The sequence below is a fragment of the Macaca nemestrina genome, chromosome 5, assembly GCF_043159975.1.
Source record: "Macaca nemestrina isolate mMacNem1 chromosome 5, mMacNem.hap1, whole genome shotgun sequence".
In the NCBI taxonomy this organism is placed as follows: domain Eukaryota; kingdom Metazoa; phylum Chordata; class Mammalia; order Primates; family Cercopithecidae; genus Macaca; species Macaca nemestrina.
Window position 1 is genome coordinate 168167913 of NC_092129.1, and position 72089 is coordinate 168240001.

The 72089-nt window shown below is 43.8% G+C and overlaps 1 long non-coding RNA gene and 1 pseudogene across 1 annotated transcript; both read right to left on the minus strand.

The window, feature by feature from the left end:
* Nucleotides 1–757: 757 nt before the first annotated feature.
* Nucleotides 758–29737, minus strand: LOC139363209 (uncharacterized). Its single transcript, XR_011623158.1, has 4 exons — nucleotides 29685–29737; nucleotides 28898–29041; nucleotides 1427–1510; nucleotides 758–992 (listed from the first exon to the last, which is right to left on the minus strand). It is a non-coding gene; the product is annotated as an uncharacterized lncRNA (long non-coding RNA).
* On the minus strand, nucleotides 15455–16109 carry LOC105482478 (actin-related protein 2/3 complex subunit 3 pseudogene; annotated as a pseudogene).
* Nucleotides 29738–72089: the final 42352 nt, after the last annotated feature.

Below are 72089 nucleotides of genomic sequence, written 5' to 3' on the forward strand. Positions count from 1 at the left end.
TTGACTTCGTTTACAGCTCTGCAGGCTGTGCAAGAAACAGGTGCCAGCATCTGCTCCTGGTGAAGGCCCCAGGCCTCTTTCATTCATGGTGGAAGATGAACAGGAGCCAGAGCTGGCTTGTGCAAAGATCGTATGGCGATAGAGGAAGCAAGGGAGAGCCAGGAGCTGGGGCAGGCTTTTTTCTTCTTCTTCTTCTTCTTCTCCTCCTTCTCCTTCTCCTTCTTCTTTTTAATAACCAGCTGCCGAGGGAACTAATAGAGCAAGAACTCACTACCTTGAGAACAGCACCAAGTCATTCATAAGGGATCCAACCTGTGACCCAAACACCTCCTATTAGGCCCCACCTCCAACAATGGGGATCAAATTTCAACATGAGGTTTGGAGGGGAAAAACATTCCAAGGATAGCATCCTCCCAGCAAGCACATAAAATTCAATATGTGCAAAGCAAATGCATGATTTTTTATTCTTTTGGTGTCTGTTTCCACGGATCATCCTACTTGTAATGTACTTAAAACAGTGCCTGGAACATAGAAAGCTGTCAGTAAGTCAGCTGCTATGGTTGGGGTGGTGGTTGCTTTTAATATTAATATTAATAACTAGGATAATCCCTAGTCTGGCTAAGAAATAACACCCAACAATAAAGAGCAAATTAGATGATATGGGTGAAAGTGCTCTGCAAATAGGAAGCATTTTACAAAAATAAGGTATTATTATCTCCCTGCCTCAGTGAAAGTGATTAGACAAATGTTTGTAAAGTACAAACCACATGCTCTATTTTGTGCAGAAGAAATTGACGTGATCAGTGTTACCTTATCTGAACTTTGATTCTAACAGACTCTTGCAGTCTAGAGAAGAATGACTGGCAGCAGCTTTCCTCAAGACGGAGAGATTTTAACCTGCATGGAATTTGTGACGTCTGTTGTGATCCCGACAATTACCCATTGTAATGTTCACTGAATGAGGCAGTTGACCTGGCCCTCTTCTTAACAGCCTGTTTAAATATTTAGAAAAGAGAATAATGAAACTTGAGAAGTGTGAGGACCTGCTTGGTTTAGGACCAGCCAATGCAAACTTGAGTCCGGTGCAGGAGAGCCCGAGGAGGCGGGTCTTCAAGGGCCCCCAGCCTATGGGATGACTCCGGGCTCAGCTTTGCACCAAGCAGACACTTGACACTATGCCAGACGGTATCTAGGCAGCTCCTTAAGCTGAGTAATGAGACTTGGTTTTTTGGGAACCTTTAATTACCAGTCTAATGTACAAACACATTTCTCTCTAGAGATGTTCATTCAGGCACAGGCTTTGTTCAAAAGGAAAAGCAAGCTGCTTCCTTTCCCTGGCTGAGAAGACATGGATCCAGGGTGATATTTATCTAGGATTGGGGAAACCCACCCTCCTCCAGCTCTGACACGCTCACAGAGTACTCACTTTCTTACTCTCTCCCCCAAGGACCCATGAAGTCTCTGATGATGTCTGCGGGGTGACTCTCCCATTGTTTCATCTTTATTCTACCTACGTAATGTAAATAACAACTGTGTTTAGAACATTGTTCGGGGCACTATGAAGATTTACAAAGCAAGAAAACATGGAATCAGCACTTTACAGGGGCACTGAGTCTAATATAGAAAGTGAAAAAAAGTCTAATATAGGAAGAAGTAACATAGTCCAACTGCCTGAACACATTCCTATTTGGTGTTAAAAGGTTTTCTTGCAAAAGATAATGGAAAGGGGCAGAAATAATCATACTACTAGTGGTTATCATTTATTGCATACCATTTTCCAGACACCGTGCTGGGCCTTCTTCCTAAAGTGTCTCTTTAAATCCTCACAAAGACCCATAGGGTAGGAGCTATTTATCACCATTCCCCTTCAGTGATAGTTTTCCTAAGACGAGTTGGTAAGTGGTGGAGCTGAACTGGAACCCTGACAGGAAGACTTTATCTCTATACTCTACTCTCTCAGTTTCTTGACATACATTCGTTAGTTCATTTGACAAACTTTTGAATGAAAGTTTGAATGTGTCAAGGCATTAGGGCTAAAACATTAGAAAAAGCAAAATTTTAAAAATAACACGGGGCGTGGTGGCACACACCTGTAATCCCAGCACTTTGGGAGGCCAAGGTGGGTGGATCATTTGAGGTCAGGAGTTCAACACCAGCCTGGCCAACATGATGAAACCCTGTCTCTACCAAAAATACAAGAATTAGCTGAGTGATAGTGGCGTGCACCTGTAATCCCAGCTACTGGGAAGGCTGAGGCAGGAGAATCGCTTGAACCTGGGTGGTGGAGGTTGCAGTGAGCCAAGATCACGCCACTGCACTTCAGTCTGGGTGACAGAGTAAGACTCTGTCTAAAAAAAAAAAAAAAAAAACAAAAAAAACTAGTCCTGCTGTTTTGGAACTTCCATTACCCACACACTACATCTGCTACCCCCATGTGGTGGCCCAGGTGGTGCAGCATTGCTCAGTCTCACTTCAGAACAATCTGCTTGGTGGAGGGGGCTGGTGGACAGCCTCCATCAGCTGCATCTTCAGATTGGCTGCAGTTTTGTGCAAGGCCATGATGAACACTGCAGGGTACCAGAGGCCAACCATTCCTGACCTCCTTGGGACCCCCCGATGGGCCATCTTTGCTCTGGAGCTCCCCCATCAGTCTGGGGCTGCTCTCTGAAGTTTCTCCCACCCGACCCTCTTTCCTGCATCTCCTCTGTCACAGGTGTCAGCCCTGTATCCTGGTCTGCAGACTTTCCCCACCTACTCCTGCTACTCTCCCCTTTACCCTCTACAATGTTACCCCAATAAATCTCTTGCACGTCAAACTCCATCTTGACATTTGCTTTTCAGAAGACTCAAACTGGAGTCCCTCTTTCACGCTGCATCACCGGGAACTGCCTGCTTCTGAAATCAGGGATTCAGACACCCACTGTCTGACCACAGACGCTCATCCTGCCAGCTTGCATGCTCAACCTCTCCTGATTCTTCACCTGCCCAGGTCTTCCTACTCTTAACTGCCTCCACCTGTCTTTACCTCCCTATCTGTTTGGCTTAGTTAGCTAAGCCCACAGTCCCTCTGTTTCATCATTTATCATTGGGTATGATTGACAATTTGTGGGGGATGATTATTTGTTGTTAGATACCCTCTTGCACATTGAGGGCATTTGGCATCCCTGGGTCTTGCCTACTAAATTCCAGTTTGCTCCTCTTCATTCTGAGAACCCAAAACAGCCTTGCCTACTTCCAGACACCACAGCAGGGTGCTACCACCCCTTCTGTCACTGAGAACCCCTGATTTATTCTCTTGTCCATTTCCCTTGCCTATTGTCCTTCCATCATAGCGACCTGAAAACACCCCAAGACTGACCAACTGCGTCCTGGCTGTGAGCAAGTGCCCGAGTACTGCCAAGCACAATCTTACAGTTGTACAGATTGATCCCACTGTCAGTTCCCGGTCACTAATCCCAAACAGGGCCCCAGTGCTGATGGCAATCTAGTGAGCTTGACCTTTCATTCTCCAGATGACCATTAAGACCTTCTCCATTCTCCCCAAATCTCCAACCCTCACCCCCTACAAACCTAGAAATTTTGTCTGTTACTGCACAGACTAAATACCACAGCCCATCTGTCCTCCCATTCCTGCCCACAACAGCTAATCCCTAATGCATCGACTGTCTCTGCCTCATCCTTCCCTCCCATGGCAGTGGAAGAGGTGTTCTCTCTTCTCTCTAGAACCATCTCCCCATCTGGAGCCCACTCCCTGCTACATTTGCACAGCCATTGAAGTGTGTAAGCATTCCCTCTCCTCTATCTTCCCTCTCCCCTAAGTCTTCTCATTTCACCTCCTGACCATTCAAACATGTGCTTCTTTCTCCCATATAAAACAAATTCACCAAGTGTGGTACCCCACCCCTGTCATCCCAGCACTTTGGGAGGCTGAGGCAGGCGGATCACTTGAGTCCAGGAGTTTGAAACAAGCCTGGGCAGCATAGTGAAATCCCATCTCTACAAAAAACACAAAAGTTAGCTGGGCATGGTGGCATGCACCTGTGGTCCCAACTACCTGGGGGGCTAAAGTGGGAGGATCACTTGAGCCCAGAGGCAGAGGTGCCAGTGAACCATGATAGCACCAATGCACTGCAGCCTGGATGACCTGGATGACAGAGCGAGACTCTGTCAAAAAAAAAAAAGAAAAGAAAAAAAAAAAAAAGAAAAAAAGAAAAAGGAAAAAAAAAACACGCAAAAATTCATCATTTAGATAAAATATGCAATACTACCTCACATAACACCTCACTAATATTTCATGATGAGGAGTGACTTAGCTTGACTAAAGATTTTTTATAAACTCCCCTCCTTTAATCCTTCATCACTTCCAGAGATGGTTAAGCCTCTTTTAAGACTGCCTCTTCTCATGGTGTCTATTTTCTTATCTCTCCCTCATCCCTGGACCTCCCTAATCTGACCCTATTGTCATCACTGCAACCAAACCTGCTCTTTCCAAGGTTACCAAGACCAGACTCCACAGGCACATTCAGTCCTCAGTTTGCCTGACCTCCTGGCAGTACTTGCCCGTTCATCCATTCTTAAAGAACCACTTTCTACCTCTGGCTTCTATAACACCAACACCTCCTGGTTTCCTCCTACCTTCTTTCCATCTTCCCGTGATGGCCAGCTTGCATTTCTAATCACCTCTCAAAAACTGGTGTTTCTAAAGCTTTTGCCCCAGGGCCTCCTTTCCTCTCATCCTTCAAATTCTCTCTTGGCGATATCTCCCAGGATGATCTCATTCTATATCCGCATGCTAACATTACTCATAAATTGCCAGCCCAGTCCTTTCTCCTTGACCCCAGACCTGTATCATCTGAGTGCCATGCATGTATTTGCACCTGCATTTATTGTAGGGTCTACAAACTCACTACTTCCATACTGGTTAATTTTCAGTTGCTGAGAGCGTAATGCATTGTAGACATTGTAAGCAGAAAGGGGCTTCTACAGGAAATTGCCTGTTTAGAAGTTGTAGGAAGGGCTGAAGAAGACTCCAGGCTTCCAGGAATAGCACCCAGAATACCACTGCAGAATTAACCCTCTAGGGGAAGTTCTATCTTTGCCACAGGCAGGAAGCTAAGGAATTAGAAACCTGCTGTTCCAAATGTAGGCCTAGCTCTGATGCAGACGTCAGGCAGCTATGGCCTGAAGCGTTGGACCCAGAGTCATTTAACTCGCTAGATTTGCATCAGCAGAATGGACGCCCCAGGCTCTGCTGCCTCTTTCTGAACCTGACTCACTTCTGGATTCAAGACGCATGGGTGTGTAGCTGATTGAGGACCTGAACCACATTTGAGTCCTGAATTGTAAGAGGGTGTGGGGAATGTTGTTTTGGCTTTCTAGACTCCATAGTGTGAGGTGGATCATGAGAAGGAGCATAGAATAGAGGTCAAGTGATCTAGTCTGCAGTGTCCCTCCCAACATCTAAGAGCTCATGGTTTCCCCAACAGATACCTTCACTCCTAACATCCTCTCTTTCTGTAGAGTGTGCCCCTCCACCAGTTGGTCAAGTCTGAAACTGGAAGTGATGCCCCTGCTCTATTCTCCTCAGATGCATACCCAGGTTGCACCAGTTCCACACCTACATATGTTTTGATTCCTTATCATTTATCTGTTCCACACCTCTATCATCTCTCACCTGAACGACAATAACAGCATCTTAGCCAGTCTTTCTGCATCCATCTTTGCCCTTTTCTAATGCATTCTCCACAACATAGCCAGAGAAATCTTAGGAAAAATAAATATGAACATAACACTTCTCTGAGGTTTTGAACCTCAAGGGCTCATTTAACATGTGTCCTCTGTGCAGGCGGGGACTAAGTCTCACTGATAGCCACATGCAACTCCAGAGCCTAACGCGGTATCTGGCACAGAGTAAATATTATTGTTTTTGTGGCAAAAGGTTTTGCCCTTTCTAGCCAAACAACTCCATCTACATCTGGTAATCTGCAAGGTTTCTTTCTGTGTGATTGTAAGCAGTCTCTTAGCAAGAGAAGTGCAGCGTTTAACACTGTGGGTCAGACTGCATCCTTGTTGTGTGGAGTTAATTTCCCAAGATAAAGTTGCCTCTTAGAAATGAACGTATTTTCTTCCTTCCTTCCTTCCTTCCTTCCTTCCTTCCTTCCTTCCTTCCTTCCTTCCTTCCTTCCTTCCTCCCTCCCTTCCTTCCTTCCTTCCTTCCTTCCTTCCTTCCTTCCTTCCTTCTTTCCTTCCTCCTTCTTTTCCTTCCTTTCCTTCTTTTCCTTCTTTTCCTTCCTTTCCTTCCTTCCTTCCTTCCTTTGGTCTCACTCTGTCACCGAGTCTGGAGTACAGTGGCATGATCACAGCTCACTGCAGCCTCAACCTCCCGGGCTCAAGCAATCCTCCCATCTCAGCTTCCCGAGTAGCTGGGACCACAGGCATGTGCCACCATGCTTGGCTAATTTTTGTAGAGAAGGGGTTTCACTGTGTTGCCCAGGCTGGTCTTGAACTCCTGCACTCAAGCAATCCACCCACCTTGGCCTCCCAAAGTGCTGGGATTACAGGCGGGAGCCACCACACCCGGCCCTTATCCTCTTTCCTTTTCCACTCTACTTGGCCTCTTTTCTCTCCCCTCTCCTACCCCTTCTTATTTAATATCCGTTTTCTTGCAATCTAGTGGAAACCTACAGGGCCCTCCTATTGGCCCTGCTCCCCTGGAAACCAGGGATTTTTATGTCAAAACTTGCACTATATGAGTGAGGATTAATTTAATGCTTCTGTTATAAAATGCTCTCTTTCCTCCCACAAGCTGTTTTCATCTGAAACTTGTGCTCCATATCTCAAGATTTCTCTTAGAGCCAGGATTCCTCCAGCCCCAGACAGCTATGCACTATGGTGGCAGTTTCTCTCTGACAGTGTTTTTTGGAAAGTCTTTTAATAATCCCAAAGCACATTGTTGGAATCAGACTCAGAATGTCCCCGGAGGAATAAACAGGCTGTGAACAGGCTTCAGAAGAAAATGGCAACTTTGTTCTAAGAATTCTTACTTTTACATCATGATCAAAACGGTACCTCATCAGCACCAGGCACACACAGACATGTGGGCCACGGGATGCCTGGAGGGAGGAATCCTGAGATGTCCTCATGGTGTTCATCAGCCTCCTGTGTGGAACCACTGCCTGTTGCTTCTTAATCTCTTCTTAATCTAATCTCTTGGTTGGATGTTGCTCCAGAAGGTGAAAGCGAGCACAGGAGCTAAAGGATGCCAAAAGATTCCAAAGGAGCAATGCTCCTCTCCTGCTTTTATACTTATTAGTATGATCTACAGTGGACGCTTGCTCCTCGTGGCTAAGAGGGCTGCTTCCTGCAGCTGGGAAGGGACTTCTTGATCCTTAATGACTTCCTTGCTCCACTTCTTATAGCAGGGAACCTTGTGCCACAAGCAGAACTCTCAAGCATTTCTTCTAAACACCTTGAGTTAAAAGGTGTGTGTGTCCTTTTAAAGTTAGGTGCTATTTGATGACCTTTTAGTTTTCTGGGACTCACCTATTAATTTGCTAAGGTAAGGTCATTTACTCATGCATTTACTGTTAATTTCATCAATTCATTTACAAACAGTTACTGAGTACTTACTCTAAACTCAACTGTAAGAATCCATCGATAAATAGAACATGATCTAGGCTTGAAGGTGAGATACAGACCCCAAATCCAGGAATTATAATACAGTATGAAAAGGGGTCCCCTTGGAATGAGTATGGGATGTGATCAGTATAAGTGCACATGGGCAGGACACCTAACCTAGTGTTGGGAAGGGAAGGGAAGGGAAGTCTTCAGAGAGGATGTAACCTTGAAACCAGGAACTAAAGCACTTGATCAGAGAGATCCTACTCAGAAGTCCAGGGCAGGTTTGGAGTCAGATGGGCTGTGTGTTTGAAACGCAGTTATATGGTTTGGATGCTTGTCCCCTCCAAAGCTCACGCTGAAATGTGATTTCCAGTGTTGCAAGAGGGCCCTGGTGGGAAGTGATTGGATCATGGGAGCGGATTTGTCCCTCGCTGTTCTCGTGATATTGAGAGAGTTCTCACGAGACCTGGCTGTTTAAAAGTGTATGGCACCTCCTCCCTCACACTCTTGCTCCTGCCCCTGCCATGTGTCGTGCCTGCTCCTGCTTCACCCTGTGCCATGATTGTGAGCTCCCTGAGGCGCTCACCAGAAGCAGATGCTGCAGCCGTGTTTGGCACAGCCTGCAGAACTGTAAACCTGTTAAACCTGTTTTCTTTTCTTTTTTTTTTTTCTTTCTTTCTAAACGTTATCCTTTCTTTTAAAATTTTACTTTAAGTTCTGGGATACATGTGCTGAACGTGCATGTTTGTTACATAGGTATACATGTGCCATGGTGGTTTGCTGCACCTATCAACCCATCATATTGGTTTTAAGCCTCACATGCATTAGGTATTTGCCCTAATGCTCTCCCTCTCGTCGCCCCCAACCCCACGACAGGCCCTGGTATGTGATGTTCCCCTCCCCGTGTCCATGTGTTCTCCATTGTTCAACTTCCACTTATGAGTGAGAACACGGGGTGTTTGGTTTCTGGTCCTGTGTTAGTTTGCAGAGAACGACGGCTTCCAGCTTTATGCATGTCCCTGCAAAGAACATGAACTCATCTTTTTTTATAGCTGCATAGTATTCCATGGTATGTATGTGCCACATTTTCTTTATCCAGTCTATCATTGATGGACATTTGGGTTGGTTCCATGTCTTTGCTATTGTAAATAGTGCTGCAATAAACATTTGTGTGCATGAGTCTTTATAGTAGAATGATTTATAATCCTTTGGGTATCTACCAAATAATGGGATTGCTGGGTCAAATGGTATTTCTGGATCTAGATCCTTGAGGAATCACCACATTGCCTTCCACAATGTAAACCTCTTTTCTTTACAAATTACCCAGTCTCAGGTATTTCTTTCTTTTTTTTTTGGAAACAAAGTCTTGCTCTGTCACCCAGGCTGGAGTGCAGTGGCATGACCTTGGCTCACAGAAACCTCTGCCTCCCGGGTTCAAGCAATTATCCTGCTTCAGCCTCCTGAGTAGCTGGGATTACAGGTTCACGCCACCACACCCAGCTAATTTTTTGTATTTTAGTAGAGATGGGTTTTCACCGTGTTGCCCAGGCTGGTCTTGAACCCTGAGCTCAGGCAATCTGCCCGCCTCGGCCTTGCAAAGTGCTGGGATTACAGGCGTGAGCCACCGTGCCTGGCCTCAGGTATTTCTTTATAGTGACACAAGAATGGCCAAAAACATCCAGCTCTATCCTTTCATGCCTGGGTAGGTGAGGCAAGGCCTCAAGTCTTACTCAGCAAGCATAAACTGAGGATGTCACACCACTGTGAAAACCAAATGAGACCATAGTCTGTTTCAGTCTTTCACAAACATGGTGGGGTTGGCAAAGAAGATCTCAAAGTGACCTATAAGGCCTGGTGGAATTTGGTCCCCCTTTACCTCTGACCTCAGCACCTGCTACTCTCCCCTCCCGCCTCCTCTGCAGCTCATCAGGCCCTTTCTATTCCTCAGACACTCCAGACCTGCCTCTCATCTCTCCGGCCTGGTGTGCTCTTCCCTAGCTAACTGCATGGCCTACCTCCTTGCTTCTCTCAATGTCACCTTCTCACTGGGGTCTTCTCTGACCATGATGCTAGGTGGAATAATGGCCTTCCAATGATATCCATGTCCTAATTCCCAGAACCTGCTACCTTACGTGGCAGAGGCACTTTGCAGTCATAGTTAAGCTAAGGATATTGAGATGAGAGATGATCCTGGATAATTTAGGTGCGCCCATTGTACTCATGTCTTTACAAGAGGGAGGCAGGAGATAGAGTCAGAGAAGGAGATATGATGGTGGAAACAGCATCAGAGAGAAATATGAATCTGCCACACTGCTGGCTTGGAAGATACAGGAAGGGGCTATGAGCCAAGGGATGGGGGCAGCCTCACAAGCTTAAAAAGTCAAGGAAGTGGATTCTCCCCTAAACCTTCCAAAAGGAACACAGTCCTGCCGACTCCTTGATTTTAGGACTTCTGACCTCTAGAACAGAAAGATAAAAATAAATTTTTGTTGTTTAAGGACTGTGTTTATGGTCATTTGTTTCAGCAGCCCTGGGGAACTTACCACTCTATTTAAAACCATCTCATTCTTACCCTCTCCTCATTCCTCATTTCCCTATTTCATTTTTCTCCATAGCCCATGTTATTATCTGACTGTAATTTTTTTTTTTTTTTTTTTTTTTTTTTTTTGAGACAGAATCTCACTCTGTCACCAGGCTGGAGTGCAATGGGGTGATTTCGGCTCACTATAACCTCTGCCTCCCGGGTTCAAGTGATTCTCCTGGCTCAGCCTCCAGAGTAGCTGGGACTACAGGAGCACGCCACCATGCCTGGCTAATTTTTGTATTTTTAGTAGAGACGGGGTTTCACCGTGTTAGCCAGGATGGTCTCGATCTCTTGACCTTGTGATCTGCCCACCTCGGCCTCCCAAAGTGCTGGGATTACAGGCGTGAGCCACTGTGCCCGGCCCTGACTATTATTTTTATGTTTCACATGTTTATTTGTTTATTGTCTCTCTCCTATCACTGTAATAGAAGCCATGAATCCAGGACTTTTCTTCATTTACTCTCATATCTCCAGGGGCTGGAATAGTGCCTGGCACACAGCAGGAACTCAATGAACGTGTGTTGAATTAATGAATCAATGACCCTCCCCTCCTTCCCTGCATTTCCACGATATTAGAAATGAAGGGATCAGACTCTTTCCTGATGCTGTATTAAAAAGTTTAATTAGCATAACAGTAATTCACTCACTCGTACCGTATATGAAGCTGCCAAAGCACCTTTGCTGTGCTGCCAGATGCCCATGCTGCACCAAGTCCATTATTGACTGAAATGATGGCTTCCTCCTGCAAACATCTGCAACTCCCTTTTCCCCCACCCTCTTGAGGCCTTGAGTTTTTACTGGTTATCTCAACAGTGGGTCAGATCAGACATTTAAATGCTGCTGAATTTTACCCACGGTCATCTAGCGAAAGAGAGTTTATATCTGCATCTACAGGCAACTTCTTTTTATCGCTTTCTCTCAACTATTTTTTCTAGAGAGTAACAGCTCACATCTATTGGGGGCTTACTATGTGCCCCTCCGTAAGCTGTCCTAAGTGCTTTATATGCATGTCTTTTTAATCCTCACATCTGTGACGGAGGGGCTCCTATTTGGCCCTGTTTTGCAGATGGGAAAACTGAGTAAGGGAGAAAAAACTGATTTGCTCACAGTCATGCAGCTGGGAAGGTCTGAGCTCAGATCTGAATCCAGGCAGTCTTGTGTCAGAACTTGCCTTACTAATTTCTTTTCTTTTCTTTTTAAACAAAGGAAGGAGGTTTATTGGACTTACAGTTCCATGTGGCTGGGGAGGCCTCACAATCATGGCGGAAGGGGAAAGGCACATCTCACATGGCAGCAGACAATAGAAGAAAGCCTGTGCAGGAAAACTCACCCTTATAATCACCATCAGATCTCATGATACTTACTATCATGAGAACAGCACGGGAAAGACCTGCCCCCATGATTCAATTACCTCCTACCACGCCCCTTCCACAACATGTGGGAATTCAAGGTGAGATCTAGGTGGAGACATAGCCAAACCATATCATTCCACCCCGACCCCTCCCAAATCTCATGTCCTCACATTTTCAAAACCATGTCTTGCCTTCCCAAAAGTCCCCCAAAGTCTTAACTCATTTCAGCATTAACTCGAAAGTCCACAGTCCAAAGTCTCATCTGAGACAAGGCAAGTCCCTTCCACCTATGAGCCTATAAAATCAAAAGCAAGTTAGTTACTTCCTAGATACAATGGGGGTAAAGGCATTGGGTAAATACAGCCATTCCGTATGGGAGGAATTGCCCAAAACAAAGGGCCTATAGACCTCATGCAAGTCCAAAATCCAGCAGGGTGGTCAAATCTTAAAGCTCCAAAATGATCTTCTTTGATTCCATGTTTTGCATCCAGGTCACGCTGATGCAAGAGGTAGGTTCCCATGGTCTTGGGAAGCTCTGCCCCTGGTTTGCCTTACTAATTTCCACCCCTGACTTTTCTTTCAGGAGGATCCTGACAGATCACATCCTGTTTACAAAGTTTTTTTTTTTTCTCCAACCAGTCCACAGATACATTTCCCATGCATTCTCTTGAGGTTTTAAGGGGATTAATAAATAACACCCTTCTCTTCAGAATCACAATTCAGAACTGTCTTAATCTGTTTGTGCTGCTATAACAAAATACCATACACCAAGTAGCTGGCAAACAACAGAAATTGATTTCTCACAGTTTTGGAGGCTGGGAAGTCCAAGAGCAAGGCAGATTCGTTACATGGTGAGGGCCACTTCTCGGTTCATTGATGGCCATTTTCTCACTGTGAACTAACATGGTAGAAAGGGCAAGGGATGTCTCTGGCACCTTTTTTGTAAGGGCACAAGTCCCATTCATGAGTAATCTTCCTCCCTGACCGAATCACTTCCCAAGAGCCCCACCTCCTAAAGTATGACACTGGGGATTAGGATTTGACCTATGAACTTGGAGGGGAGGGACACAAACGTTCAGACCATAGCAAGAACTGAGAGAGAGATAGAGAGGATCCGATAGGTGGAGATCAAAATTTGAGCTTCATCCTGATGAATTCCAGGTTAGAGGATGTGGCTGTGGTATAAGTGACGAAGCAGGCCTGTGAATACTTCAGCCATACTGCTCCCTGACTCTGCTCCCCAGTCTAGACTTTGGGACACTCCACATGAAAGAAAACTCTGGTCTGCAGAGCTGACACTTTTATCCAGCATTACTGCTTCATGCTGGACAGAGACAGAGAGAGACAGGAAAAAGTCAAATCTCCTGGTGTTAGATTTCAGTCTTTGAACAGCACCATTCAATTGTGTTCATTTTGGGGGGCTGCTGTAACAAAACTGGGCGCCTGATAGGAACAGGAACTTATTCCCTCATAGCTCTGATAGCCAGAAGTCCAAAATCAAGATGTTAGCAGGACCACACTTCCTTGTTCAGCATCTAGTGGCTGTCAGCATTCTTTGGCTTATGGTTACATCGCCCCAGTATCTGCCTGTGTGGCCATACTGCCTTCTGTGTGTCTTCTCTCTGCATGTGTCTCAAATCTCCCTCTGCCTCTCTTTTATAAGCGTGCTTGCAATAGTGTTTAGGGCCCACCTGGATGATCCAAAGTAATCTGTTACAGAGTGAATTCCGTCCCTCAAAATTCAAGTTAAAGCCCTGATGATCCCCGACCCACAGTGTGACTGTATTTGAAGATAAGGCATTTTAAAAGGTAACTAAGGTTAAATGAGGTTATATGAGTGGGGCCCTACTTCTACAGGACTGGTATCCTTATAAGAAGAAGAGACAGTAGGAGTGCCCATGTACAGAGGAATGGTCATGTGAGGACACAGCAAGAATGCAGCTATCTTCAAGTCAGAGAGAGGTCTTCAGAGAAACCAGCCTTGTCAGCCCCTTGATCGTGGACATCCAGCCTCTAGAACTGTGAGAAAATAAATTTCTGTTGTTTAAGTCCCACAGTCTGTGGTATTTTGTTACAGAAGTCCTAAGAGACAAATAATACCTCTTTATCTTGGAATCCTTAATCACATGGCAAAGACCCCTTTCCCACGTAAGGTAACATTTACAAGAGCCAAGGATTAAGACTTAATATGTTTGAATTGCTATTATTCAACGTACACTGAAAATCATGAACACAAGCCGTTAACTCATATCTCCTCCTGGGGAGGAGTGGATAAGGAGAGAGACAAGAGGTGAGGGCTGTGGTTACTTGCTGATCTAGTCATAGTCCTGGGAATATGAGGAGCAGGCAGTGAACGCTCCCCCAAGTGCCCCCCATAAACCACTGGTGCACCAAAAGTTTTCTGTTTATTTATATCCATTTGGAGAACTCCTAACCTGATGTGTGACATAGTAAGTACTTAGTAAATAATAGGTGCCCTCCCTGATTAAGCCCATTCCTGAAAATCTGCTGAGCCAGATCGTCTTTCTCCAGCACACTCACAACCACTTCCCCTTTTCAGCACACAGGCTCTGCCCAGCAAATCACCAAAATGGAGGTGAGAAGACCTAGTAGAGCCTGATACACGAATCTTGCCACAGAGTCAGAAATCAAGGCGGTAAATGACCAAGGCTGGAATCTACCTCCAACAGGATCACAACTGCTGAATCAGCAAATAAACGTTTTTGGAACCTGGTACTTGCCACTTGGCATTGTGCCACTGATAGTAAGTCAAACAGACATGCTCCCCAGCCTGTAGCAATCAGAAGTCCAAGACAGACAGGATTGATCTGCCTAGGCATGGTAAGAACAGGGCAATAGCTGTCATGTATTAATAAGGGGAGACCTGTTACAAGCTTGTGTTTGTAACACCCAAAGCACAGATTAAGTAGAAATTGCCTTTAAGTGAGTTTCTGCGAGGCTTATACATTGCACAAGGAGAGGAGAGGAGAGAGTTTTTAGTTTTTCCTGGCATAGGGACTGACTGAAATCAGGAGTGGGATCAATTATTAGTTCTGCCTCAGCACCTCAGTACCCTTTCTCCCACACTGCCTTCCAAAGTAGCCTATATAAGAACGGTGGGAATTCTATAGATTTTGGGGAAACAAATGAACCAAATTTTTTAGCATCTGCTATGAGCAAAGCACTAGGCAAGCTAGAAAACACCAAGCAATATAGACTCGGCAACCAACAAGAGCATGTTGAACCCCTAAGTCGGTGTCATGGGTGCAAATAAATAGCCGATCTGCTTGCCATGTGGCCAGAACCAAAAAAAATACAAACCCAGGAATCCAGTCCTATATGTAACGTTCAGTGCTTTATCTGTGTTATCTCTACCCACGAATTAGGTAGTATCATCTCCACCTTAAAAATGAGGCTGGGGGACTCAGAATGACCGTCATGAGCAACTGCCATTTATTGAGCTCTTACTGCATGCTAAGCAATTTCAGTCCATCATGTCAGGTCCCTGTGTGGTAATGCAGTGGTTAAGGAAGCAGACTCAGGGAGCCAGACTGCCTGCTTCAAATCCCAGCTGTACCCCCTTGACAGTGGGGTAACTGTGGGAGAGTTACCCCCATGTGCTTCAGTTGAGTTATTGGAAATGGGATAATAATACTACCTAGTTTACAGGATTGTTAAAAGGACCAAAGGAGTAAGTACATATAAAGCAACAGTACCTATCCCACGGAGGGCACTTGGCAGACACTAGTAATCTCTGGAATAGGTATTTTTTTAATGTTAGAAATTTCTTCATTATTACTTATTAAGCACCAGCTTAATACTGCAGAAAATTTCAGATCTCCCTTGATAACTCACTTTCTTTTCCCCACCCAAATTCTTGATCAAGAGTTTCTCAAGTAAAGACATGCTCTTCTCTCTTCTGTATAAAACTTTATGAAATAAAGGCAAAAGGTTGTGTACATCTTAATGGAAAATGCTGCCCAGGGCTCTGGAGACGGTGGCTGCCCAGGCTCCCTTCACTGTCCAGGTCCTGAAAGACTCTTGTTCATGAACTGTCTCTTCACAAAGCAAGCCCGCCACTTGCTGCGTTTATTATTCTGAGGGTCAAAAACTTTCTCACAAAGTCTCAGTCCAGTCTCTTGCCTTAGCTATCGTAAATAGGCTCTTATCACTTCATTTTCCTGTTTGTTTGCAGGTTTGGCATAAATTGCATTAAGTGGAAAATGAGGCTCTCCAGGAATGGGAAAATTAGTGATTCCCAATGTATACATTTCTTTCTTACCTTGGATTTTGGAATTGTACTTTTGGAGTTTCTTTGAACACTCAGAAATGTAGAGAGTCATATATATCAAGGTCCTATCAGCTTCATTCTTAATTTCATAGGTTTTGAAGAAGACATTGGCCTTGAAGTAACAGATGGCTTCATCCACAATATCTGTATCTTTTGTCTCTCTGGGAGCAGGTCCTTTGAATTGGCTTCTGATGGGTAACAGTGCCATGTTTCCAATGAGTTTGGTGTCAGGGCCCGTGAGAGAAGAGTGGTAAGCCAGCATATTGGCAGCACCTGAGTTTCAACCCAGAGGAGTAGGATCACGAGAATAGGTATTTTAGGAGAGAGGTAGCTGAGGCTTTGGAGGCTTATTAATGTCCAAGGTCACACAGAAAATAAGAGGAGGGAGCTAGGACACAAAGCTGCTGCCTCTCTCACAGCTAATACATGGGAGAGCCAAGCTTCACACTCCAACTCTACTATGCCATACAGACATGCCTTGACCGGTGTCCTGTCCCACAGATTATTGGTGGCAAAGCTGGGATTAGAACCCAGGCTAGCTCTAAGTTTCTCTCTTCAAATTCCCCCTCTCAAATCCCCTTCTTATCTTGGCCCACTCTGGCTTTCCTCAGATAAGACTCTCCTAGCACAGTGAGCTCTTGAGGCCCTGCTTCTAACCACGTGAATAACCAGCACCCTCGTGACCAAAGCTGCCATCACAGCCCCTGGAGACCTGCTCTAACTTTCTGCAACTCAGCTTTGCTGTTTTAAAATTACCAACCGTTTTGAGAAATATGCAAAAAACATGGTGCTAAATATGTATAATATACAGAGAAATGACAGGTCGTTGCTCTCAAAATTTTATTAGTTATTAGAGGAGATAAGCAGGTACTCAAATAACACAGAAGCATGAATAAGGTTGGAAGGGGAATTGGAAGGGGCTGACTATAGGGGGACAAGCCTACCCTTCCATGGGCTCCTAGTTCTGCTGTGGGATGGTTGGGCTCACAGAGCCTATCCTCACAGAGCCTCCAGGTCTGGGGAGAGTGGGAAACAGGCTGCTTTTCAGTTCCAGTCCTCTCCCCTGAGGAGCTGGAGCACGCTGGGACCACTAGGGACCTCCCTTTAAGACTTCTGAATGGCTTCAAGGACACTGGGGTCACAGAACAACGCCATTTGGCAGATGGCAGAGGCTGCCTCGGGGAAGGAGAAAGGCTGTCTCTGATGCCAAGCCAGAGATAGAAAACATTTTCTCTGAGTTAGAGAATGGGAAGCGTGCCCTGATCTGTTCGGAAGCAGTGAATTGGCCCAATATCCCTGTACTTCCTCATCATTTGTAGGTCATAGCCCCATTTGAACTGTGGACCAATGCTGCAGAAAAAAGAACCTGGGCTCATACGACACATTGCATAACTCCTATAGTTTCTCAGATGCTTTAAAAGCCATCTATGGATTCCCAGGGGGTCCACAAACCCAAGGTTAAACAGCCCTACATGAGGTGGTTTTTAAAAATGTCTGCAAACAGAGGAATTTTTAAGGCAGTGAAACTATAACGGTGGATACATATTATTATGCATTCCCATGAAATGTACAACATCAACAGTGAATGCTGATGTCAGCTGTAGACTTTGGGTGATGATGCATCAGCGGGGGTTCATCAATTGTAACAATTGTAACAAATTGTAACAAATGTATCAATTGTAACAAATGCACAATTCTGGTAGGGGGATGTTAATAATAGGGGAGGCTTTGCTTGTGTGGGAGCAGGAATTATATGAAAAACCTCTGTACCTTCTCAGTTTTACTGTGCACCTAACACGGCTCTAAAAAATGAAGTCAGCCAGGAGTGTTGGTTCACACCTGTAATCGCAGCACTTTGGGAGGCCAAGGTGGGAGGATCACTTGAGCTTAGGAGTTTGAGACCAGCCTGGGCAACAAAGTGAGAAGGTGAGACTTTATCTCTCACAAAACAAATTTTAAAGACTTAGCCAGGTGTGCTGGTGCACACCTATACTACAGACCCAGCTACTTGGGAGGCTGTGGCAAGAGGATCAGGATCATTTAAGTGCAGGAGTTTAAAGCTGCAGTCAGCTGTGATGGCGCCACTGTACTCTAGCCTGGGTGACAGAGTGAGACCCTGTCTCAAAAATAAATAAATATATATATATATATATATATATATATATATATATATATATATACACACACACACACACACAAACACACACACACATATGTATATGTATAATAAAGTCTGGTTTTTGTTTTGCTTTGTTTTGTTTTGTTTTGTTTTAGGAGACAGTGCCTCACTATTTTGACCAGGCTGGTTTCAAACTCCTGGGCTCAAGTGATCCTCCCACCTCAGCCTCCCAATGTGCTGGGATTACAGGGTGAGCCACTGCACCTGGCCGAAGTCTGTTTTTAAAAACAGTGGTGGCAAATTATTTGATACTCCTCCCATTCAAAGATAAAGTCTATGCCCCTTATCTTGAATCTGAGCAAGCTTGTGACTGCTTTTACCAATAGACCTTGGCTTCCAAAGCTAGTTCATAAAAATCTACACAGCTTCTACACTTAGTCTCGCTTCAGGGATACTCCTCTCAGAATTCAGCTCCATGCCAGATGGAGAGGCCACATGGAGGCACTGTGTAGGCAGTCCCAGCTGAGCCCAGCTTCTACGGGTTGAACTGCATCTCCCCAGAAATGTTAAAGACCTAATCCCCAGTATCTGTGAATGTGACCTTATTCAGAAACAGGGTCTTTGCAGATGATCAAGTGAGGATAAGGTCATTAAGGCGGGCCCTAATCCAAAATGACTGGAGTCCTTATGAAAAAAGAGGATGTAGGCACGGAGACAACACACACACACAGAAAGAACATCATGTGGAAATGAAGGCAGAGATCAAGGTGTCTCCTCTATAAGCCAAGGGATGCCAAAGGTTGCCAGCCAATGACCAGGAGATAGAAAAGAGGCAAGAAACAGACTGTTCCTCCCTGACCTCAGAAGAAATCAACTTGGCCAACACTTTCACCTTAGACTTCCAGCATCCAGAACTGTGGACAATAAATTTCTGTTGTTTTAAGCCACCCAGTTTGTGGTACTTCATTATGAAAGGCTTAGGAAGCTAACTCACCATCCTAGGAGGGATTCCTGCCCCGATTCCAGTGCAAATGAAGATCTTATCTCAGAAGAGCATGCTGCAGAATCCAGACATTTGAGTCCCCTGCAGCCATTCAGGTCTTTCCAGCTGAAGTCACAGACATCTTACGGTGGAGGCAAGCCATGGCTACTGTGCCCAGATTGAATTTCCGACCCACAGAATCCACGAACTTAATAAAATGGTGGCAGTTTGAGGCCACTAAGTGTAGGGTTGTTTGTTACTCAGCAATGGTTAACTGGAACACTACTTAAAACTCTGGCCTCTGACCAAACGAAATTATGTCCTCTTCCTTCCTTATCTGCCAAGGGGGATGGCCTAATTATTTAAATTAAATGTCCAGGGTAATGACATCATAGAACGTGAGAATTAGAAGGAAACTCGATACTCCCATTTAAGCAAAAACAAATTACCCACAGTCCCAGCTTCATTCAAATCAAACAGCTTTCATTTTTCCCTTTCAATCCTTGTGCATACATAATTTGCACATAGTTTATTCAAGATTCATTCAACATAGTTAAAATCAGAGTAGACGTAATTTTGGAGTCTGCTTTTTCCACTTGCAATTTATCATAGCATTTCAATGTTGCTATATAGTCTTTATATTACTTTAATTGCAAAAATTTTCAGAAGTGTTTGTACTTTAATTTACTCAATCGTTGTCTTTTTGAACAACATAGAAGTTTTGATGTGAATCTTCTTTAACTGCAATATTTTAATTATTGTTCTAAATTAGGGGTCAGTAAACTATGACCTGTGAGCCAAACTACCCACCCTATTTTTCTACTGCCTGTGAACTAGTAAGTTTCTTACGTTTTAAATGATCAAAAAGATATAAAATAATAATATTTTAACACACTAAAAAATTATGTGAAATCCCTAATCCAGTGTTTATAAAGTTTTGTTGGAACACAGCCATGGCCATTTATTTACATGTCGTCTGTGATTGCTTTCACAATACAATGGCAGAGTTGAGTGCTTGCAACAGAAACAGTGACCCACAGAGACTAATATAATTACTATCTGGCCCTTTACAGAAAACATTTGTCAACTCCTATCCTTAATTTACATCAAACCACATGCCTCAGAGGTTCCAACCTGTCCTTGGGTTCCTTCATGATTTTGGACTTGCCAGCCCCCACAATCGCATAAGCCAATTCCTTGAAATCAGTCTCTTTGTATATATGATCTCCTGGTTCTGTTTCTCTGGAGAACCCTGACCAACACAGCATCTAACATGCTTTTGTAGAATTGATAAAGCTGTAGTGAAGGAGAAAGATCCTGAATGTTCAGGAGTGCTGCTGGGCTGTGAGGGTTTGCCTTAGATGAGCCGAGCACACTATACACATGGAAAGATCATGAGCTTGGAGTCTGATTCAGTTTGAGCACAAGGAATGGAAATCCACTCAGACTAGGCAGAGGTGAAGACTTGTTGGAAGGATACAGAGATGTTCCCAGAATCCAAGTGCAGGAAGCAAAGCAGGGTCTCACAGGACTCAGACGTCACCAGGTGGCTTCTCTTTCATCTCTCTGGTTCTGAGACTACAGAGTCCCTCTGTCTTTCCACATATCCCTTGCTCTCTCCAATGGAAAGCCAAGTTTTTCTGCTCACCCACAGACCAACATGGCCTTAGGGCTCTGTGGCATCACCGCTACCTCAACCTTCATTGTCTAACTGACTCCATTTCTCAGTCCTCCAATTATAAACTCCCAGGACAGAGATCTGATTGCCAGGAGCCTGTCATATACCCCTGTCCACAGCTATAGGCAGCCAAGGGTCATGTGGCATAAACATGACCACCTTCCCCACCACCCCTAATTAAGTAGAGGATGAGGAAGAGTGTCCATTTCACAAAAAGAGTGCTCCAAAATATGTCTACTGCAGACCTGATACCACCCTATCTTAGTCTGCTAAGGCTGCTATAGCAAATACCACAGATGGGGTGGCTTAAACATAAATTTCTTTCTCACCGTTCTGGAGGCTGGAAGTCCAAGATCTAGGTGCCGGAAGGGTCACATTCTCCTGAGGCCTCTCTTTTTGGCTTGCAGACAGCCACTTTCTTGCTGTGTCCTCACACAGCCTTTCTTCTATGCATGCGCATCCCTGGGGTCTCTTTCTCTCCTTATAAGGACACCGGACATACTGGATTAGGGCCCCACCCTAATGGCTTCATTTAATCTTCATTACCTCTTTAAAAGCCTTCTCTCCAAATACAGCCACACATCAAGTACTGGGGGTCAGGGCTTCAATACATGAATTCTGGGGGGCACATATGATGGTGAGTTTGATATGCCACTTGGGCTAGGCTGCAGTAGTCCGTTATTCAGGCACCTTTGATGGCATGCCCCTTCAGCCAGGGGAACCTCAGTAATTTACTTTTTTAAAAAGTGGGGACAATATTGCCTCATATAATTCATGTGCAGACTGGAAAAGGGGATGAGTATACAACATAAATGATAGCCATTATGATCATTATTTTTTCTCCCAAACAGGCAGGCAGGGCACCCACTTCCTGTGCTTCTGAACCACTCTTGCTTTGTGTCGGATGGCTTTGCTCTTGCCCTCTTCTGCCTTGGGTTAATCATGGTGTATTCACACCTTATATGGGATAAGTAGGATATTTTAAACATCAATTTTATTATCCAGTTATGTTAATGGTCTGTGAAATAACATGTGAAGAGTCCATTAAACATTGTGAAAGAGTTTCCATTTCATAAAAATGAGGGAATAATAAGAGAGGCCAATGTAATTCATTGCTGAGTGGGGGAGAGGCTGACTTTCATCTTCAGATGCCCTTCTAAGAGAAACAACTTTCATAACTTAGAACTCAGCCTTTCAAAAGAATTTGGGGAATGGCTGACCCTTCTAGGCATTCACCAGCAGGATGTTTCTGACCAAGAAATAATTAAAAGTGTATGGAAAGAAACACAGGAATGACATTTAATAGCTTGTAGTTGAGATGAATTTTGATCTAAAATGTTAATTTTTTTTATTTGAACCAACTCTATCCTACTCTCTGAGTCCTACTTCATTGCACAACCACAGTCTGTCAGTCTTGTGTATAACCTGCTTAGAAAAGGCGGAAAGGTAATTGCGTAAACAACTTCCACCTAGATCCTCCTCCTGTTCTGAGCCTAATACCAGCCCTGCCCCCAAGCTCTCAGGAACCTCATGAACAATGGACTCTAATCCATGCTTGAATCTCTGACGACCATCTCTTCATTTCTTCAGACTGTTTTATGTCATAGGTTTACAGATTTCCTGGAATACTTTCCACACTTTGCTTCTGAGACATCACACTCTCCTGGATTTCCTTGTACTTCCTAGGCCAGTACTTCTCAGGAACCTTTGCTGACTTCTCCACACCTCCTTGATCCTTATCATTGGAGACCTCAGGAGTGGGGTTTGGATTTCTTTTCTTCTTTTTCTATAACAATCCCTTGCATCCAGTCTTACGGTTGTAAATGCCATCTATAAGCTGACACCTTCTAGATCTAGCTCTCGCCTGGACTCTAGACTCATATATCAGCTGTCCACTGAAGTGCCTAACAGGCATCTGGAATGTAACTTTCCCAAAATCAAATTCCTGATCTCCCTCCAAAATCTGCTGCATCGACACTATTTCCCATCTTAATATCAACCGCATCCTTGCAGTTGCTCAAGCCAAGAGTTCTTCACTTCATTCATTTTTCTTTTCATTCTTATCTCCCAATCCAACAGCAAATCCTGTCAAGTCTACCTTCATCATATACCTTGAGACTTGCCACTGTTTACCACCTTCACACTGCTGGGATCTTGGTCCAAGCTCCCATCATTTCTCATCTTGACTATTTTTTTTTTTTAATAGAGATGGGTCATGTCATGCTGTGCAGGCTTGGGTGCAGCAGCTATTCACAGATGTGATCATAATGCACGATAACCTCGAACTCCCGGGCTTGAGTGGCCCTCCCGCCTCAGCCTTCATCTTGACTATTGCTCTGCCTTCGTTCCATCTTAGACTATTCTTTACCCAGTAGTCAGAGAGATCCTTTAGATCATAATCAGACCATGTTGCTCCTCTACTCAACCTATCAATGGCAGCCATTTCCCATAGAGCAAAAGCCAGAATCTGTCCAGTGACTTCCGGGCCCTGCAGGATTGGGCCTCCCTGCCATCCATTCTCTCACTTCATCTCCTCCTCTCCTCTCCTTCAGTCACTCTAGTCACATTCACCTTTTTGCTGTTCCTCCACCCATGCCGGGCATGCCCCTGTCTCATGTATTTACTGTTTCACCAACCTGGAAGACATTTTCCCCAGGCAGCCACATGGCTGATTTCTTTACTTCCTTTTAAGGCCTTGATGAAATGTCACCTTCTTTGTGTGGCTTTCTCTGGCCACGCTATTTAAAATGACAGCCAACTTCCCAATCTGTACCAGTACTTCCTGTCCCCCTTCCCTGCTGCGTTTTCTCTGAGGCCTTGGTCATCGTTCGACACTCTAAGTATTTTCTTGCGTGTTCTGTTTATCTCTGTCTCAACGCTGGAACCCCAGGAGGGCAGGGCTTTGTCTATTTTGCTCACTTCTGTATCTCTAGCACCCAAAACAATTGAATCTGTTGTGTGAATATACAAATGATTGTTCCTGCTGGAAATTTTTCAAACCACCTCACATTACAGTTGAGAAAACTGAGGCAAAGCCAATGACGGTTTGCCAAATATCACATAATTTTTTAATGGCTCAGAGTTGAGAGTAGAGACCAGTTTTCCTGACTCAGAGTCCAGCTTTCCATCAAGTAAAATATCCTCTATCTTCTGTCCAAATGGATTTTACAATTTTGTGGAACATAAATCATGGTTTCAAATTTCTCTCTAATCATGATACCCAGCACAGTTCAAAGTAATTATAGATGATGTTTAAAAATATTAATTTCAGGGTCACTGAACCAGTGACAAATCCAAATAGTTAAGAGTATTATGAAAGAACTTGTGTTTCCTTAACTTTTATTTTAGGTTCAGGGTTACATGCACAGATTGGTTATATAGGTAAATTGCATGTTACGGGAGTTTGGTATACAGATGAGTTCATCACCCAGGTCATAAGCATAGTACTTGATAGATAGTTTTTCGATCCTCACCCTCCTCTTACCTTCCACCCTCAAGTAGGCCCCGGTGTCTATTGTTCCCTTCTTTGTGACCAAGTGTAGTCAGTGTTTAACTCCCACTTATAGGTGAAAATATGCAGTATTTGGTTTTCTGTTCCTGTGTAAGTTTGCTTCGGATAATGGCCTCCAGCTGCATCCATGTTACTGCAAAGGACATGATCTCATTCTTTTTTATGGCTGCATAGTATTCCATGGTGTATATGTACCACATTTTCTTTATCTAGTCTATCATTGATGAGCATTTAGGTTGATTCCACGTCTGTGCTATTGTGAATAGTACTGCAATGAACATACACAGAATGCGTATTTAGGGTAGGATGATTTATATTCCTTTGGGTATACCCAGTAATGGGATTGCTGGGTCAAATGATAGCTCTGTTTTAAGTTCCTTGAGAAATCACCAAACTTCTTTCCACAATGGTTAAACTAATTTACTTTCCCACCAACAGTGGATAAGCATTCCTAAAGGGACTTTTTCCCACTGAGTTTTAGAGTACAAGTGACTGATTCCTGAGCCAGTTTCTAACATAGATGATAGTAATACCAATGATAGCCACCATGAGAGTGCCCACCAAATGCCAGGTCCTTTGTGTATACTACTGCATTTAATTTTTACAACAACCTCTAAAGAAGATATTAATGTTATTCCCATTTTACAGATAAATAAATTGAGGCACAGTGAGGTTAAGTAACATGTCCAACTCCACATAATTAATAAAAAGCAGAGATGGGGTTCGAGGTCATATTTGTCTGACTTGAAGCCCATGTTCTGAATCACTGCCCTGTATTGCTTCCCATCCATATGTCCAAATGGACAAAAACTTTCAAAGGCCACTCAGCAAGGAGTACTTGATTCCGAGTTTTCTATGACAGCCTAAATCCTGTTATTTCATTCTGGGTGCAGAGCACATGGGAAACTACCATTGCCCCCTGGGAGGTAGCCCTTCTGGTAATCCCTGTGCCATCTGGGAAATACTGACTGCAAAGCAAAACCTCTCACCACTAGCTTAAGCAATTAAATATTAGGAATTCCACATGAAATAGAGAGAAGAGCACAGAACTCTTCACTATTCATGGGGGAGTGCATAGACCCAGGATAGGAGAGTATTGCGGGAAGCGAATGAACTACCATTCATTAAAGTATCAATGGTTGTGCTAGGCACTTATCAGATATTATTTTGTTTATTCCTTATAACAACCTTTTGAAGTGACTATCACTGCAGTATTCTTTTTCTACAGATGAGAAAACAGAAGTTGAAAGATATATCTTGGCCGGGCGTGGTGGCTCATGCCTGTAATCCCAGCACTTTGGGAGGTGGAGGCGGGCAGATCACCTGAGGTCAGAAATTTAAGACAAGACTGGTCAACATAGTGAAATCTGTCTCTACCAAAAATACAAAAATTAGCTGGGCATGGTGATGCATGCCCATAATCCCAGCTACTCGAGAGGCTGAGGCAGGAGAATCACTTGAACCTGGGAGGTGGAGGTTGGAATGAGCTGAGATGGTGCCACTGTACTCCAGCCTGGGCGACAGAGCAAGACTCCATTTCAAAAAAAAAAAAAAAAAAAACTCTTGAACAAGGTCATCCAGCTATCAGAAGAGGAAGGCTTTGAACACAGATGAACATAATTTCAAAGCCAGCAGACATTCCTTCATCTCTGCTGAGCAAGCCAACTTTCTGAGCCTCGGTTTCCTTGTACAACAGGAGAAGGTTGTATCAGAGGTTCTCAAAGCTTTAACAGTCTATTGCTCCAGTTTTCACCTAGCAGGCACAAAGACTTTTAAAGGCCTTTAGGTTGATGGAAAAATGAAAGGCATTGCCATTTCCTAACAGGGAAGGCAGGCATGACAATGAGTAATTGGTTTAGTCTAATTGTGATGTATACACTGATAAAAGCATGTATAAAACACAAAAGGATGGAGTGATTCATACTCTCTTGGTGGCAACACAAACCCTGCCAGACCTTTCAGTTCACAGAAGTGAAGTCACACAAACAGAGAGAGAGCCCAACTGCCATCTTTGTTCAATTGCCAAGCCAGCAGCAACCATTCCCGTCCCGCCTGTCATCGTGCCCCCCTCCTTTCTCCCAGCTGCCAAGGAGCAGATGTCTACAGAAATGGGTCATGGGATTGGAGCATTTGGAAGGTGAGAGGATGGAGGAATAAGAACATATTATAAAGCACCATTAATGATGCCCAAGTGCAGTGAACTTCAGGCAGGTTGTTGGTGAAGGGAAGATGGCCAGGGGAGGACCCAGGGGTACAGAAAGTGTATTGGCAAGAGAGCACTAATGCACAACTGTAGGCACTTCCCAAGCAAGTCTTGAGATGGTCAGATGTCAGAGCCAGGGAGCTTGGTGAAGTCAAGAAGGGGAGATGGGAGAATTGACAAAGCAAAACAAGATACCAGCCATGATACTAAACTTGTAGCAAAATATCCTTTTATGAAGATCCTCGTGGCCTGTGCTAAGTTGAGGTCATGTCTAAAAGAATCAATGCTGAGTGTCTGTGGGACTATGGGCCTCTTTTACAACTGGGGATGCAAATGTTGGCAAACACACCCTTTTCTCATACCCTTTGGGATGCTTACAGAACAGTGGTGCCAACAGTTGGGTCTGTGCTGGAAGTTCAGTCAACATTTGTGCAGTGGAAGAATGACAACGAAGCATCAGTTCCATGGGCTTACCTATCTAGAGGGCCATTTGTATTCTTATCTTGGAATATATAGTGGTGTTTGGAATTCTGTTGGTTGCCAGGACATTGTCCAGTGAGGCTTAAAGAAAGGGAAGAATTTTATTCCTGAAAGGCGTGTCCCTGGTCCACTTTTTCAGAGAAGGACCCCTCTGAGTCTCTCCTTCCCATGGTATGGGCAGAAACCTCTGAGTCTCTCCTTCCCATGGTATGGTATGGTATGAGGAACACATGCATACAGGGGATAGAGACAAAAATCTGTTTGATTTTAAAAATAGATTTGATTGTGTGACTCACATTTAAGTTCACTCCACCACATTCTGGACAATTTCTGTGTATCTTGGTATCAGCAGGAAGCAGAAACACTTAAATGATGTAAAAAATACCTTAAGGATTAAAGAAGAAAGCCTGAGCCAGCAGGGCAGGGGAACTGATAGAAGCCAGATGACCAGAACACACAAGGAAGGGGCCCCAGCTGGCCTGCAGCCCTGCGTTCTCCCAGGGAGACCTGGTATGGCTTCACCTCTGTGGCTGGCAGGCCCTTCCAAGTGGCCTGGCCTCTGCGCTTGAGCTCAGGAATGAAACTCTCCTTCTCAAGAAGGCCCAAACGGCATATCCTTTAAAGCTGGAACAACCCAGGAATATGTTAACAACTCTTTTTCAATCTACAACCCCAGGCCACAAAAGCCCAACCTTCCATCTTGGTGTTACTGACATGTCCCCATTGAGAGAGTCAAGATTCATCATTGGTTTACCTTGGGTCATCCCATTTCATAACAGAACTGTATTTGTTTTCTAGGGCTTCCACAGTGAAGTATCACATACTGAGTGGCTTAAATCAGAAACGTATTCTCTCAGAGTTCTGGAGGCTGGAAGTCTGAGCTCTAGATGTTGTCAGGACTTTGTCCCCTCTGAAGGTGCCAGAACAGGACTGAATTTGTTCCAGACCTCTCCCAGCTTTGAGTAGTTCCTCTGCAGGTGTCAGCATGACTCCAGTCTTCATGTGGTAAAGACTGTTCCTATTTGTATGTGTTTGTGTTCGAAGTTCCCCTTTCTATTTAGGGCCCACGCTACTCCTCTAGTAGGACCTCATCTTAACTTATCCAATTACATCTGCAACGACCCTTTTTCCAAATAAGGTCACAGTCTGCAGTACTGGGGGTTAGTCAGCTTTGGTTGAAAATTCAACATACGAGTTTGGGGTGGGGTGGGGTGGATAAATTTAACTCGTAACAAGAACATTGAATTTATCTCCTGGTTTGAGAAATTATTTAAAATTCATAAGATAAACCCACCATAATAAAAAAATTGGGGTTCTGTTTAAAAAGAGAATAAATGTGGCACAAGGTCTTAGTAATAAGAAAGATACAGGGAAAGTCACAGACTCTAGGGTATCAGTAAAAGAACAACTCAGTCCCTCCTCCTTCTACCCCTGGGTAAAGTAACAAACATCATCAGTGTCTTTAACAAAAAGGGAGGGTTAAACTGCACATTTTGAAATAGGGGCTAAGTGTAAGAGTCAGCGAACTGTGGCCTGTGGGTCAAATCTAGCCCTCCATCTGTTCAATAAAGTTTTATTAAAACACAGCCTCACCCATTTGTTTACATATTGTCTGTGGCTGCTTTTGCACAATAGCAGCAGAGCTGAGTTGTTGCGATAGAGACCATGTGACCCACAAAGCCTAAAACATTTACTATCCAGTCCTTTACAGAAAAACTTTACCAACATCTGGACTAGTACAAGGCAATGCTCAGAAAAACAACAATCCTAGAGAAAACGGAAATTCTAAGGCGGTAACCCAGCATGGCCATGAGGGAGCATCTGAGGCCTGGGGACTGGCAGGAAGGGTTGGATAGAGCTCACAAGGATGGTACTGCCTTCCTCAAACAGGCAGAGGAGCAAGCTCTGCAAAGGCTAATTCTTGGGGAACAAGTATCCCAGGTCAGCAGATGCTAGGTTCCCTCTTTCCAGCCATGGAAGTGTAGCAATAGTCTATTATTCCCTAAGGCAAGGCAATTCTCTGCTAGTTACAAGATCCTTTTGCCTGGGGGATCTAGTGTCTAATAAAACAACTCACCCAATCAGGATTTGGAAAGAGGAGTCTGGCCCTTTTGGCCCTGTGTCTTCCTGAAAGTTCTGAGTCCTACACACTTCAGGGCAATGGTTCTGAGCCCACTGCTGTGGTGCATGGGGGCCGCTCTCAAAGGCGCTTTCCCCAGTCCTTTGGGAAACAAGAAAATAAAGTGGAGTTTTCATCACATTATTTTATTCCATTTGTAATGCTATCCTTTATTCTTAACGGTGCCCTCCACCTTCGGAGTTCAAGCATGGCACGTTTGCCGTGAAATGGTGGTGAAAGTGGTTGATCACCGATGATTTATTTTCTCTTATCCTCGTTGGACCAAATAAAAAAGTCGCCAGCCCAACTTACTTTTTGTTTTTCCTTCTGAAAATGTATAAGCCCTAAATATTCAAACATCTGGGAAGCATGACTCTGGGCAGGGCCTATGGGCCCAGCCTTCCCTGGGTGAGGCACCCGCCGTGGAGAATGGATGACTCAGGTGACTTTTCTCTAGCAAATGCACTGCTCAGAATGGCTGGAAATTCCCTTTCTCTTCTGTGTGGTCGCCCCTGTGCCTGTAAGTCACAGACACCCAACTGGAGTTAGCTGATGCAAAAAAAGGAAAATGGCTCACACAATCGAACTGCCGAAGAGACGGGGCAGAGTGGGCTCTGGGCCCCCATAAGCCCAGCTCTCCAGGCCCCCTGGACCTCTGTGTCCGTGTCCTGTCTCCTGTTCTTTCTCTCCTCTATCATCATTTTCTCTGAAGCAGAGGCACGGCTGTTAGCAGCCCCCGGCTTACCTCCCTGCAGCTCCCTGAAGGGAGAGAAAAAATGGGTTCTAGTCTGCTTTGGCTGAAAAATCCCAGGTAGAGGCATTGGTTGGCCTGGCCTGAATTACATACCTGTAGGGTAAAGGACCATTGTGACCCAGATAGTCTGATGCCCCCTCCCTGCCCCAGGGTCTTTATGTCTCCTTCTCAGTGAGGCCTTCTCTGGCCACCCACTTAACTTGTACCCCTCAACCCCCAAGAAATCCCTGTCTCTCTTTACCCTACTCTATTTTTTTCCATAGCATTTATCATCTTCTGACATACTAATTTGCTAATATTTCTGTCTAGCTCCTCCCACTATAATATAAGCTCCAGAAGGCAAGGATTATTGTCTGTTTTTCTTATTAATATACCCTAGTGTTGGCCAGGCGCGGTGGCTCACACCTGTAATCCGAACACTTTGGGAGGGTGAGGTGGGGGGATCACTTGAGGTCAGGAGTTCGAGACCAGCCTGATCAATATGGTGAAACACCATCTCTACTAAACATAAAAATTAGCCGGTGTGGTGGCATGTGCCTATAATCCCAGTTATTCAGGAGGCTGAGACATGAGCACAATAATCACTCAACCTGGGAGGCAGAGGTTGCAGTGAACTGAGATCACGCCACTGTATTCCAGTCTGGGAAACAGAGCGAGACTCGGTCTCAAAAAAAAAAAAAAAAAATGGCTTGGCGCGGTGGCTCACATCTGTAATCCCAGCACTTTGGGAGGCCGAAGTGGGCAGATCACGAGGTCAGGAGATTGAGATCATCCTGGCTAACACGGTGAAACCCCGTGTCTACTAAAAATACAAAAAAAAAAAAAAAATTAGCCGGGTGTGGTGGCTGGCGCCTGTAGTCCCAGCTACTCGGGAGGCTGAGGCAGGAGAATGGCATGAACCCGGGAGGAGGAGCTTGCAGTGAGCTGAGATCCGGCCACTGCACTCCAGCCTGGGCGACAGAGCGAGACTCCGTCTCAAAAAAAAAAAAAAAAAAAAATTATATATATATGTATATCCATATCCTAGTGCCTGGTGCACAGTGGCTTAATAAATGTTTGTGGTAGAATAAAGAAATGAACAGTCTTGATGATCAGTCTCCTCTCACTAGAATGTAATCCTCCCATTAGAGCAGGGATTTTGACTTTTTTTTTTTTCTTTTCGTTGAGACAGGGTCTCATTCTGTCACTCAGGCTGGAGTGCAGTTGTGCAATCACGGTTCACTGTATCCTCAATCTCCCAAGCTCAAGCAATCCTCCCACCACAGCCTCCCGAGTAGCTGGGACTACTGGCACAGGCCACCATGCCTGGCTAATTTTTTGTACTTTTTGTACAGATGGGGTTTTGCCATGTTGCCCAGGCTAGTCTCAAACTCCTGGGCTCAAGCTATCCTCTCACCTTGGCCTCCCAAAGTGCTGGGATTACAGACATGAGCCACCACCGCTGGCCAGGATTTTGATTTTTGTTTGTTTGTTTGTTTTCCTAGACAACAGATACATCCTAGTGGCTAGAATAGTGCTTCACCCAGCACCCAGAGGACCCTCAATGAGTATTTGTTGACTTTGATAAATGAATGATTCCCTGTGGCTGTAAAGACGGCCCAATCATAGCATTTTGTCTCCATGGCTACAGTAACTCATTGATTCCCTTCCCAGAAGTGGAGCTCTGCTGTGGTTAATAAATATCCACTACATTTTCCTAACTTGGAGTGAACGTGGGCCCAAATGTAAAGTTCCAATACTGTATAAGGTTAGAACTTGGCACAAAGCGAGAAAACAGCTGCCCATATGAATCATAGTAAAGTGAGAATGAGTACAACTGAGCTAGAGTTGACAGGCACACTTGACAGAAAACACCAGACTTTAAAGCCAAACTCTGATCTTATGGGTACTTCTTTTAGCTTGCCAGGATCCTCCTGCACTTTTCTTAACCTTGTATTTCTAGAAAAATGCGGGTTTCAATTGATGAACAAATATTAAGTGGTATACTTCTCTGAGTATGCACTAGTCTTCATACCTTCTATCATAGACATTACAATTTTATTCAATTTTTTTAAATCTCCATATGCAAACCTTCTATTAAACCAAACCTTTGATCTCCCCATGCTCTGAATGCCTCCATATGACGTGTTACCATGGAGATGTTCACATATACCTCATTTAATTGTGTAAACAGCATACAGCTCTGTCCATCTTAATCTCATCAATACACAGTTTCATTTTTCCCCTTTTCTGCTGTAAGTTTTGATCTAGCTTTAGGTGAATTTAGAACACCATGCTTAAGGATTCAGGTGTTTCAAGTAAACAAAGAAATTAAATTTCTCTTGATGAATTTACTAGCCTCCTCCTGTCCAATATTCAATTAATTCAGATGTAGAAGAAACCACCTTTAACACACTGGAACCTGAATTCACAAGGAGATCAGAGTTTCAATTTCAATGTAATTATCTGAAACTTAAGAATGGCTTATTAGAGTTAAGATGACAAAAAAATTAATATTTTTAAAGTAAGAGGTATTCCCTGGGGACAGAATCACAAGAATATTGGATGGCTTCCATAGCAGCTTTTAAATATAACCAAACAACTCAAACTGTTTAGTGTTCTAATTTATTTTTGAGTAAGGTTGCAAGATAAAATATAATATCGGGGACACATCCTACTAAAAATTTATTTGCAATTTATCTGAAATTTAAATTTAACTGGGCATCTGTTATTTTTATTTGTAAAACCTGGCAACTCTATTTTATGAGACATGATTGACCACCAAATACTTCATAAGCCATTCAACATTTTCCTAGTTACCAGGAAACACTAAGGAGTCTCTATGAGGAGAAAAAAGGAAAGATGCCACCCAGAAACCAATGGGTCTGCTGAGGCTTAAAAAGGCCCAGCTCAGATCTTGGGTGCTGGTTCCTCAGCACAGTACAGGACTCCTAAAACTTGGCATAGCAACTGAAGACCCTATATATCCAGTTTCATGCAGCATGCAGTGGGGAAAATAGTTGCAACCTCAAACCTAGTGGTCTTAAGGCCTAGTGGCTAAGAGGTCTTTTAATGACATGGAACTGTTTTCTGATGCATATTGTCACTCTCTTCTGATGTTGGTGATATGAACAAGAGACAGGGAAATCCTGGGTAGAAGAGGGTGATTCTCCAGCAAAGGCCCTGCCTTCAAGCCTGAATACCTGTGGCCTTAAATGAAGACAGTCATTCCTGCTTTTGTGCCCAAAAGCTGCCTTTTGGCCCACCATGCCCCCTATCCTGTATCTATATAAAGCCCAGACCCCAGGCTCCAGAAGAAGAGGAGACGAGCAAGTGAACAGAAGAGCAGAACAGCGAAGCAGAGAGAAGAAAAGACATGTCTGAAGGCCAAGAGGAATTTAGCTGGGGATGATTGGAGAGGAAATCAGCTGCTGGGAGGCCAAACTCCAGGGGAAGATCATCTTCCCACTCCATCCCCCTTCCAGCTCCCGCTCCATCCCACGGAGAGCCACCTCCACCACTCATTAAAACACCTGCATTCATCCTTCAAGTCCTTGTGTGACCTGATTCTTCTGAGACACGGAACAAGAGCTTGGGATACAGAAAGCTGTCACACTGACCCTGTGCCCTTGCAAAAAGGCAGAGGGTCCACTGAGCTGGTTAACCCTTAAACTGTCCATGGATAGCAAGGCTAAAAGAGCGCACTGTAACACACACCCATTTGGGCTTTGGGAGTCACAGGCTCCCACCCCCGGATACTGTCATGGGGCTGGAGCCCAGTACCCTGGCTCCTGCACCTGCCTATCTGCACGGTCCTCCTCCCATAAGGGGTTTGAGCAGGGGTGGTAATTGAACAGATGAACTACACCCCTGTCGCATGTCCTGCCAGGGAAGTCAGGGAACTCTCCTATTCTATTGGCAAGATAAATCATGCAACATTCTCTTAGGCTCCTGCTTCTCTCTGGCTTTGGAGTCAAGGGTTCAGAGTTGTAGCTCTTACTCTGTAACTAACTTAGTGGGTGGGCTTAGATAAGTTTCTGAAACTTTTTGGCTTTAGTTGAGCCTCCCTTTCCAGTCTTTATCTATAAAATGGTAATAACACTGGCCCTATCAAACTTGTGTTGCTATTGTTCTCAAATGAGATTGTTTATGAAGCAAGGTGGTACGACTGTTATACAGTATGTGCAAACATTATATGAACACAAGATGGTATTGTCGTTACTGCCTGCTGTGACTTCTATGATTTCCATGGGTCGTTCAGTCCTGTGTGTAACAAGAAAGATCTGGGGGTCAGGACAGGAGTAAGCTGTTTATCAGAACAGAAAAGCCTCTTGTGTTTAACATTCAAATCGTTCTAACAGGAGCCTGGGGCCTACAGTCTTAGGCCTGGTTAAGGGAGAGCACAATATCACAGAAGCCACAACGCATGGCCATCTCAAAGGGCTGTCAGAGTTCACTCTACAACAACCCTTTAAGATGGCATGGGACTGACAGCTGCCATCCTCCCTGGAAAAGCTATGAAGTCACCAAATTGCACTGAACACAGGGCATGTGTAAGTAATTACAGCCACTGCAATGAAACCAGGTCACTGTTCAAACCACTGATCAAATCATTGGTTCCCATTTTGAGGCCAGGATGAGGCCAGGAAACAGTATATTATGGAAGAAAAAAAAAAAGAGAGAGAAAATTATCTTGGTCCATAGCACTTAAAACAGGAGGAGGGGCAAGCAAGAGACATATTCTGGCTTCAAAGTTTTTTTTTTTTGTTTTTTTTTTTTTTGAGACGGAGTCTCGCTCTGTCGCCCAGGCTGGAGTGCAGTGGCCGGATCTCAGCTCACTGCAAGCTCCGCCTCCCGGGTTCCCGCCATTCTCCTGCCTCAGCCTCCCGAGTAGCTGGGACCACAGGCACCGCCACCTCGCCCGGCTAATTTTTTGTGTTTTTAGTAGAGACGGGGTTTCGCCGTGTTAGCCAGGATGGTCTCGATCTCCTGACCTTGTGATCCGCCCGTCTCGGCCTCCCAAAGTGCTGGGATTACAGGCTTGAGCCACCGCGCCCGGCCTCAAAGTTTTTATAAGATAAATGTTCTGTCTGCACAAAGAACCTGAAAGGAGGCCAGGAAAGATAAGGTGTTCCCAGCTAATACCTGAATGCAGAGGTCTCTGCATTCCTTTATCATTTGGGGGTACTGGTTAGGGTGCTGGCTGAGTTCCAAACTCTGATAAGAGGTTTAAGGAACAGCTCCATCAGCCCTTCAGAACTTACCCAGCTCTCTGGGTCCATGACATCTGCCTTCAGTGTGGCCTCCCTGCTGTTCTTCTTTCTTTATTCATCTTTACTCATAATGGTAAGCTGGAGAAAGTATGTATTTATATATTTGCACTCATTGTGTGAAATCTTATGTTTCTTATTCTTCATTTAAAACTAAGAAATAACATTTATACTCCCCTTAAGAAAAATTCTTCTTAAGAAAATCAGGTTGATTTTATGACTGTGTAGTCTTTACTTATTTTAATTTTCCCTTGCGAGTCTGTGGGCCTCAGTAAAATAATTCCCGCCTTTTGCCCTAAATAGTGTCTATTTCATAACTCAAGTTCAAATCTTCACATTTCTCTTTCAATAAGAATTACTTTTAAAATTCTGCTTTCGTAATCACTAACAATTTAGAAAATACTCTTTTCTGTGAAATTGTCTTTTTATTTCTACATACATGTGTAAAATATATGCAGAACATGTAGACTACATATACATTGATTCTTGAAAACAAACATTAATTTCAATTCCTGATGATTTGTCTAACTTGAGCTATATGGTTTTTCTTAATTATTTTTATTTTTTCTTGTGGTAAAACACTTGTAAAATTTACCATCTTAACATTTAAGTGTACATTTCAGTAGTGTTAAGTATGTTCACAACGTTCTGCAAACAATCTTCAGAACTGTTTTCACCTCACAAAACTGGAATTCTAACGACTCTCCATTCACCCTCTCCCAGCCTCTGGTAACCACCATCCTACCTGCTTTCTCTATGAATCTGACTATTCTAGAAACCTCATAGAATCATACACTATTTGTCCTTTTATGACTGGCTTACTTAACTCAGCGTAATATCTACATGATTCATCCATTTTGTAACATGTGTCAGAATTTCCTTTCTTTGTAAGACTGAATAATAGTTGAGGGCATATACCACATTTTAAATATCCATTCATCATCAGTGGGCATTTGGGTTGCTTCTACCATTTGGCTATTGTGAATAATTCTGCTATGAACATGGATGCACAAATATCTCTTTGACACCCTGCTTTCAATTCTTTTTTTTTTTTTTTTTTCTTGAGACTCTGTCGCCCAAGCTGGAGTGCAGTGGCATGATCTCAACTCACTGCAACCTCCACCTCCCAGGTTCAAGCAATTCCTGTGCCGCATACTCATGAGTAGCTGGGATTACAGGTGCCCACCACCACACCCAGCTAATTTTTGTATTTTTAGTAGAGACAGGGTTTCACCATGTTGGCCAGGCTAGTCTTGAACTCCTGACCCCAAGTGATCCACCTACCTCAGCCTCCCAAAGTGCTGGAATTACAGGTGGGAGCCACTGTGCCCAGCCCCTGCTTTCAATTCTTTTGGGTGCATACCCAGAAGCAGAATGGCTGGGTGGTGTGGTTAATTCTATTTTTTCATTTTCTTAAGGAACTGCCATATTATTTTCCATAGAGGCTATACCATTTTACCTTCCCACCACATACAAGAGTTCCAATTTCTCCACATCTTCACAAGCACTTGTTTTCTGTTTGGAGGTTTGTTTTTTTTTTATAGTAGCCATCCTAATGGATGTAAGGTGGTGTTTCATTGTGGCTTTTTAAAATTTCCCTAATGATTAGTGATGTTAAACATCTTTCAATTTGTTTTTTGGCCATTTACATATCCTTAAAGAAAAGTCTATTCAAGTCCTTTGCCTCTTTCCTTCTTTCCTTCTTTCTTTCTTTGTTTCTTTCTTTGTTTCTTTCCTTTCTTCTTTCTTTCTTTCCCTCTTTTCCTTCCTTCCTTCCTTTTCTTTGCCCTTGTCCTTCCTTCTTTCTCCTTCCTTTCTTCCTTCTTTCCTTCCTTTCCTTCCTTCCTTCCTTCCTTCCTTCCTTCCTTCCTTCCTTCCTTCCTTCCTCCCTTCCTTCCTTCCTTTCTTCCTTCCTTCCTTCCTTCCTTTCTTCCTTCTTTCCTTCCTTTCCTTCCTTCCTTTCCTTCCTTCTTTCTTCCTTGCCTTCCTTCCTTCCTTCCTTTTTGAGACAGGGTCTCACTCTGTCACATTCAGGCTGGAGGAGTGCAGCAGCACAATCATGGCTCATAGCAGCCTTTACCTCCCAGGCTCAGGTGATCCTTTTACCTCAGCCCCCTAAAGTGCTGGGATTACAGGCGTGAGCTACTGCATCCAGCCTCTTTGCTCATTTTTAATCAGGATGGTTTGTTTTTGCTGTTGATTTGTAGGCATTTGTATATTCTAGATATTAACCTCTTACCAGAAATATGATTTGCAAATATTTTCCCCAATTCCATAGGCTTCCTTTTCACTCTACTGGTTGTGTCCTTTGGTTCATAGAAGTTATTAATTTCGAAGTGCATGTACCCTGTTGTCCAGGCCAGAGTGCAGCGGCACCGTCTCAGCTCACTGCAACCTCCCGCCTCAGCCTCCCAAGTAGCTGGGATTACAAGCGTGCACCACCATGCCTGACTAATTTTTGTATTTTTGTAGAGACAAGGTTTCACTATGCTGGCTAGGCTAGTCTCGAGCTCCTGACTTTAAGCGATCCACAGGCCTCGGCCTCCCAAAGTGCTGGAATTACATGCATGAGCCACTGCACCTGGCCTGATGTGTATTTATTTATTTTAAAGGGAACTATATATATTTAAGATACACTGAGTATATATACACATACATACACACACATATAATTGCAGTTTAGCATACACTGACTTAAGAAACTTCAGTCTTAGTATTTCCAAGGCATTTCTAAAATGTCTTTTAACCACAAACTATCAAATCCTAGGACTATATTCATTATGGAACATATGCAAATATGTGTATTGCTGTCAAAGAGCAAATTCCAGGAAGCTAAGAAAAGCCCAACCACTTCTCCAAAGCCCTTCCCTATACAGCTGGCAGCTTCACCTTTAAGTTCAAGATATTATTCTCAGTTAAAATGAAAATATATTCAGAAGGAACAATACTAAAACTCTGTCGGAGCCAGACTCCATCACAAAAAACAAAAAAAAACAAAACTCTGTCATTGGTCAGTGCAAATGAAGTCATTGTAAAGGAGAATAAGGTTTTTTTGCAAGAGAAAAGGAAGGAAGAAGGGCAGGAACAACCAAGGCGAGGAGGAACTAATATAAGGCCAGCAGGGTGGGAGCTGATAGTAAGAGCTGACATTTCTATGGTATTAATACTTACAATGTATCATGCATTGCTCTAGGTGCTCTGCATATATTAAGTCAGAGGTGAGGACAAGTATTTCTATTTTATAACGAGACAGCAGAGGCACAAGGAGTTTAAGTAACTTGACTAAAGCCAACCAAGTAATAAGTGACTCAGCCAAGCTTCAAAGTGATCTACCATCACTTTTTGCTCCCAAGAAGCAAAGGTCCCCCCCCAACCTCCTGGTATTCATATCCCTGTGAGGTTTCTAACCATAGTAGTTGGGCTGGTCTGTGTGATGGTAGAATACAGCACAGGTGATGGTGTATCACTTCCAAGATTAGGTTATAAAAGCGTGGTGGCTTCTGTCCTGGTGCCTGTCTCTCAGATCACTCGCTCTCAGGTTAGCCAGTTGGATGTTACTAGCAGCCCTATGGATAGGGCCATGTGGTAAGGTAGGAGAGGTGTCCAGCCAACAGCCACCTGAATGAGTTTAGAAGTGGGTCTTGCAACCCCAGGCAGACCTCCAAATGTCTGTAGCTCTGGCTGACATCAATATCTCAACTACATCTCATGACACACACTGGGCCAGAAGCACCCAGCTAAACCCAGACTCCTGACTTGCAAAAATTGCGCAAAATAATAAATGTTTGTTGTTTTAAGCTGCTAAACATCGGAATGAGTTGTTACACAACAATAGATAACTAATACAGTTTCTTGACCTTCTTGGCCTAATTTATAATTTTGTCTAGGGAATGTGTTTAACTGAGAATGCTGAAATACCAAACTGTTTCTCATACTTCAGTCTGATTCTCTATTAAATTGTCATTCATATCCTATTGTAAAGCCATGTCACTCTTCTAGTTAGCATGACCTTTGCAATTATACAGCACAAGCTATAATTCATGCAAGATGCTCTAAGCTGTTCTTTCTTTGGGAGAAAAGGTCATTTTCAAATAGCCTTTTAAAACACACCAAAATTCCCACAGTATTTGCCTATTTCAACCCCATCCCGGAAAGTATAGTTTGCTATCGTACTTCAAAGTAACAAATCAAATAAATGGTTAGAAGAAACGCTGTTCTTCTTAAGAAATCTGTATTAAATATATCTTAGGTGAATAAGGTGTAGTCTCATTCATGTTGTACACAAAGCATCTCAAATTGCATTACCTAAAACCAAAGAATAATGATTCCTAAACTATTGAACACTTTTTAGACTTAGAGGAGGGGGACACAGTGGATCTTTACTTTTTATTTTATTCTATTTTTATTGTTACTTGGATATATTACCTAGCGGTGAAATCTGGGCTTTTAGTGTAGCCATCACCTGAATAATGTACACTAAGTAATTTCTCATCTCTCACTGGACTCCAACCCTCCCTCCCTTCCAAGTTTACAATGCCTATCATTCCATACTCTATATCCAAGTGTGTGATCTTTATTTTAAAATGAATTAAAATTTAGTCTGGGCTCAGTGCCTCACCCCTGTGATCCCAGCACTTCGGGAGGCCGAGGAGAGGAGGATCACCTGAGGTCATGAGTTCAAGGCCAGCCTGGCAAACATGGTGAAACCCCGTCTCAACAAAAATACAAACATTAGCCAGGCGTGATGGTGGGTGCCTATAATCCCAGCTACTCAGGAGGCTGAGATGGGAGAACCACTTGAACTTGGGAGGTGGAGGTTGCAGTTAGCCGAGATCACGCCATTGCACTCCAGCCTAGTATATAGAGTGAGACTCCATCTCAAAAATAAAATAAAATAATAAAATTAAAATTTGCAATATGCCTCTGGACTCCTACTGTCCTTTGAAATTTCTAGATGTGCCCAGGCACCGTGGCTCATGCCTGTAATCTCAGCACTTCGGGAGGCCGAGGCGGGTGGATCACAAGGTCAGGAGATGGAGACCATCCTGGCTAACACGGTGAAACCCCGTCTCTACTAAAAATACAAAAACAAAATTAGTCGGGCTTGGTGGCGGGCACCTGTAGTCCCAGCTACTCAGGAGGCTGAAGCAGGAGAATGGAGTGAACCCGGGAGGCGGAGCTTGCAGTAAGCTGAGATCACATCACTGTACTCCAGTCTGGGGTCTCAAAAAAAATAAAAAAGAAATTTCTTGATATATTTAAGTTAAAGTTAATTAAAATTTATTTGTTTTGAGAATGTCTTAACACCCATAGAGATCACTGGAGACCACCTATGGTGCTTCTAGTGCTGTGATTTAGTTCTCTCTGAAATTGTATTCTAACCACAAACAGAAAGCACTCAAACCAAGGTATTTAGGTGCTCTTTTAAATAACAATTCATATACTGTCTCCGTTTGCCTGGGGGCAGATTTCCTCTATATTATTCTATCCTTAAATAAAATCTATGAGAGGCCATTGTTTTGGGCTGAGCGCCCTGCACTAAGCCCCAACACACCAAACCCAAATGCAAAATGCAGTCACTCATGATAAGTGCCACATAATCAAACAGAAATTTTAAAAAACAGAAAAATCCCCAAACACATCAGTTTTCAAAACAAAACAAAACAAAAACAAAAACAAACAAACAAAAAAACTCAGGAGATTCACAGCAACTAATCCAAAGAAGCCCAGTCAACCTAAGGAAGTCCCATTTGCTTTCATCGATACTAAGGGAGGAGACCACCCCTCATACTGTCTTAAGCCCAATTTCTGCCTCCAAGGAAAGAAAAAGTAAAAACTAAAAGACAGAAATGAAATCCACAAACAGACAGCCCGGCACCACACCCTGGGCCTGGTAGTTAAAGATCAACCCCTGACCTAATCAGTTATGTTATCTATAGATTACAGACATCGTATAGAAAAGCACTGTGAAAATCCCTATCCTGTTTTGTTCCAATCTAATTACCGGTGCATGCAGCCCCCAGTCATGTACCCCCTGCTTGCTTAATCGATCACGGCCCTCTCATGCAGACCCCCTTAGAGTTGTGAGCCCTTAAAAGGGACAGGCATTGCTCACTCGGGGATCTCAGCTCTTGAGGCAGGAGTCTTGCCGATGCCCCCGGCTGAATAAACCCCTTCCTTCTTTAACTCGGTGTCTGAGGAGTTTTGTCTGCAGCTGGTCCTGCTGCAATACAAGGAAAGTAACCCAAAGTCACCTGATGTTGACCAATCTGCTTTTTGCTGTTTTCCTCGTTCCTGCTCAGGTGCTTTACAAAAATCCACAAAAATCAGGTGCTTTACAAAAATCCACTGTTCTGCCGTTCCTGACTGTCTATTTCAGAGACTGGACACTGCCTGGATTATGAATTGCTTATAATAGCCAATTAGATCTTTAAAGCTCATTGTGTTGGAATTTCATGCTTTGACACTGTATTTGCTTGTGTCAGGAAAAACCACCCTCCTATGGCCCTGACTTAAGAACCTAAAGAAAGATGCTCCATGGAGTGCCCACAAGGCACTAGGTCCACATATTTTTAGTTCATGTTATCTTCCTAACATGCCTGCAAGCCACACCTTTACCTTCGCCTCACAGGTGAGTAAAGTGAGGCTCCGGAATGGTAAACAGCTTACCCCAGGTCCCATTATCACACAGGTGAAGGGAACAGGATTTGAACTCAAGACTGCCGCCACCAGCGCCACCTTGCCTGCTGCCCATGACCGTGGGACTTTGGGAGCTTCCCCTGAATCAGGCTTGCTGCAAGGACAGCCTAAGCATGTTCTCCCTAACTAGCCCTTTAGAACCTCGGGCCCCAATAAAGGCTAAATCGTTAATGTCACAATACAGCCTCCTTCTCCACAATCAAGCTCCTGAACCCTGCTTTTTTATAACTCTTCTATTATTGATTGATTGATTGATTGATGCATTATATTTGAATGTACTTACAGGGTACATGTGAAATTTTGTTAGATGGATAGTAGGTAATGATAAGTCAAGGCATTTAGGGTTTCTATCACCCAAATATTTATCATGTCTATACGTTTAGTACAGTTCAAGTCTTTATACTGACTATACAGATTTGCTCATAGGCTTTCTTCATAGCTACACACACACCCTCTCTTAGACCTCACATATACTCCTCAGAGACACACACATAAACACCCACATACCTAACATACTATACACTCACCACACACAGACACACACACACATACATGCACATGCATCTTCCACCACATGCATGTTCATCCCCAGTGCTTTGCCTACCAGTAACCCCTTCATCCTTTGAGATCTACCTCCCTCAGGAAGCCTTTCCTTGATACCATTACCCCAAAGCTGAATGAGGAGAATCTCTAGGGATCCCATCCCTATCTGCCTGCCCTACCCATTATTTTATCATTGTCTGTTTTCCCCAGCGGCAGGTGGGCTCCCAGAGGCCAGAGCTGAGCATTATTCACATTTGGGTCCTCCATCTTTCCTCCCCAACACCCTGTACCAGGAATGGCACCTGGCACTCAGAATCTCAGTAAATACTTCTGGAATGTATGAGTGAGCTCTATTTCGCTGATAGAGAGCCCACTGGATTAATCTGCATAGCCTCCTGACTCCAGACTATCTGGGTCCAAACACCAAACATTATATAACCTGATGCTAAATCTCTCTAGACTGTGGCATGCTCATCTGTGAAGTGGAAATGATGTCGATGGCAAGTAACACCTGACTGGCCGGCAGAGGAGACTCAATGAGGTTTTACACATATGTAGACCTACATATATTAGTATGAAGCAAATAACATGATTTTCAGTTCTTACATGGGGGAAGTAAAACCACACAGCTCCCTTTGGAAAAACCACCTCTGATGCCTTGTCTAACCAAGGAAACCGATGATCCACCTTCTTGGGCTTCTCTCTTATCACAAGTAGACAGGTGGCCTAAGCACAATGGATTCAATCCATAATGGACTCTCAATTCAGTCTAACCGGTCTGGGTATCTCTGCCCCTAGGGGACTGAGCCCTTAATAAACAGATGTGTCTTCCAGCTCAGAACTGCAGACATGTGCGTGCTCATGTTTATATTGGTAGCCTTTGTTTTAAATCCATATCAATACCCATTTAGTATTTCTAACAGATTGGTTCTTTCTGATGTGACCAACTGAACAAATGAAAAGCATTTCCCTGTGGCCTGCCTGTCACACTTTTTTTGTGTCCTCTGAGAACACTTTCAAACCTCTCCAACTCCTGTTTGCCTCACAGTAAGGTGAAGATTTGATTTCTTCCCTATTACACTATTTTTTTGAGTCAAAATGAGTATCTTGGGAAAAAAAAGTATAACTAAGGGAGAGGGCAAGTCCAGAAAAGCATGCATAAATTTGGGAGCCAAAATAAGGTTAGTGGTTCTGAAACTGCCATTGCAAAATTGTAACTGAAACAGTGAAAGAGATCTGACCTAACCAACTCCATCTTGCTTCTAAACGTTAAGCTGTCCTTGTTCATTCCTGGGCATAGGCTGAACTAATTTGGAGAGGAATTTAGTTTATAGTTTAAAACAAAGACGATAACAGCCCTTTCCCCAAACAAGCCTCCTTGTTGCCTGGGAACTGGACTGCCTTTGTAGGACTAACAAATTAGCCACAGATTAGAACTTATGGTCTAGGAGTCATGCAGTTGGAGGCTACAAGATTCTGACCCTCCCTAAACTGCTCCTAAGATCTGCGCTTGAGATATTTTGCAGACCCTGCACTTGACGATGGATCAGCTGGCACAGCTGGCATCACCCAGATGGATAAACTGGCTCATATGATCTTGTGGCCCCCACCCAGGAACTGACTCAGCGCAAGAGGATAGCTTCAGTTTTCTATGATTTCATCTCTAACCTGACCAATCAGCACTCCCGGTTCACTGACTTCCTCCCACCCACCAAGTTGTCTTTATGTTATTTATTTATTTATTTCTTGAGAAAGGGTCTTGCTCTGTAGCCCAGGCTGGAGTGCAGTGGTGCCATCTCAGCTCACTGCAACCTCTGCCTCCCGGGATTAAGTGATTCTCTAGTCTCAGCCTCCCGAGTAGCTGGGACTGCAGACGCGTGCCACCACGCCCAGCTAATTTTTGTATTTTTAGTAGAGATGGGGTTTCTCCATGTTGGCCAGGCTGGTCTTGAAGTCCTGACCGCAGGTGATCCACCGACCTTGGCCTCCCAAAGTGCTGGGATTACAGGTGTGAGCCACCGTGCCCGGCCACCAAGTTGTCTTTAAAAGATCTGATCCTGGAATGCTCGGGAAGACTAATTTGAGTAATAATAAAATTCTGGACTCCTGCACAGCCGGCTGTGTGTGAATTACTCTTTCTCTATTGTAATTCCCCTGTCTTGATAAATTGGCTCTGTCTAGGCAGCAGGCAAGGTGAACTCATTGGGTGGTTACACTTCTAGTCCAGGCAGATGCCAGCTAGCATTCGGGAGGCCCAGACAGGGCAGTCTCAGCTGTAGATCCCTGGCAGTGGGCGACACCCCTCCCCACAGGTTCATGCTAACCTCTTTACAAGACATCTGCCTCCTCAGATACCAGCAACCCAAATTCCTGCATGGCAATTTCATCCACTACAAATACTGTACGTTAGTACACATTAGAGAGAAGGTGAAATTGCCTGATTTTTCTGGTGAAAGGCTAAGTGAGAAGGTGCGGGAGGTCAAGGCAAGCTCAATTCTACCTTAACTTGCTGGAAACAGATTGCGTTCCTCCTTTCTGTTCCTCACTGTGCTGCCTTTGGTATTTCAGGCCCACAATGTGTGCAACGGATTCCTGATTTGATTACATTGCTTGGTATTTCATAAATTCTGAAAGGTTGGCATAATAGGGATGGAAAAGAAGATATAATTATTTCTGGGTGCTGTATGTACCCCCTCCTCTCCCCACAGCTGTACCCCTTCTGGAAAAATTGCCTGGAGCTCAGCCTAACAAGGGGAGGGAGGAAACCTTCATCCAGAAAGAATCTGGGTAGGGCTCCAGCCATGTACCTCAGTGCATTTCAACGGAGCACTTGCTGTGGGCAGGAACTGCCCCAGGCCCTCAACATAATATTGTATGAGCTACTTGACAAATGATTGGAGGTCTGAGTATATGGGGGATGGGGGGAACTTGCTTTGCCTGACATGCACAATGAAGATAGCAGCAAGTGGCCTCTGAGCAGGGAGTGGGAGTACTCTGTGGGAGACAAGTACTCAACTCTTGATCTGGAATGTTTATCCTTGTCCTGGGCCCCACCCCACAGCTCATTGACCCATGATGTCCTCTACCCTCTGCTTCACCAAAGACACAGCAACAGAGAGAAACAGAAAGAGGAAGAGGAAAGTGAGTCACAGGGAATAACGGTCACATAGCTCTTTCTAACTTAAATTTGTACCTTTTAAAATAGGTGCTGCATGAATACGTAACCCAATTCAATACTGCAAAAAGGTAAACAGTGAAGACCAAGTCCTCACCCACACCTGACTCCCCGCAACTAGTTCCCATCCCCAGATGAAACTGCCTTTGCAAAAACCGTAACAGTGAGAAAATTACGACAGTGAAAGTGATCTGAGCTAACCAACCCCCACCTTGCCTTTAACATCCAAGCTGCCCTTAATTATTCCTGGGCTTGTGCCAAGCTAACTTCGGGAGACATTTGGTTTATAGTTTAAATGGTAATAGCCCTTCTCCAAAATTAAATGCCTTTGTAAAGAGAGTGAAATGCCACAGGGACGATGTGAAGAGCCTGAATTCTGCTAAGGTATATGCAGAAATGATTACCAGCCATTATTCTGGCCATCACAAGATTTGCAGCCTCCCCAATTACTCCTGCAGATAACATCTCTACTGTGGAACCTAAAACTGGTCTTTTGAAATGTCTTTTCAGGTTTTTGCATTTTGGCAATAGCTCCACCCGGACCCACAGGCCCCTTCCCACCAGTCTTGATCTCATTTAGAAGCAGACTCCCTGGCCCAACGAACTATCCTTGGAAAATCCTAGCCTCTGAATCTTCTGGGAGATCAACTTGAGTAATAACTCTGCCTCCCAGATGGCATGGCCAGCCTCGTGTCTACTAAACTCTTTCTTTATTACAATCCTGTGGTCTCAGTGAATTGGTTTTGTCTGTGCAGTGGGCAGGAAGAATACCCTGGGCAGTTACACAGAGACAACCTCCTCTACCAATTCCCTGTGGATGCTTCCAGAGGGGTTCTGTGCATATTCAAATGCTTGCATTACTATACTTTACGAAGTTCTTTAATAAAAACAACAAAGCACACTGAGAGCCAAGGATTATGTTGTGGCAAAAGTGTTACTGAAACCACCTTTGCAAAAAATTGTAACTGACAAAATCATTATAGCGAAAGAGATCTGACCTAACCAACTCCATCTTGCTTCTAACTTCCAAGCTGTCCTTGTTCATTCCTCAGCATAGGCTGAACTAAGTCTGGAAGGAACTTAGTTTATAGTTTAAAACAAAGACAGTAACAGCCCTTTCCCAAAACAAATCCCCCTCCTGCCTGGGGACTAGACTGCCTGTGCAGGACTAACAAATTAGCCACAAGATTAGAAATTATGGTTTAGGAGTCATGCTGCTGGAGTCTGCAAAATTCTGAACCTCCCCAAATGCTCCTGGGGGTAACATCACTCTTATGAAACCTAAGTTCAGTGTTTGAAATATGTTGCAGACCCTGTACTCCATGGATCAGCAGGCACCACCCAGATCGATAAACTGGCTCATCTGGTCTTGTGGCCCCCAACCAGGAAGTGACTCAACTCCCTTTGATTTCATCTCCAACCCAAACAATCAGCACTCCCAACTCACTGGACCCCTACCCACCAAATTATACTTAAAAATTCCAATTCCCAAATTTGCAGGAAGACCGATTTGAGTAATAATAAAATTTCATACAGCCAGCTCTACATGAATAGAAATCTTTCTCTAATGCAATTCCCCTGTCTTAATAAATCAGTTCTGTCTAGGCAGAGGGTAAGGAGAACCCATTGGGCAGTTACATTATTACATTGGATTCTCATAGCAATCAATGCTATCCAGATCTTTTAGAGGAGGGAGGTGAGTTAGAGGTTGGTTGAAGTCACTACTGGATATGGTTTGGGCTGTGTCCCCACCCAAATCTCATCTTTTTTTGGGGGGGGAGACAAAGTCTCACTCTGTCGCCCATGCTGGAGTGCAGTGGCACAATCTCTACTCCCTGCAACCTCTGCCTACCAGGTTCAAGCGATTCTCCTGCCTTAGCTTCCCAAGTAGCTGGGACTACAGGTGTGTGCCACCATGCCCAGCTAATTTTTAGTAGAGACGGCGTTTCCCCATGTTGGCCAGGCTGGTCTCAAACTCCTGACCTCAAGTGATTTGCCCGCCTTGGCCCCCCAAAGTGCTGGGATTACAAGTGTGAGCCATTGTGCTGGGCCCCAAATCTCATCTTGAACTGTAGTTCACATAATTTCCACGTGTCATAGGAGGGACCATGTGGGAGGTAATTGAATCATGGGGACTGCTACTCCATGCTCTTCTCATGATAGTGATATCATGAGATCTGATGGTTTTATAAGGGATGTTTCCCCCCACTTTGATCTGCACTTCTCCTTGCTGCCACCATGTGAAGAAGGATGTGTTTGCTTCCCCTTCTACCATGATTGTAAGTTTCCTGAGGTCTCCCCAGCTCTGTGGAACTGTGAGTCAGTTAAACTTTTTTCCTTTATAAATTACCCAGTCTTGGGTATGTCTTTATTAGCAGCATGAGAATGGACTAATACACCACTCAAGTCAGTATACTTAACCAAGTATCTGTGAAACTACTGTATCCATCAGCTAGGGCTTCTGTAACAAGTTACCACAAACTGTGTGGCTTAAGACAACAGAAATGTATTCTCTAATAGTTCTGGAGGTTAGAAGGCCAGAATCAAGGTGTCATTGGGGTTGGTTCTTTCTGGAGGTTTAGAGACAGGATCTGCTTTCTGTCTCTCTTCTAGCTCCTGGTAGTTGCCAGCAATCCCTGGCATTCCCTGGCTTGTGGCAGCATCACTCCAACCTCTGCCTCTGTCTTCACATGGCCTCCTAATCTGTGTGCATCCTCTGTGTCTCTGTGTCCACATTTTCCTCTTTTTCTAAGGACATCAATCATTGACTTTAGGGCTCAACCTAACCTAGTATGACTTAATCTTAAACTTAATAAAGATCCTATTTCCAAATAAGGTCACATTCGCAGGTTCTGAGTAGAAATGAATACTGGGGAGAGACTATTCAACCCTACAGCAACCTTAACAAGCTGTTTAATCTTTCTCAGTCTCAGCCTCTTCATCTGTACCACAAAGCAGTCTTGTGAGGATGAAATGAGAAATCCAGTGAAAACAGTGCAGCATCAGCTTTGGTAGTCCAAAATGTTAGCTACTATTGCTGCCAACCTGTCATCATCATCTTTCTTCTTCATCTTCATCAGTCACTAGAATTATTATTTTTTGAGACAGAGTCTTACTCTTTTTGCCTAGGCTGGAGTACAGTGGCACCATCTTGGCTAACTACAACCTCTGCCTCCTGGGTTCAAGCTATTTTCCTGCCTCGGCCTCCTGAGTAGCTGGGACTACAGGCACCCACCACCATGCCCAGCTAATGTTTGCATTTTTAGAAGAGACGGGGTTTCACCATTTTGGCCAGGCTGGTCTTGAACTCCTGACCTCATGTGATCCGCCCACCTTGGCCTCCCAAAGGGCTGGGATTACAGGCATGAGACACCACACCCGGCCAGCCACGGGAATTATAGGAGCTATGAGAGACAAAAAGGACAGCTCACAGTCTCCATTCTCATGTAGGTTCTGGTTTAGCTGTGGACACTCCACTAACATCCCTTACATGCTAAAGTGCTAAGTGCTATGGTACTGGTTGGGACTGCCAAGGAAGAAGAGGCTAGGGTGGATATCATCTGAGTGAACAGCACAAAAGGAACCCAACACAAGTAAGTTTTTGTTTTGTGTCATTTTATTTTAGCCAGGGTCTCACTCTGCTACCCAGGCTGGAATGCAGTGGCACAATCATCGCTCACTGCAGCCTCGACTTCCCAGGCTCAAGCAATCCTCCCACTCAGTGTCTTGAGTAGCTAGGACTACAGGTGGGTGCCACCATGTCTGGCTAATTTTTTAGGTCTTGGAGAGATGGGGTCTCACTAATATGCCCAAGCTGGTCTTAAATTCCTTAGATTTCAACCAAATCTCCTTCCTCACTCTCCCAAATTGTTGGGATTGCAGGTGTGAGCCACCATGCTCAGCTTTTAAAGGATTCTTAGGAGCAACATGGACCCCAACGGAGCTTTGACTCACTGCCTTGAAGGGAGTGGTCTCTTCATTTCCATGCCATGAAGGGCACATATTCATATCACTCCTGAAGCTGAGATGCTTTCACTTCTCCTTGAAGAAGAAGCACATCTCTAACCAAAATAACATTGCCTGTCATTTCGGTGAAACGTCTTTGAGGTTTTGAGTTCATGGGAGTCCCAGTGGAGGCGAAACATCTGACTTTCTTTACTAACCTTAAAGTCTCAGACAAAAATCATAGGTGGAGCTCTTCCCAACTGAATTTGCAATGCCTGTGCAAAGTTAGCTGTCACGTGAAAACTATAAAGTGTGTTGTTAGAATGTTTCTGTTAGAGTAGATAGGCAGATATGAGCAGGGCAGGAGAGGGCACCCCCAGGAGTGTCAGGTGACCATCAGGTGATGACCAGGCGGTTGTTAAACTGTCTCTCTGGAATGATAATTGGTCACAGCCAGCACCAGGCAAAGACAGGCTCCCCATAGATAGAAAATACCTGGAGCTGGTGATCAGCAGCTTCTCAGTAAGATTTCAGAAGTTGGAGAAGCAGGCTCCAGCATGCACACTAAGAGGCAAAGTGGCGGGTCTATGACCTTCATCTGGGAGCAGTCGATCAGTAAGGGAAAATTGCCCCTAGAGAGCATGTGAACAACCTCAGTAAAATAAACTATGCATGCAGTCACCCTCCCAAGTGCTGAGCAACACTGTGCATGTGGTGGTTGAGCAATAGCATGCCCCAAGGGAAGGATCAAGGGAGAAGAAAAAAAACCCAAAGTCATGCCAATGTATAAATCCCCAAGTCAAAGACTGAATGCGGCAGTTGGCCTCTCAAGTTGCTAACTTGGTCCTTTTCCAAATGTACTTTGCTTCCTTTTGCTTCTGCTCTAAAACATTTTAATAAACTCTCATCCCTGCTCTAAAACTTGCCTCAGTCTTTCCCTTTGCTGTAAACCTATGTCTACCACTGGGCCGAATTCTTTCCTCCAAGGAGACAAGGATCGAATTTGCTGCAGATTTGTATGAATTCCACCACTGGTAACACGACCACTGCTGGAAAGCTTGAGATGTTGCGTGCAAGAGACCTAGAGTCAAAAACATACATTGTTGGCCGGGCATGGTGGCTCACGCCTGTAATCCCAGCACTTTGAGAAGCCAAAGCAGGTGGATCACAGGGTCAGCAGTTCAAGACCAGCCTGGTCAAGGTGGTGAAACCCCATCTCTACTAAAAATACAAAAAACTTAGCTGGGCACGGTGGTGGGTGCCTGTAATCCCAGTTACTCAGGAGGCTGAGGCAGAAGAATACCTTGAACCTGGGAGGCGGAGGTTGCAGTGAGCTGAGATCGCACCACTGAACTCTAGCCTGGGCAACAGAGCAAGACTCCATCTCCCAAAAAAAAGTGCATTGCTAAAAAGCATGCTTTGGAGCACTCAGTGGCTGTTTCATTGAGAGTGCAATTGGGATTTCCTCTTTTCTAACCCTTCCATGTGGAGAGGACTCTGGAAAAATAGTGACTGCCGGCCTGTGCATGTACACATCTGAAGTGTACTGCTAAAGAACTGGCTTTCTTTCACCTGCCGAAGACCTTGTCTTTCATGCTGGTATTATAAATAAGATGAATTCTGTTCATCAATAAGTAGGGGCTAAAAGGCAAAATTGTTCCTTTAATAATAGATCCGCTGGGCAAAAATAATCTGATTGGCTTTTTTGATATGAGATGAAAGATAAATTGATTCATGTAAACGTGTTTCCCTTTGGAGAGTACTCCAATGCACTGAGTTGGGGCAACACATGATATAATTAATAGTTGTCATAGCAATGGCTTATATTCCTAAAATCCAGATGTGAGTTGGCTATTAGGATTTCACAACATATAGGGAGGCTGGATTTATAGACCATCCCAACAAAACTTCCATACATCCAATGTATCTATATGAAATAATCTTAGTTTAAATTCTTGGTCCTCTAAGCAGAAATCAAATGCATGATCATATCACTGGAATTTTCTAGAAGCGTTTGGAAATTAAATTCTTCCCACTGAACGGTCAGGCCATGCATCCTGATGTTCCTTTTGAAACTACAGCTGCTGTAATCCTTTGGTATGGTGAGGAAGGATGAGCAGATGAAGAAGAGGGAGAATGTCTCTTTCAAAAGCCTTGGGCAAATTTTTGTTTGGTTGGTTTTTGTTTTCATTTTTTTGTTTTGTTTTTAAGACAGAGTCTTGCTCTGTCACCCAGGCTGGAGTGCAGTGGTGTGATTTTGGCTCACTGTAGCCTCTACTTCCTGGGTTCAAGAGGTTCTCGTGCTTCAGCCTCCCAAGTAGCTGGGACCACAGGAATATGCCACCATGCCTGGTTGATTTTTGTAATTTTAGTAGAGATGAGGTTTCACCATGTTGGCCAGGCTGGTCTTGAACTTCTGATCTCAAGTGATCCGCCTGCCGCAGTCTCCCAAAGTGGTAGGATTACAGGTGTGAGCCACTGCACCTGGCCGTTTGTTTGTTTGTTGAGACAGGGTCTTACTCTGTGGCCCAGGCTGGAAGCAGTAGCGTGATCATGGCTCACTGTGGGCTTGACTTCCTGGGCTCAAGCAATCCTCCCACCTCAACCTCCCAAGTAGCTAGAACTCAGGTGCATACCACCATGCACAGCTAATTTTTTGACTTTTTGTAGAGATAGGGTCTCTCTATGTTGCCCAGGCTGGTCTTGAATTCTTGGGCTTAAGTGATCCTCCTGCCTCAACTTCCCAAAGTGCTGGGATTATAGGAATGAGCCACTGCACTCAGCCTCCATGGCAAATTTTTTTAAAAGATAAAGGATCTTCTCCTGCTTTACTATATCCTTCTCCTACTTCCTAGCAAAAATAATATAATAATAATTAATGATGATAAGAACACTAGTCAACAATAAGAGTGAGGATGATAGCTAACATTTACAGTTTCAGAGGTGTCAGGCACCATGCTAAATGCTTTACAGATATCTTCTCATTTAACCCTGCGAAAAATGTAAGGACATCAATACTATGATTATCCCCATTTCACAGGTTAAGTAACTGAGGCCCAAGATCACATAGCTGGAGTTCAACCTCAGCAGTCAACTCAGGGGCTCACACCCTTAAGTGCCCTTGCCTTTTGCGTTCTGCTCATCGTGGTGAATCTCTTAAAATATTCGGACCGAAAGGCATTAAACACAGTCTACAGAAGAAACTAGGAGAGGCCAGGAACAGCGAAGACACAGAGAAGCAACCCCAGCTGCAGGTAGAGGTGAGATGTGGCAGTTCCACGCACAGGGCAATGACCTTGAGAGCAGTAGGCTCCATTAGAGTACAGGGACAGAACACGGTGACTCTCAGCATAAGCTATTTTCAGACATTCAGGAAAGCAGGAAGAACCAGAGACCTCTGTCAGCAGGCAGGAAAGGTTAGCCCCTGGACACAGATTCAGGGATCAGCTCCTAAGTGTGTGGGGGAGCCCCCTGGAAACCACGTTGCTAGCAATGGTCCTCTTACTGGGAAGGGGTCCTGATCCCTAGACCCTAAGAAAGGGCACTTGGATCTCGTGCAAGGAAGAATTCGGGGTGAGCCCTTAGAGTAAAGTGAATGCAAGTTGATTAAGAAAGTAAAGGAATAAAAGAATGGCTACTCCATAGATCGGCCCCAAGGGCTGCTATCTGGCTATTTTTATGGTTATTTCTTGATTTTATGCTACTTAAGGGATGGATTATTCATGAGTTTTCCTGGAAACAGGCAGGGGTTTCTCCTGGAACTGAGGGTTCTTCCAGCTAACTTTTGTATTTTTAGTAGAGACGGAGTTTTGCCATATTGACCAGGCTAATCTTGAACTCCTGATCTCAAGTGACCCTCCTACCTTGGCCTCCCAAAGTGCTGGGATTACAGGCGTAAGCCACTGTGCTGGGCTGGTTACTCCTCTTTTTAGACTGTATAGAGTAACTTCCAGACATTGCCATGGCATTTGTAAACTGTTATAGTATTTGTGGGTGTGTCTTTTATCATGTTAATGCATTATAATTAGTCTATAATGAGCAGAGAGGTCACTTTTGTTGCCATCTTGGTTTTGGTGGGGTCAGGCTGACTTCTTGCCCACATCCTGTTTATCAGCGGGGTCTTTATGACCTGTATCTTGTGCTGACCTCTTATCCTCCTGTGAATAAGCCTAACCTCCTAGGAATGCAACCTAGCAGGTCTCATCCTCATTTTACCCAGCCCCTAATCAAGATGAAGTTGTTCTGGTTCGGATGCCTCTGACAGTCCCAGTAGCCACGCCAGACCATGGTGAGTGTGGATTATGCTGAGTCTCCTGGTTCTTGAACTACAGGTACTCGCATTCCTCTTTGAATGTAAACTAATTAGTGCTTCCCAAACTTCTCCAATTATAAGACTCCCCTGGCTTTGGTGAATTTACTGACTCTCAGGACCTACTGCAAACCTCTGGATGAGAATTACCAAAAGTGCAGCCTGGGAATCTGGGTTTGGCAAGCACCCAGGTGATTCTCACAATCAAGGAGGTTTGGAAAGCACTGAGGAGGTTATTCAGAGCTTGTGGGGCCACACCTGTAAGTAGCAGTTAAGACGGCTTAGGCCGGGCGCGGTGGCTCAAGCCTGTAATCCCAGCACTTTGGGAGGCCGAGGCGGGCGGATCACAAGGTCAGGAGATCGAGACCACGGTGAAACCCCGTCTCTACTAAAAATACAAAAAATTAGCCGGGCGCGGTGGCGGGCGCCTGTAGTCCCAGCTACTCAGGAGGCTGAGGCAGGAGAATGGCGGGAACCCGGGAGGTGGAGCTTGCAGTGAGCCGAGATCGCGCCACTGCACTCCAGCCTGGGCAACAGCGTGAGACTCCGTCTCAAAAAAAAAAAAAAAAAAAAAAAAAAGACGGCTTAGCTGTGAGGAGAGGAGGGAAGTGAGAGCTGGAACTACACAGGAAATCACAAACGCTGTCCGGTGATCTTAGGGTCACTGAGTGTCCCGGTTTGCCTGGTACTGAGGGCATTCCTGGGATACAAGACTTTCAGTTTTAAAACTGGGACAGTTCCAGGCAAACCCTGTTTCTGTTATGAAACTACATCCATTATCACCATAAGCCTCACATGACCCCAGAAGTTCTAAAACTTTCCTTTCCCAGCAGAATCTAGCTTCTGTGGGCATTAGAAGGAAGATATTGCTGCAAAAAGTATTGCATATTAAATTGTTTATGACTGATAGCTTCACTGGTCTCCCAGAGGTATTCGCATTTTTTGAAAAGAGGGACTATAATTTGTTTTGCCTCCTGCATTTCCTTTGCAGCTGAAATTACTTTTAAGAATATCTTCAAGAATCAGCAGTAAAACTCATAGCTGCATTTCAGAAAAGTGACATAAGTACCTAATTTGTCATTTCTTTTAAGTTTGCTAGAGAAAAAAAATTCTACTTCTCTCTCAGAACTGTGATTTCAACTGAGCAAACTTAGATATGAGTTCTTGCTATCCTTTTAAAGCAATTTTAATTTCCATTTGATGGCCTTTTCTCATATTCAGTTACTGTAGCTTTAAGAAAGAAATCTTTCCACACATATCTGAAGTCATTTTCTTGGGGCTTGCTAGAACAAATTAGAAAAGCACGATGGATAATTAAACTAAATACTGTATGTAGAGTTAATCCAAATTCCAGAGCAGTAAGCTTTACCGAAAAATAATTACAATAAAACATAAACACAGAAGTGATGGGATGATCCAAACTTTCAACTTGACATTTGCTAGGGAGTTTGCCCCACAGTAGGGGATGAAGTCATCTCAGACATGACTTTCCCCAAAGCCACAAAGTCTATACTTGGGATGGGAAGATAAGTTGACTGGGAAGAAACCTTGACCCTGAGGCCCAAGTCTAGTTAGAAGAGAGACAGGAGTCTCCTTCTCTCTCTCTATTGCTGTAGCTTTAGTGCGGGACTAAGAGAGGAAGCAGCCATGGAAGGGAGACGGTTACGTCAGAGGCCTTCGAACCAGAGTGACTCCATCTTGAATAGGGGTTGGGTAAAATGAGTCTGAGGCCTACTGGGCTGCATTCCCAGGAGGTTAGGCGTTCTAAGTCACAGGATGAGATAGGAGGTCAGTGCAAGGTACAAATCATAAAGACCTTGCTGATAAAACAGCATGCAATGAAAAAGCCAGCCAAATCTCACCAAAATCAAGATGACAATAAAAGTGACCTCTGGTTGTCCTCAGTGCTCATTATTCACTAATTATAATACATTAGAATGCTAAAAGACACTCACACCAGTGCCATGACAGTTAATAGGTATCACGGCAACATCCGGAAGTTAACCTATATGGTCTAAAAAATGGAGGAATCCTCAGTTCCGGGAATTGACCACCCCTTTCCCAGTAAACTCATGAATAATCTGCCCCTTGTTTAACATATGATCAAGAAATAACTACAAGTGTCCTTAGTCAAGCAGCCAGTGCCGCTGCTCTGCCTGTGGAGTAGCCCTTCTTTATTCCTTTACTTTCCTAATCAACTTGTTTTCACTTCACTCCGTGGACTCGCCCGAATTCTTTCTTGTGCAAGAACCAAGAACCCTCTCTTGGAGCTCTGGATCAAGATCCCTTTCCCATAAGTTACAGCCTAGTGGGTTATGTGTACAGACTCTACCTTAGAGCTGCCTAGGTTCAAATCCCAGCTCTGCCACACCTCAGCTGTGTAACTGTGGGTGTTACTCAACTTCTCTTTGCCTAGGAGGAAACAGTAATGGCACCTACCTTACAAGGTTGTTGTGAAGATAATTCATGAGCTAATACAGACAAAGCACTTAGAATAGTGCCTCCCACTTAATCAGTGCTATGCAAGTGTTTATGTGGGGGCTATAGGCTCTTGGCCCTCTAAAGGTTCACTAAAAAAAAGTCACTGACACAAGGCAGGTTGATTAATAGCAGAAGAGGCACACAATTTGGCATATCTATACAGGAGCTTTCAGAATGAAGATCCAACCTAACAATACAGAAGCTTTCTGGAGATTAAAGAAAGAATGATGACTCAGTGCTTGCCCCCAAACAGGTTTTAGTGGCGGAACAGTTTAAGGGCCAGAGAAAGGAATAGGCTTGGTTAGCAGAGCTGGCATTGTTATGTAGATAAAGGCTCCCTCAAAGGTAAATGTTTCTTTTTAGACTTTTAAAGGTATAAGACTCTCAATCTCTCCTAGAGCAGGGGAGCCTCGTTGTGTTGATGGAGGTTCTCTACAGATGCAAATTTTTCCCCATAAAAGACAGCTTTGCAAGGCCATTTCGGTTTGCCAGCTCTGCAGCAATTTCAAAATATGTCAAAGTAATATATTATGGGGTAAAATATTTTGATTTCCTTTACTTATATGAAAGATAATGATAGAAATCTCCACATCTATCTTCAGCATATTGGTTAATTTTTTTTTTCTTTGAGATGGAGTTTCACTCTTGTTACCTAGGCTGGAGTGCAATGGCACGATCTTGGCTCACTGCAACCTCTGCCTCCTGGGCTCAAGCAATTCTCCTGCCTCAGCTTCCTGAGTAGCTGGGATTACAGGCATGCACCACCACGCCTTTGTATTTTTAGTAGAGACAGGGTTTCTCCATGTTGGTCAGGCTGGTCTCAAACTCCCGACCTCAGGTGATCTGCCCACCTTGGCCTCCCAAAGTGCTGGGATTACAGGCATGAGCCACCACGCCTGGCCTGGTTAATTTTTAATTTTTAAAAGTTGCTCTGCAGCAGAAGCTGCTCAGCAGGGCAAATGCAGTCTGTGCAGTTGTTCTGCTGGGTACCCAAAGTGTGTATGGTGGTGGTGGTGGTGGTGGTGGTGTCTGAACTAACTGCCAAAATTTTAAAATAGGGAAATATGTAAAAATACAGATTCCCATCTGTTTTTGAAAAATAGAAAGATCTGGCCATGCTAGGCTCACATTCTGCCTGGTCACTATTGGCTGGAACTGAGTGGGGCTGGCTATTAAATAAAATGTATACTCCCTGATTTGTCACGGTCTCTACAGAGCCTGCTTTACTGTAGGCAACTGAATTCGTAATACTTAATTTTGAGTTAGTGATCAGCAAATTATAGTCTATGGGCCAAACCCAGTCCACTGCCTGATTTTATAACTAGAGTTCTTGAAATACGGTACTCATTCATTTACGTATTGCCTATGGCTGTTTCCAACTACATGGCAAAGTTGAGCAGTTACAACAGAAATCGTGACTCACAAAGCCTAAATATTTATTACACTATCTGCCTTACAAAGTTTGTTGACCCCTGTTTCTAAGGTATTGTCTTTCAGTAAATAGATTGCTTAAAAATAACCTATTTTTATATTTTAGAAACTATATAGTTCCTTCAAAATTTGAAAGTGTATGGTTATTATTTAGAGGGAGAGTGAATTATCTTGAATCAAAAAAACTGACGCACTTAGGAGCCTGTATGCTTAGGAGCTTTCAATGACTGTTATTACTTATCTCCCTCTGGTGGTAAAATGCATAAATTGCAGGCACAGTTAAAGAAGACATGCCGCCGTCTTAAAGACAGATAGCATCGTATTTTGTTGTTGATTGTAGAATTCTTATCCTAGAGCACCATATGAAATGGACATTTCCTCTCACTCCATCTTGAATAACTTGAATATTTCTTCCTACTTCTTCAGTATGAAAATAAAACTGGGCAAAAACAAAAATCAGTTTGCCTGTAAATCATAATCATTAGAACAAATTATCAATAAATCATGTAATAGTACTAGATAAACATTTCTTCCCTTATAAAGTTTATTTTTTAAGACATGGAATATCATTATTTTACTAAAATACTTTGAGATAAATATAACATATGTTATGCATTATTTATATGTAGACCTGTGTTATTAATTATGCTATTAATTCATACAGTATACCACAGCCCTCATAATATCCTTGCATAAGCATTCAGCTGACTCTGCATTTGTACTTGGAATATCTATGTATTCATTCCTGGAGAATAAGGCAGCAAGGTTTATCCCACACAGATAGAACTCAAATGTTATCTGGGATGTCTGCCAAATTAAACCATTAGGTTCCAATGATGATATCTATTGACGACTCCATTCTCAATTAGTTTTGGGAGAATTAATTAATATATTATGACATGGTTCAGTTCCTATTATTTGTCTCTATTAAATAACAGTTTAATGAGTTTCTCTACATTTTGTTTTCAGCAGAGACCCACGCAAGGAATTAATATTAATGTTCTATTAGATTCTTTTCATCCCCGAGGACATCTTCTGCATCTTGAACATGAGGTAGAGTCTACATGGTGTAGAGTAGGTTGAATATATATCCAATACACTCTTGCCTGCGGATTCTGGCACATGAAAAGTACTTAATTAATATTTGTGAAATGAATGAATGAATGGATAAAGTGCTGGGAGCAGGAAGGGCTGAAAGCCAAGTCAACCCTGCAAAGAGTTCTAAACATGAGACAATCTTTCAGAACTGTCCCTGGTTGGGGCAAGAGGGCTATGCTTTTATCAATTCCCTGCCACTCTATGTCAATAAATCACTGGATAAGAGAAACCCCAGGATGTGTTGCAGGTGTATCCTTGGGCAAATTAGCTCTCTTTATTTAAGGCATCCTCTGAAGGGAGCTGACAGCTGAAGGCTGCCTGCCAACAGCACTCCCTGCAGCTGGAATCATTCATTCAAGAAGCGAGATCTTTGAGGCACATTATAACAACCACAGCATCTACCACATGGTGATTGCTCAATAAGTGTTAACCCTACTCCATAAACAGTTGCCCAGTGAATGAATAAACAATGAGCTGACTCCTATATCACTTGGTAAGTGACATATCTAGTCATTTATGCTTCATTTTTTTAATTATTTTTTTTGAGACAAGTTCTAGCTCTATTGCCCAGGCTGGAGTGCAGTGATGCGATCTCGGCTCACTGCAATTTCCACCTGTTGGGTTCAGCAATCCTCCCACCTCAGCCTGCTAAGTAGCTGGGACTACAGGTGTGTGCCGCCATGCCCAGCTAATTTTTATATTTTTTGTAGAGCCAAGGTTTTGCCATGTTGCCCAAGCTGGTCTTGAACTTGTGAGCTCAAGCAATCTGCCTGCCTCAGCCTCCCGAGGTGTGGAGATTACAGGCAGGAGCCACTGTGCCCTGCCTATACTTAGTTATTCTAAAATTGTATCTTTCTGTGGACATTTAGGGAAGGAGAGAATGTTCCTTCACCATCTTTCATGCCAGTCAGAGCCTCCATTCCAGGGTGACATAAAGCAGGTGGTCAGGGAATGCTGTTCTATGGACACCGCTTAAAGGACCTGTGAGGTCTCTACTTGAGGGACTTCAGCCATCAGGAGCAAAGAACAGAGCTATCTGTAGAGGAGGGGTTTGGTATATAGGATTTTACCATCACCCTTAACATTGGATCATAGCTGAATCTCAGGCAGATTCTAAATATTGAAATCCTCCATTGTTACCATTTGGTTTAATTTAATTTAATTTTAATTTTAATTTATTTATTTTTGAGATGGAGTTTCGCTCTTGTTGCCCAGGCTGGAGTGCAATGGCACGATCTCAGCTCACTGCAACCTCCACCTCCTGGTTTCAAGCGATTCTCCTGCCTCAGCCTCCCGAGTAGCTGGGATTACAGGCCTGTGCCACCACTTCCGGCTGATTTTGTATTTTTAGTAAAGATGGGGTTTCTCCATGTTGGTGAGGCTGGTCTCGAACTCCCGACCTCAGGTGATCTGACTGCCTCGGCCTCCCAAAGTGCTGGGATTATGGGCGTGAACCACTGCGCCTGGCCAGTTTTATTCTATTTTTAAGAAATAAAATAATGGGTTTCACTAATGATCTCTAAGGTCTCTTCCAACTCTAACATTCTATGATCCAAAAATTAGAAGCCACCACTATTGAGTGTTGAACATGTGCCAGCTCCAGAGCCAAGCACTTTGTATACACAAACTCACTGAATCCCCCCAGTTTCCTCCCCAGGAAAATGGAGATAAAAATAGTACCTCTCTCATAAATGAGGATTAAATGAAGTAACTGACACATAGAATATAACCTGGTATTTAGGAAAGTCTAGCTATTATTGTTTTTACTCTTACTTAATTCCTGACTTCTCAGAACTCTCTATGTGGCCTAAGATCTACTCTTCCTTGAGAGATCTAAGCTCCATCTTAAGTGCCTCTTCTTTCCTCATGACTCCCCTGAGTGATGAAAATCATCTGAGCTTTAGCACTCAGCCACCATTTGCATGTATCCATGATGGGCTAGTAGTTTAGAAGGGGAATATTTTCCAGAGTATTTAGGAAATTGGTTCATAAACCAATTGTGTTACATATCTGCAAAAATCCCATTTTACAAGCCAACTCTTCAGTGTCTTTCATTGTTACCTGTGTTTGTCCACCTTGAACCAAAGTATCATATGATGCAACAAATGTCCAATCTGCAGCCTTCTGCAATCTACATAAGCCAGAATTTTTTGTGTGTAATTAAACCAATTTGCATGCATATTAGAAACACATGTTTACTGATTAGAATGGTAAAACTATAGGCTAAGTCTCTAGCATTTATCTTGGTTTTGACAGGGACGAATTTCATAAATTCATGGACAGTTTTCAAGTGGTGCATATCACCTACCCCAGAAACTCTTCTCAGTCCCATATCTGCTCTTTGCCATTGGGTAGTTATTCATACCTTTTGTTATCAACTTTGGCTGCACATTAAAATCACCTGGAGAACTTTAAAAACACTGATGCCTTGGCCACAATCCCACAGTTTCTGATTGAATGGGTCTAGGGTGCAGCATGGGCATCACAAATTTTAAAGTTCCCTCTGGTGATTCTAATTGCAACAAAATGTGAGAACCACTGAACAATAGCAGTGTCAAATGAACATGGTTTTTTAGTTGGCTATAGTTTCATTCTTTTATATAAATACTGGGGATTGATTTATAAAATACCTAAAAATTTTCAACAACTGTAAGCGCTACTGTATACTAGGCCATGTTCAGGAAGCTAGGCATTTCCAGAACATTCTATGCACTGATATTATTTTGTCTTTTTGTGTTTGTTTGTTTGTTTGTTTTGAGACAGAGTCTTACTCTGTCGCCCAGGCTGGAGTATAATGCCATGATCTTGGCTCACTGCAACCTCTGCCTCCCAGGTTCAAATGATTCTCCTGCCTCAGCCTCCCAGTAGCTGGGATTACAGGCACACACGACCATGCCTAGGTAATTTTTGTACTTTTAGTAGAGACAGGCTTTCACCATGTTGGCCAGGCTGGTCTTGAACTCGTGAGCCAGGTGATCCGCCCACCTTGGCCTCCCAAAGTGCTGGAATTACAGGTGTGACCCACCACGCCCAGCCTTGCTCTGACATTATTTTGGAGGGTTGCATAATTATACAATTCAATAATGGGTAAAGAAATATTCCACTAGACTTGGATAGGGTTCAGAGGGGGAAAAAAAAGAATCTGAACCACAAAAATAAATAAAATTAAATAGTTCTTTACTGTGGGATTCCTCAGAAACTTTACTATGCTAGTGTGCATGTAAATCTTCAAGAGCATTTCTCAAGCTCATTTGATCAAAGAATCCTCCCACCACCCTCTCCACATTCCATTGCCTGACATCTTCTGGAACATTCCGCTAAGTACTTTGAGAAATGCTAGTTCAAAAGGTTTCTATTTGGCAAGAGGGAAAGAGCGGGGTGCTGAAGGAAGCACAGACACAGAGCTGGCACCCTCAAGGACTTGATTCCACATTGGGCTTTGTCTTCTGGGAGGCTGACCTCAAAAGTTGATGGGTCTTTTTTATCATCGCTTATTGAGACCAGCAGCAGAGCAGTTGGTTGATCAGCAATGTCATTGTCTCCCAGCTGCTGTGAGCCATAAGGAGTTCCACATGTGGAAAGTATGTTAGTAGCACAGGACATCTGGTGTCCCTATAAAGACAGAGTGAGGATTGATAGCATGTGTTTGGTACTCTTCCCTGGCCAGGGCAGAGAGGAAAGCAGAGGGAGATAAAGGGTCCAGTCCTGCACAGACCTAGCTCTCCCTAGGACTGCTCTGCTTCAAATATCATCTTATCAAAGAAAGCTCCTCTGAACTCCTCTTCTCACGAAACATCCAGACTTGCTTCTGAATTCTGGTAGCGTGTGCCTAAGCCAGTTTTCTCATCTGTAAAATGGGGATATGTACTACCTAAGCATTCTTGTGGGGACTAAATATGAACCATAACGACCTATGCAAATATTGGAGGTTACTTTTTCTTTGGAGACAGGATCTCACTCTGTTGCCCAGGCTGGAGTGCAGTGGTGCAATCATGGCTCACTGCAGTCTTAACCTTCTGGGCTCAAGCCATCCTCCTGCCTCAGCCTCCCAAGTAGCTGGGACTATAGACATGTGCCACCAGGCCCAGCTAATTAAAAAATTTTTTTTAGAGATGAGGTCTCCTTATGTCACCCAGGCTGGTCTTAAACTCCTGGTCTCAAACTCCTGGGCTCAAGCAATCCTCCCACCTCTGCCTCCCAAAGTGCTGAGATTACAGGGATGAGCCACCACAGCCAGCCTGGAAGTTACTTTCATTATCATGATTATTATCACCAATAAGATTCTCTTGCTAAGTTTATCTGAATAATAACCCAAGGGAAACTTGATTTGAGAATCCGTAACCATGCACAAGTTTTTCACAAATGTTGCAGAGCAGGAGAGAGGGAGAGATGGAGACATACACACACACACACACACACACACACACACACACACACACACACACACACATTTATTCAACAGTGTGGGGGTACTAGAGTCTTTAGAAGAAAAGTATTTGTTGTATGTGCTCTCCTCTGAAACCTTGAAAGTGAGCTGAAAGTCCACATCATTCTACTGTTTAATAGTCCGTGGTCTCCTGTCATCATTCGAAATGCATCTTATTGACAGACGGTTTCTTTGGGAGAGCACCTCAGTGATTAATTGAATAGAAAACACCACTCATCCTTCTGCAGGTCGGCACTTGTGTAGTAAGGTTAAATTGAAGCAATGCAAAAGGAATGGAGAGAGTAGAAGAGCAGCTTATTTTCCTTCAGGCTTTTCTCATCGTCCCAATTCTATTTTTGCAGACATGATTGTGAACATGGAGATAGCTTCCACCCACTTTAACCAGACATATCTAGTCCTGCTGGCGACTCTCAAGCTGGAGCCTAGCAACCCGAAGTCATGGTTCTTTTCATTAATAATCCTTCTTGATCCACTATTTCTCATCCTGTTTTATTTGCTAATTTGCTAGAATATGCATTGAACTTTTTCTCGAATTGGCACTGTGAACTCTCTGTTCCTCCTTCTATTGTGCAATTTCATACTGGGTGGGTTTGTTTTGTTTCCAACTAAGTAGCTTCCCTCCTTTCCCCTCCACCCATCCTGTGTGAAGATCCACCCTTTCTTTTTCTGGTGCCACTTTTAGGCCCTGGACAATATCTCCCTTTGATGAGCTTCCCCTACCCAGATAGAACTCCATGGAGTTTTTCTATCTGCTGAGACCATCCACGTGGTATTTGGTCTAACAGGCCCCAGCATGCCTAGAGAGATAGAAATACTCATGTGCTTTGAATAGGACCTTTACCTCTAATACCCAAGAGAATTACATCTTTCTGCTTGATAAATATAACCATGCTGAGTGCCCCTGACTTTCAATCTTGCAAAAACCAAAATAGTAATAAGTTTTCATGCATGTGCTTGGGTTTTGCAGGTGCCATCTCATTAAGTCCCCTATCACCGCTGAGCTTCCCTAGTGGGAGTGGGTGCCTGAGCCACCTTTTCCTCGTTCAGAGTCAACAGGAAGCAGGCAAGCGTGCAGCTTGCCCTTGGGGGTCTGGAAGTCAACAGAAATCGGTTGTTTTGAGGACTTAAGAAAAGTTTTTCGATTCATAATCTCCATAAAATGTAGGGGAATCTCTTCTAAAACGTAAACAGAACATTATAGCTTGGGATATGCTACAAATTAGACATGAATGTGCACATTGAGACAGGCGCACCTTGCCCGGGACCCCTCTTTCCCCACCTTCTACCCCCGATATCTCCACAGATTCCCTCCCTCCTTTCATTGAGGTTTCTATTCAAATATCATCTTATCAAAGAAAGCTCCTCTGAACTCATCTTCTAATGACACATCCAGACTTGTCCCCTCCCATCCTCTTACATTGCTTTGTTTTTCCTTTTAGCACTTATTATGAATAATATACTACTTTGTTAAACTCTTTTTAGTAAATATCCATTATCATATAAAAATAGTAAAGATTATAATTTAAAAACAATAAAAATGATTTTTAAAGTGATAGACCAGGGTAAATTTAAAGAAAAAAATAAGGAAAATACTTTTTAAAGGCATTGTGCTATTTCTTTACTTATAATGTTTGAGATGCTGTGTGATATGGGAGAAAGGGCTTGAGTTTGTGGAGACACAGACTTTGATGCCTGTTCTGGCTCTCTGATGTCCAACCTTAGTGGCACTGGTTCAATCCCTTGCCCTTTGAACCTCCATGTCCTCATCTGAACATAGAAATAATCATTCCTATCTTTCCAGGATAATGGTAAAGATCAGCAAAAAATCTACAGTGTGCCTAGCATGAGGTCCGCCCTTATTAAATTAGAGTTACTATTATTATCTTAATCTAAATTCCGTTAGTGATATGTTTCCCTATTTAATTCAAGTAGGTGATAGCATTTAATTTGTGAAATCAGTGTCACGAATGACATTTCTAACTTTAGACACCAACTGAATTACTTATTACCATGGAAGAGTAAGCTCACTCACTTTGCAATTATAATATTAAGATAGATCCCTGGTAATTCAGAAACTGTTCAGCCTTATTGACACACAACTGAAAAATTAAAATAAACAATGGTACCGCCCACCAAAACATAGAAAGAAAGAAAAAAAGAAGAGAAAAGTCACAGCAGACTACTTCACCAAAGGAGGCAGAGAAGGAGACTTAAGCTATATAACTTGATCTCTGACTTTGGAAAAATGACCCAAAGTATAGTGTGAACTGATGATTAAGTTCTTAATAACTGACTTGTTTTCTGAGAGCCTGGCTATTTAAAAAAAAAAAATCCCCTTTCTGACTACTATTACATTCAATTTAAAAATATTATTAAGTGACTGCAACTTATCAGGCTCTATGCTTGGCCTTGGAATACCACTATGCACAGGTCAGACCCAGACCTGTTTCCCAGGACTCAGATGCCAGTGGGAAGTAGAGACAAGTATAGATGCTATACCACCCCGCGTGGTAAGAGTAATGACAGATAGGAAAGCAGCACGTATTACAGTGTTGACAGCCATCTGGTTCTTCAGGTGCAGTTGGTAGGTGCATAGGCTCATTTTTATGATTACGCATCATAACGTATGTGTATATTACATACTATTTTGATGTACCAAGTGTTGCATAATTTAAAAGGTGAAGTAAGGGGGCTGTGGAGGCAGCCAGTGCTTCCCTGTTATAACCTAGTAGGTGTCACATCTAAACCGAAAATAGAATGATGAGTGTGAGCCCAGAGCAGGGAAGACAGGCAGTGGGGGGTATTCTCAGGCAGGTGGAGCATGGGAAAGAGGTCTGGAAGGAGGTAAGGGAGAGCAGGCTGAGTAGTTTAGCATGGCTGAAATGTGGAGTGTGAGGCAGCAAGAGATGAGGGATGGCAGTAGAGACCTACATAGGACTCCAAACACAAAAGGCCTTGTGAGCCAGTCAAGGAAATGGGACTCTATTTCAAGGACAGTGAAGAGCCACGGAAGCATCTTCTATAGCTGAGTTACAGGATTGGACTCACACCCGAGCTGCAGGGTGAACAGTGAATCAAAAGGAGCAATACTGCAAGCAAGAAAATCACTGAAGACACAGTTGTTTACTCATACATTTTGCAAAGATCAGAAAAGTTTTAAAGTGCACAGCACTGGTAAGAGTGCAGAAAGGCAGGGAATATAAATCAACATGCTCTCTTTAGAGGGCAATTTGTCAATATCTATCAAAATAAAAAATTCATATGCCTTTGATCTAACAGTTCCACTAGTGTTAGGAATATATCTGGCAAATAAACTTGCACACCTGATAAGAAATGCATGTGGAAAATGTTTGTTGCAGTAGTATGAAGATTTTTAAAATAAGTTAGATCATTCTAGGTAGGGATAAAAAGAGCACTGAGGGGCCGGGCATGGTGGCTCACGCCTGTAATCCCAGCACTTTGGGAGGCCGAGGTGGGCAGATCACCTGAGGTCAGGAGTTCGAGTCCAGCCTGGCCAACATGGTGAAACCCTGTCTCTGCTAAAAATACAAAAATTAGCCAGGCGTGGTGGTGCGTGCCTGTAATCCCAGCTACTCAGGAGGCGGAGGCTGCAGTGAACTGAGATCGCATCACCGCACACTCCAGCCTGGGAGACAAAAGCAAAACTCCCATCTCAAAAAAAAAAAGCACTGAGATGTGTTCAGTGACCAAAGCAAGATCACAAATATTGGGTTTGGTATTCTCTCATATAAATATCAACATATATGTTTACTGATACATGTATATGTTTGTTGATGCATAGAATTTGTAGAAGAATATATTACTGGTTTCCTCTGAAGAGAGAGTGCCTGATCTGCAAGAAATGAAAACTTACTTTTCACTGAATATAGTTTTCTTTTTTCTTTTTCTTTTTTTTTTCTTTTCTTTTCTTTTTTTTTTTTTTTTTTTTGAGACAGCGTCTCACTCTGTTACTCAGGCTGGAGTGCAGTGGCGTGATCTCAGCTCACTGCAACTGCCACTTCCCAGGTTCAAGCTATTCTCCTGCCTCAGCCTCCTGAGAGTTGGGATTATAGGCACACACCACCATGCCTGGCTAATCTTTTTTGTATTTAGTTTTTTAGTAGATATGGTGTTTCACCATGTTGGCCAGTCTGGTCTCAAACTCCTGGCCTGAAGTGACCTGCCTGTCTCGGTCTCCTAAAGCTTTGAGATTACAGGTTTGAGCCACTGTGCCTGGCCGTTTTCACTGAATATATTTTCGTCATTTGTATGCATTTTTTTCCTTTTTTTGAGACAGGGTCTCCGTCCGTCACCCAGGCTAGAGTACAGTGGCGTGATCATGGCTCACTGCAGCTTTCACCTCCTGGGCTCAAGGTGATCCTCCCACCTCAGTCCGCCTCACAGGTAGCTGGAACTCACAGCCATGTGCCAGCACACCAGGCTAATTTTTAAAAAATTTTTGTGGAGCCAGGGTCTCTCTATGTTACCCAAGCTGGTTTCAAATTCCTGGACTCAGGCAATCCTCCCTCCTTGGCCCCTCAAAGTGCTGGGATATTACAGGCAAGAGTCACCATGCCCAGACAGTATGTATTTTATATATATTTATATATATACACACACACACACACACATAATTTTTTTTTAGACAGAGATTTGCTCTTGTTGCCCAGACTGGAGTGCAATGGCATATCTCAGGTCACAGCAACCTCTGCCTCCTGGGTTCAAGCGATTCTCCTGCCTCAGCCTCCCAAGTAGCTGGGATTATAGGCATGTGCCACCACGCCTGGCTAATTTTGTACTTTAGTAGAGATGGAGCTTCTCCTTGTTGGTCAGGCTGGTCTCAAACTCATGGCCTCAGGTGATCTGCCCACCTGGCCTCTCAAAATGCTAGGATTACAGGCATGAGCCACCGCACCCGCCCATATTATATTTTAATTAAATGCAATGGGGATTTTGTGTATGTGTGTTTAGAATGAATTTTCCATTATCTGGCAAAAGATGACATGATGTGTCATTCTTCAGTCCCGGCCTACCTCGGCAAGCCTTTCTGCTCCCAGAGTTCTGGGAAGAGGGCTCTTGCAGGGTGATCTATGTGCTGTCCAGTTTTCTACCATGGCAGAGGAAGGGAAAGCAACATATTCTGTTGTAGAAATTTAGGATAATCAGGGATCTAATTATAAACCCTGCGTCATTTAGCATCCCATCCCAAAGACATGCTGGGTCCACCTCTTATACCTTGTCAGATTGTCTCCTGGCCTAAGCCTTGTTCCAGACAGCTGCTGAAGTCCTCTGCCCTGGATGGGCCATGGCAGAGCTCGCAATCAGGCCCTTGGAAGGCAGCCCAGAGAGGGCTTCCCGCATGCCCAAGGCCATCTCTTCCCACTCTCCCCTCCTGTTCAGGCCCACCCATCCCCTTTGCAGTCTGAGCAGAGATAGCACATCTTCGTTAGGGGTTGATAATGCTCAGACAGTGGAAAGCAGGCCTGGAGAAGAGAACTCTTCCCCTACACATACATCCACACAGACGTTCATCAGGGAACCTTTCCACCAGACCCTCAGAGACAGGGGCGCTACCCCTCGGGATTCCCAGCAGGTGAAGTGAGACTCAGTTATTTTCCTGAAGGTTAGCCAGGGGCAGGAATCCAGCCCATCGGCTCCGGCCTTGTTCCTGCCCCTACAACCTGTTTATAAAGAGCTCTTCATTTATAATTTGGTGTTTACTTAAAATGCTCCAGGGGACTCCTGCTCCATCTTCCGTCCTCCAAGATTCTGAGTAATTTGTTTTAAAAGTTGCTCACAGCATGTCTGCTCCATGAGGTGCAGTAGGGAAAAGAGAGTGTTATTTGGAAAGGCTGTTTCCAAAGAAAGATAGATAGATAGAAAGACAGGCGAGCAATCTTTTTAATGTTCTAACATCCTCATGCAAATGTATCTGTACATGTAATGGCTAATGATGAGCTGGCAAATTTGGCTTGGCACTGAATGAGATCCAGCTCAGGATTAGAATAAGCAAGCGTTAAGACTGAAGTCCTCTCAGCCCAGGTTTCTCTCCAACCATTCCTTCCATCTGCAGCATCGTTTCTTAATTTTGAAAAAATAAATAGCCCCCCTTTTAAGGGGGAAAAACGTGTTTGAGGAAAATGGATTTAAAAATTGTATTTGCTTATAATAATCACTGCAAAACAGAAGTTTTGATTTTATAATTGGAAGACTAATAATTTTTAGATGGTCTTGTAAATGAAAACACAAGATAAAAACTCTCAGAGTGGCTGATCACAATGGCTCATGCCTGTAATCCCAGCTCTTTGGGAGGCTAAGGTGGGAGGATCCCTTGAGTCCAGGAATTCAAGACTAGCCTGGGTCACGTAGCGAAACCCCATTTCTGCAAAAAATTAGAAACTGAGCTGGGCGTGGTAAGCATGCACCTGTAGTCCCAGCTGCTCAGGAGGCTGAGGTGGGAGGATTGCTTGAGCCTAGGAGGTTGAGGCTGCAGTGAGCTGTGATTGTGGCACTGCACTCCAGCGTGGGCAACAGGGCAAGACTCTGTCTCAAGAAAGAAAACTCTTAGAGAGACCTCAGATTCCAGTTTGAGAAACAGTGGAAGCCATTTCTCCTGGGAAACCTCTGGCAGATGTTACATACAACCTGGACCCAGACCACTGACCTGTCAGCCCGGCAGCCATGCACTCAGATGCCATTGTTCTTAGGCAGTCACTTCACTGTTAATAACTCTAAAGACACTGAGGCATTGGAGAAGTGGACAAAGACTGATAAGTTGGGAGGGCTGGAGGGCAAGGAGAGAAAAACTTGCTACTTGGAATGCAGCTAGAGTGGAGCATGACCGTGGAAAGACCCTGAGTTGGAAGGCAGCTGCTGTGAGGAGAGTGGGAGAAAGACAGCGGTACTCCTTTTTCAGGGGTGCTGCAGCAAGGTACCGACAACTAACTGGGCAACTTAAAACATCAGAAATGTATTCTCTCACAGTCCTGGAAGCTGGGAGTCTGAAATCAAGGTGTCAGCAGAGCCATCCTCTCTCTGATGGCTCTAGGAAAGGAGCCTGCCTTGCCTCTTCTAGTTCGTGGTGTTTGCTGGCTGTCCTTGGTGTTCCTGGGCTTGTAGAGACATCACCCCAGCCACACGGTCATCTTCTTCCTGTGTGTCGTCACATCCTCTTTCCTCTGTACATCTGCCTCTGCGTCTCTTCTCCTCTTCTTAAACCAGTCTAAATTCGTTCAACTATTGTGGAAAGCAGTGTGGTGTTTCCTCAAAGAACTAAAAACAGAACTACCATTTGACCTAGCAATCCCATTATTGGATCTACACCCAAAGGAATAGAAATCATTCTACCATAAAGACACATGCACGCATATGTTCATTGCAGCACTATTCACAATAGCAAACATACGGAATCAACCTAAATGCCCATCAACAGTGGACTGGATAAATAAAATGTAGTACATATACACCATGGAATACTACGCAGCCATAAGAAAAGAATGAGATCATGTCCTTTGCAGGAACATGGGTAGAGCTGGAGGCCTTATCCTAAGGGAACTAATGCAGGAACAGAAAACCAAACACTTCATGTTCTCACTTATAAGTGCGAGCTAAATAATGAGGACACAGAGATACAACGAGGGGAACAACAGATACTGAGGCCTCCTTGAGGGAGGAGGGTAGCAGGAGGGAGAGGTTCCGGAAAAAAAAAAAAAAAACAAAAAACAGGTACTATGCTTAGTACCTGGGTGATGCAATAATCTGTACACCAAATCCCCAGGACATGAGTTTACCCATAAAACGAACCTGCACGTGTCCCCCTGAACATGAAAGTTAAAAAAAGGAACACCAGTCCTATGGGATTAGGGCCACCTATATGTCCTCATGTTAACTTGATTACCCCTGTAAAGACCCTATCTCTAGATAAGGCCACAGGCTAATATACTGAGGGTTAGAGCTTCAACTTGTACCAAGTTGGGAGAAACCTGGGTGGATAAAGAGGTGGGAAAACCAAACCAGAAGACGGAATGGAGAGGCTGCCAGATCTCTTCAACCCACCCTACAGTGGTGTGCAGAGTGGCCTGGACTCATCTCATCAGGACAGAATGAGAACCTCACTTTATATATAGACCACAAAACGCCGCAGAGCCCAACTATTCGCCTTTAGACTGTCGTGCAGATGCAGCTCCAGCACACGGGGCACACAATTTAAAGCACAAAGCAAGACAGACTTTCTCTGTCATTAACAGAAGTCTCTGGAAAGAGCTACTCTTGATGTGATGAACTCACAGAGGTGAAAATGTCCTACTAGGGCAATGGCTCAGCAGAGGCTGGCGATCGGCCAGGAAAGCACATCTGGTGCTGCTCAGCCGGATGCCCTGGGTGGGTGATATTTACAGTAAAATACAGAGCTCAAATGAAGTTTCCACAGTGGTTACTTGGCAAATTGATGGTTTTGTTGAGATGAGGAGAAAGATGGGGCAAGAGGGGAAGGGAGAAGAGCGAAACTGAGAAAAACACACACACACACACAAAAACCATTTTAGTCATTAGGAAAGAAAGTTGTGAGCATGCCAGTCAGGGCACTTGTGATTTAAGTCAGAAAACTGTTTTGATTTAAGCTGGACTTCAGCTTTGAGGGCTTGGGATGACCTGGCCTTATAATCCCATACATTTGAAAGTGATTGCTGATTTGTAAGACACTCGCTGCACGCACAGCCTGAGAGCACAGACTCTGCTTTCAAGGGCCGTGTGATGTTTTAAAGAAAATTCAAAGTGCTGGTAGAAATGTGTCTAAAACAGACAAGTGACTGAGGACACATTCATTTTTTTATTGAGAGTCCAGCTAAACATGTAGTTGTGACAGGATGTTAAAAACCATCATGTAATCACGTGTTCCCTCCCTTATAAATGAGTTATCTGTTCATGCTGGGAACATGCTTGGGTGAAATCATACAAACACCACACCCAAGACTCTGTTTTTAAAGCACTGATGACTTCTGACCCAATCATAAAGGTGACA